This window comes from Cricetulus griseus, chromosome 3, assembly GCF_003668045.3.
Source record: "Cricetulus griseus strain 17A/GY chromosome 3, alternate assembly CriGri-PICRH-1.0, whole genome shotgun sequence".
NCBI lineage: Eukaryota > Metazoa > Chordata > Mammalia > Rodentia > Cricetidae > Cricetulus > Cricetulus griseus.
Genome location: NC_048596.1, coordinates 160294586 through 160364372, shown reverse-complemented (window position 1 = coordinate 160364372; position 69787 = coordinate 160294586). Strand labels below are relative to the sequence as shown.

At 50.2% G+C, this 69787-nt stretch overlaps 2 protein-coding genes across 8 annotated transcripts; one reads left to right on the top strand and one right to left on the bottom strand.

Annotated features, from left to right (window-relative positions):
* Positions 1 to 15002: 15002 nt before the first annotated feature.
* Rfx1 (regulatory factor X1) lies at positions 15003 to 45629 on the top strand. Of its 5 annotated transcripts, XM_027406195.2 has the most exons (22): positions 15103 to 15510; positions 21437 to 21775; positions 24116 to 24225; positions 24376 to 24459; positions 25344 to 25451; positions 26993 to 27106; positions 28453 to 28545; positions 28946 to 29278; positions 29943 to 30037; positions 32148 to 32520; positions 38300 to 38481; positions 39116 to 39235; positions 39473 to 39585; positions 40689 to 40807; positions 40935 to 41044; positions 41131 to 41282; positions 41356 to 41453; positions 43353 to 43502; positions 43581 to 43789; positions 43991 to 44144; positions 44224 to 44269; positions 44393 to 45629. In XM_027406195.2, the coding sequence occupies exons 2-22, from the start codon at positions 21478 to 21480 to the stop codon at positions 44560 to 44562; spliced, it is 3231 nt and encodes a 1076-aa protein (XP_027261996.1). In that variant the 5' UTR covers positions 15103 to 15510; positions 21437 to 21477; the 3' UTR covers positions 44563 to 45629. The 5 variants fall into 5 exon arrangements, with proteins under 5 accessions (XP_035298447.1, XP_027261996.1, XP_027261997.1 ...); XM_027406196.2 differs by lacking the exon at positions 25344 to 25451 and having other exon boundaries at positions 15105 to 15510; XM_027406197.2 differs by lacking the exon at positions 21437 to 21775 and having other exon boundaries at positions 15116 to 15510.
* An 88-nt stretch (positions 45630 to 45717) lies between these two features.
* Positions 45718 to 53387, bottom strand: Dcaf15 (DDB1 and CUL4 associated factor 15). Of its 3 annotated transcripts, none has more exons than XM_027406199.2 (13): positions 53235 to 53387; positions 51534 to 51631; positions 51315 to 51450; positions 50678 to 50784; positions 50446 to 50585; positions 50193 to 50363; positions 47476 to 47910; positions 47297 to 47388; positions 47078 to 47206; positions 46912 to 46997; positions 46639 to 46743; positions 46438 to 46553; positions 45718 to 46156 (listed from the first exon to the last, which is right to left on the bottom strand). In XM_027406199.2, the coding sequence occupies exons 1-13, from the start codon at positions 53364 to 53366 to the stop codon at positions 46101 to 46103; spliced, it is 1803 nt and encodes a 600-aa protein (XP_027262000.1). In that variant the 5' UTR covers positions 53367 to 53387; the 3' UTR covers positions 45718 to 46100. The 3 variants fall into 3 exon arrangements, 2 of the variants coding, with proteins under 2 accessions (XP_027262000.1, XP_035298449.1); XM_035442558.1 differs by lacking the exon at positions 53235 to 53387 and adding an exon at positions 53023 to 53073; XR_003483457.2 differs by lacking the exons at positions 45718 to 46156; positions 46438 to 46553 and having other exon boundaries at positions 46843 to 46997.
* Positions 53388 to 69787: the final 16400 nt, after the last annotated feature.

Sequence of the window (69787 nt, the reverse complement as noted above, 5' to 3'; positions counted from 1 at the left end):
GCCAGTACAGCTCACAAGTTGCAACCTCCTGCCCTTTTCTCTCCCGCATCCGAATGTCTGGCCAGGAGCCTGCTGACAGACAGGAGCAGGTCCCTTGGGGGCTGCCTGTCTGCCTGCCTGCCTGGCCCAACCAGGAGTCTCTTTTGTTTCTTACACAGAATCTGAAATCTGAGCCCACCCAGCTGAGAGAAAATCCTGGTTGCTGTGGGTGTGCTTGGAGGAAGACCGTGCACCTCTCTGAGTTCTCTGAAAAGATGAAGGCAACGTGTGTGTGTTTACTCTATAGGCCACTGAGGACTGGGGAAGCAGGTCGGGGGGGGGGGGATTGTTATGAAGCTCAGCTCCAGGCCAAGAATCCAAGAAGAGACACTTCCAGTCTGGTGCCTGGGACCAGGATGAGATCTATTTGGGAATAGGAGCTTTAGAAATGTGGTCATGCTATGTCATCTGGATGGGTCCCCCAGTCCAGTGAAAGAGTCCTAATAGACAGAGAGGGAAGCCGGGCTTCTGAGTGCTGGGATTAAAGGCGTGCACCACCAACGCCAGGCCAGGTTTAGTCTTAAAAAAAAAAAGATGGAGGACTGGCGGGTCAGTGGGTAAAGTGCTTGTCCTGAAAGTATGAGGGTCTTCAGGACCTATGTAAAAGCTGGTATGCCTGAGAGCCCATGATCACATAGAAAGATGGGGAGTGGAGACAGGAAGAGCCCTGGGGTCTTGAGGACCAGCTCACCTGAGTACAAGCGCCAGGGAAAGGGACAACCACAGCCAAGACTGGCCTCTCACAGCTACAGTGCACACAGAGGCCTGTAGTCAGACAGACACACAAACACAGACACACAGATACACATACACAGAGTCACAGCACATACGGGCACACCAGAGAGAGAGGAGAGAGAGAGAGGAGAGAGAGGAGAGAGAGAGAGAGAGAGAGAGAGAGAGAGAGAGAGAGAGAGAGAGAGAGAGAGAAACAGCCCTGACACAGGCATGCATATGCAGACACACCACATGGGGAAGATACAAAAACACAGACATACACAGATACAAATTCACTGACAGATACACAGACACAGAAACATGCAGATACACACTCATGCACACATGTATACAAAATTAAAGAGTAAATCTTAAATTTTTTTTGCAGTAAACATGGCTAGGGACATCTTGGATGGCAGAGAGGCAGCCTGGTGTGAGTGAGGCAGCTGTAACATCAGTGCCCAGGGCTTCAGAAAAGCACATCTGAAGGGAGCACCCCAGACAGCATTGGTGTGTCCCTGAACTTCCTTCATTTGCTTGCCATTGTTCATGACTGTGGAGTGCTTTTATATGGAGGGCTTCAATTAGAGTTAGTCCCAGTGAGAGTTGTGTTCATCCATTTTCTACTCAGTTTTGCTTAAACCACCGAGTTACACAACCTCCTGTAACACCACATCACATAAATGCAAGTGTGTCTGCGCATGAATTCCTCAGAGGTTTCTGACAGTTGTAATTTGGACACTTGTCACATCTCCCCCTTTCAGGGCTAAATCAACACACTCACACACACTGGATTCAGATTCTGTTTTCGGCCAGGCAGTGGTGGTGCATGCCTTTAATCCCAGCACTGGGGAGACAGAGGCAGGCAGATCTCTGTGAGTTCAAGACCACCTGATAGCCTGGTCTACTAAGGGAGTTCCAGGACAGGCTCCAAAGCTACAGAGAAACCCTGCCTTAACACACACACACACACACACACACACACACACACACACACACACACACACTTATGATTCTGCTTGCTTATAGTCTTAGCAGCAGGGTGCCTATCAAATGTTGGCTGTTGGCCCCTAAGACTGGTACACATACAGGCCCAGAGGGGAGAGAGCGTTTACACCCCTGTCCACAGCCAGGTGGCAGCTCTGCAGCTCAGCACTGCTCACTGGGTCTCTCCTCTCTAGCCACCTCCCCTTTGAGTTTTTGATTTCCTGGCATTCTTATTAAGGAGGTTTGCCATCTGCCTAGGAAATGAGTTACAGATACTTCCTTCCAGTTTGTTATTTCTCTAAATTTCCTATAATTCCCTGCCCTGGTCTTACTATAAACTCCAAAAGGACCTAAAATTTTGTGATTCCCTCCCCAGCCTCCATTGTTCTGGGATTGTATGTCCGTACCATGGAAGTTTTGGTTGTGAGCCTAGCCTTTTTAGCTTTATTATTATTATTATTATTATTATTATTATTATTATTATTATTTATGTATACAGTCTTCTGACTGCACTCCAGGAAAGGGCACCAGATCTCATTCAAGGTGGTTGTCAGCTACCATGTGGTTGCCGGGAATTGAACTCAGGACCTCTGGAAGAACAGTCAGTGCTCTTAACTGCTAAGCCATCTCTCCAGCCTAAGCCCAGCCTTTTATGACCAAAGCTAACACTTTAGCCCTTGTGTGTACACATTATCTCTGCATCATGTGTGTGCAGTACCTAAAGAGGCCAGAAGATGGTACCAGGTCTCCTGGAACTGGAGTTACAGATAGTTGTTAGTTGCTCTGTGGGTGCTGGGAACCAAACCCAAGTCCTCTGCAAAAGCAGCAAGTGCTCTTAAGCCCTGAGCATTTCTTCAACTCCCTAAATATTTATTTTGAGATAGGGTCTCACTAAAAAGCCCTGGGCTGGAACTTGCTAGACCAACTGTGAGATCTGCCTGCCTCCCCTCCTAGGTGCTGGGATTAAAGGCATAAATAACAAATGCAAGACCTCTAAAGACTTCTTTTTTAAGATTTTAATTATGTGTATGTGTCTGTATGGGTTTGCACAAGTGAATGCAGCTGTGCTTGGAAGCCAAAAGAATGCCAGATCCCCTAAAACTGGAGTTACAGTGGTTGTGAGCCTCCTGATGTATGTGTTGAAAACTGTAGTCTCCAGCCCTTCACTTTTATTTATTTAGAGACAGGTCCTCATCCTGTATCCCACAGTAGCCTTGATTTCATGTCATTTCTCTGACCATTGCTTCGTTGTAATGCTGGGTTGGAAACCAGAGGCAACATTGAGAGGGCTCAGGGCCTGCTCTTTTTGTCATCCATGTGAAGTCCAGACTACTAAACCACACAGCTTTAGAAGTTTCTCTCCTCCAGCCCCCCTCCCCCAAACCCAAGTCTTTGTGGCCCAGGCTGGCCTAGAACTCACTGTGTAGCTGAGGAGGAGCTGGAATTCCTGGTCTTTCTGCTTCAGACTGCAGTGCATTCTACTGCCCGCAGCTAAATTCTGCATTCATTAACCCTCATGAATGCCATCTCCATTCTTCAGTTCCCACTTGGTCTCCAGACTGTCCTAGTTTCCTCCCCAGTACTAGGATTCAAATCCAGAGCTTTGTTCCCAGGAGGCAAATGTCCAAGTGTGCTCAGCTCCAGCCCAGATGCACAGCTTTGTAGGTCCCTGTGTCTATCTGTAGACGCCTGTTGTAGGCTGGGTCAAGCATTGTGTGGCTAACTCTGACGGTATCCTTCAAGCTGGTGCTATGCTGCTTCATTTTGTTTGTAGACAGAGCAGCACCAACTCACTTCTTTAGCTCCCTCTGAGCCAAATTTGGCCTTTCTGAAGGGGAAGCAGACATGGCTGACATGTGCAGCTGTGTCAGAGCACACGCATCCCCCAGAGTCCAACCTAGCTTTGCCTGTTTGGAGTTTTGATGGTTGTTTATTAGTTTTTTGAGTCTTCCTGTATAGCTCAGGCTAGCCTTAAACTTCTGATCCTTCTGCCTCAGCCTTCAAGTGCTAAAAGTTCAAACCTAATACACTTTCAGAGGTCAGAAGACCATGTCAGGTGGCCTGTTCTATAACTTTTGTCTTATTCCCTTGAAATAGGGTCTTTCACTAAATCCGGAACAAGGCTATCTGCTTGCAAATTTCAGTGATTATTCCCTGTCCCCAACAGTGCAGGGGCTACAGGCCTGCACATATGTATTTATTACAACATGTGTGAGGTGTGTCTGCATGTGCGTGTTAAGACTCAAGGTTGGCCTTGTTGCTCTCCACCTTATTCACTGAGGCAGCATCTCTCAACTGAACCCAGAGCTTATCAATATTTCTAGTCTTGCTAACCAGCTTGCTCTGGTGATCTGGTCTCCACTTCCTGAGTACTGGTATTATAGGTGCATGTCATGGCCACTGGTATTTCCATCGCCTTTTAGGTTTTATTGCCACAAGAACATCTCACTTTAGAAGTGAGCTCATTTTTTTTTTTTTTTATTTCGGTTTTTCGAGACAGGGTTTCTCCACAGCTTTGGAGCCCATCCTCTATAAACCAGGTTGATCTCTAACTTACAGAGATCCGCCTGCCTCTGCCTCATGAGTGCTAGGGTTAAAGGTGTGCACCACCAACGCCCAGCAGAAGTGAACTCATTCTTAAAATTTTTTTGTGTAGTGTGTATGTATTTGGGTGTGAGTGAATACTGTGCACGTATGACCAGAGGCCTGGAGAGAGCGCCAGATCCCCTGGAGCTGCAGTCATAGGTCATCACACGTCATCAGATCCCCTGCAGCTGCAGTCATAGGCCATCACACATCATCAGATCCCCTGAGCTGCAGTCATAGGCCATCACGCGTCATCAGATCCCCTGCAGCTGCAGTCATAGGCCATCACACGCCAGATCCCCTGAGCTGCAGTTATAGGCCATCATGCATCAGATCCCCTGCAGCTGCAGTCATAGGCCATCACACGTCATCAGATCCCCTGAGCTGCAGTCATAGGCCATCATGCATCAGATCCCCTGCAGCTGCAGTCATAGGCCATCACACATCATCAGATCCCCTGAGCTGCAGTCATAGGCCATCACACGTCATCAGATCCCCTGCAGGTGCAGTCATAGGCCATCATGCATCAGATCCCCTGGAGCTGCAGTCATAGGCCATCACACGTCATCAGATCCCCTGAGCTGCAGTCATAGGCCATCACACGTCATCAGATCCCCTGCAGCTGCAGTCATAGGCCATCACACGTCATCAGATCCCCTGAGCTGCAGTCATAGGCCATCACGCGTCATCAGATCCCCTGCAGCTGCAGTCATAGGCCATCACACGCCAGATCCCCTGAGCTGCAGTCATAGGCCATCATGCATCAGATCCCCTGCAGCTGCAGTCATAGGCCATCACACGTCATCAGATCCCCTGAGCTGCAGTCATAGGCCATCATGCATCAGATCCCCTGCAGCTGCAGTCATAGGCCATCACACATCATCAGATCCCCTGAGCTGCAGTCATAGGCCATCACACGTCATCAGATCCCCTGCAGGTGCAGTCATAGGCCATCATGCATCAGATCCCCTGGAGCTGCAGTCATAGGCCATCACACGTCATCAGATCCCCTGAGCTGCAGTCATAGGCCATCACACGTCATCAGATCCCCTGCAGCTGCAGTCATAGGCCATCACACGTCATCAGATCCCCTGCAGCTGCAGTCATAGGCCATCACACGCCAGATCCCCTGAGCTGCAGTCATAGGCCATCATGCATCAGATCCCCTGCAGCTGCAGTCATAGGCCATCACACATCATCAGATCCCCTGAGCTGCAGTCATAGGCCATCACACGTCATCAGATCCCCTGCAGCTGCAGTCATAGGCTGTAGGGAGCCGTCCCTGCATTCTCCATTACAAGATGGCGCCTGCATCCGGCAGGCACCGAATGTAAACAAGATTATTGCGCAGGCGCTGGGTAATTTTCCATTCCTTGATCTCTGCCTATTCCGTGGCGTCATATGGCCGGATGAGCTACAGCCAATCATAGGGTGACACGTCCCAGGCGGCGGCTGCCAGCCTTTATTAGGGGACGGGATTCTTGGCTCAGTGTCTCCGCTCTGGTAAGCTTATGCTCTCCTCTCAAGACGCATTAAAGCTTTCCTGCAGAAGGATCCGAGTGTCCCGTGTATGATTTCTTGCTGGCGAGAAATACAGAGCATGCGCGGGACAATAGGCCATCATGCATCAGATCCCCTGAGCTGCAGTCATAGGCCATCACGCGTCATCAGATCCCCTGCAGCTGCAGTCATAGGCCATCACACGTCATCAGATCCCCTGAGCTGCAGTCATAGGCCATCACGCGTCATCAGATCCCCTGCAGCTGCAGTCATAGGCCATCACACATCATCAGATCCCCTGAGCTGCAGTCATAGGCCATCACGCGTCATCAGATCCCCTGCAGCTGCAGTCATAGGCCATCACACGTCATCAGATCCCCTGAGCTGCAGTCATAGGCCATCATGCATCAGATCCCCTGCAGCTGCAGTCATAGGCCATCACACGTCATCAGATCCCCTGAGCTGCAGTCATAGGTCATCACGCGTCATCAGATCCCCTGAGCTGCAGTCATAGGCCATCACACATCATCAGATCCCCTGAGCTGCAGTCATAGGCCATCACACGTCATCAGATCCCCTGCAGGTGCAGTCATAGGCCATCATGCATCAGATCCCCTGGAGCTGCAGTCATAGGCCATCATGCATCAGATCCCCTGGAGTTGCAGTCATAGGCCATCACGCGTCATCAGATCCCCTGCAGCTGCAGTCATAGGCCATCACACGTCATCAGATCCCCTGAGCTGCAGTTATAGGCCATCACACGTCATCAGATCCCCTGCAGCTGCAGTCATAGGCCATCACACGTCATCAGATCCCCTGAGCTGCAGTCATAGGCCATCATGCATCAGATCCCCTGCAGCTGCAGTCATAGGCCATCACACGTCATCAGATCCCCTGAGCTGCAGTCATAGGTCATCACGCGTCATCAGATCCCCTGCAGCTGCAGTCATAGGCCATCACATGTCAGATCCCCTGCAGCTGCAGTCATAGGCCATCACGCCTCCTCTTGCAAGTGCTCCCCAACTAATGGTTATACTGCCAATTGCTTGTGGTTTTATTGCTTTTTAAAAATTATTATACATGCAGTGTTCTGTCTGAATGTATGCTTGCATAACAGAAGAGGGCATCAGATCTCATTATAGGTGGCTGTGAACCACCATGTGGCTGCTGGGAATTGAACTCAGGACCTCTGGAAGAGCAGCCAATGTCCTTAACCTCTGAGCCACCTCTGCAGCCCTTGATGCTATTTGTTTTTAAAGATTGTTTTTTATTGTTGTTAATTATGCATGTGGGTGTGTGTTCATGAGTACAGGTGTCCTCGGAGTCCAGAAGAGTGGGCATTTGCCAGCGTTGGTGGCGCATGCCTTTAATCCCAGCACTCGGGAGGCAGAGGCAGGCAGATCTCTCTGAGTTCGAGGCCAGCCTGGTCTCCAGAGCGAGTGCCAGGATAGGCTCCAAAGCTACACAGAGAAACTCTGTCTCAAAAAAACAAAAACAAACAAAACAAAACAAAGTGGGCATTTGATCCCTGAAGTTAGAGTTGCAGGTGGCTGTACACTGATGTAGTTTCTGGGACTAAATCCTGGTCCTCTGCAAGAGCAGGGCATGATCTTCACCAATGAACTATCTTTCTATCCCTGGTTGGGTTGCATTGCTTCTGTGCTGTGGGACCTCACACATGCTAAGCGAGTGCTCTATCACTGAGCTACACCCCCAGCTCTTATTTCATCTTTCTAGTCTCCCAGAAATGGGTACCTAGATTGTTTTCAGCCTCCTGCTTTATGTAACACCCCAATGAGGGCTGGGGAGATGGCTCAGCAGTTAAGAGCACTTGCTGCTCTTGCAGAGGACCTGAGTCCAGTTGCCAACACCCACATGATGGCTCACAACCATCTGCAATTCCAGTTCCAGGAGACCTGTTCCTGTTCCTGGCTTTTGGCCTCCACAGCACCAGGCATGCACGTAATACACAGACATATATATACACAAAATAAAATCAATCTTGAAAAAAAATTCAAAGCATCCTTAGTTGTTACAAAACTTTCAGTGTGCATAAATACTAGAGTAGGGCTACTGCCCTAATTCTCTCAGCAGGAGGAAAGTTCCTGGTTTATATAGGAGAAGCACAGGTTAGAGGTGTCATGTTCGAGGCTTTGGTCCCATTCCTAGCAAGCATGTGATCCCAGAACTTGGGAGGCTGAGGCTATTGGACCAAGAGCCCCAAGGTAAGTCAGAAAAGAAGAGAGGATACTTTCCTATCCTGGAAGGGGGTTGTCTAAGTTCATCCTTCCAATTGCTCTGCCTCCTTTGGATGGTGACTTTAGACCAGGTATGATTTTATTTTCCCATCTCAGGTATTTGGCAAAAATGTCTATGGGAATCTTTGGTTGTCACAACTGGGGTGGCATGGAGGCTGAGGAGGCTCAACACACACATCAGTACAGGTCCCACCCTGAAAGAGGGTTTTCCATGAAACAACAATGGCGCTGCTAGCCGTTCCTGGAGTTCCTGATTTTTGTGTGTAGGGGTTCATGACAGGGTTTCTCTGTGTACCAGCCCTAGCTGTCTTGGAACTCGATTTGATGACCAGCCTAGCCTTGAACTCACAGAGACCCGCCTGCCTCTGCCTCCTGAGTGCTGGGATTAAAGGCGTGCACCACTATCACCCGGCTTGAGTTCCCACTTTTGTTGAGTGAAGATTAAGTTCTGTCTGGATTTGCTACTGCTGCTTCTCCTTTCTTTCCTTCTCTTTGAGGGCATGTGTGTGTGTGTGTGCGTGCGTGCGTGCGTGCGTGCGTGCGTGCGTGCGTGCGTGCGTGCGTGCGTGCGTGTGTTGTGCAACATCAGTTCTTTGGATATAAGAACAAATATCTAAGCCTGGCAGCGGTGGCACACACCTTTAATCCCAGCATGATGGAGGCAGAGACAAGAGGATCTCTTTTGAGTATGAGGCCAGCCTGGTCTACAAGAGTGAGTTACAGGACAGTCAGGGCTACACAGAGAAACCCTGTCTTGAAAAACAAACAAAACAAAAAGAACAAAAAAGAACAAAAGTCTACTCACTCCAGATAGAGAACCGATGACAACTAAGGTAAGGATGTCACCAAGGTCCAACTTGGTAAATCAATGAGTTTTATTGGGGTTATTCACAGGAATGCAGATGAGGAGTTACTTACAGAGCAGAATAACTCAGAGACAGCTGTATCATGAAGTGTCCACCCCAGCATGAATCACGGCTCACAAAAGCTGGGAACCAAGAGTGCTTTGCACAGTCTGCAAGAATTGCAACTGGCTGGAAAGCATTCTCTCCAGACAGCTCAGCTTCTTTCTGCTTCTTTCAGGTGGCTTACATTTCTTTTTAAGTCAGAGTTTCTCTATGTATCCCTGGTTAACCTGGTGCTCACTATGCAAGACCAGGCTTGCCTGGAACTCAGAAATCCTCCTGCCTCTGAATCCCAAGTGCTGGGATTAAAGGTGTGGGCCACCACACCCAGCTGATCGTCTTGAACATATTAATTTAGTGTGTGCCTAAGTGTATGTGTATACACCTTGTGGGTTGCAGGAACTCATGGAAGTCAGAAGAGAACATCAGAGCCCTTGGGGCTGTAGTAAACTGTCACGTGGTTGCTGGAAACCAAGACCATGTCCCCTGTAAGAGCAGCATATGCTCTTAACTGCTGAGCCATCATCCCAACCCTTTCTTTAGTCTGAGAGTAGCTCTTAGCCATCCTTACAGCTTATGTAAGGTCAGGGAGGGAAGAACCTAGTGAGTCTTACCAGTTTCAGGGACTTCCTGAAGTCTTTGAGTTGCTTACTTCCTGCAAGATGGAATGTTTCTCCTTAGAACACCTTCTTCCTTTTTAAAAATTTATGTTATTATACATACATTTTTAGACAGTGTAATAGCTAGTCTTGGTTACTAACTTGACTACATCTGGAATCAATTAAAACTCAAGTGACTGAGTACACCTGTAAGGGATCTTTTTAATTAAATCATTTGAAGAAGGAGGACCCACTCCCCCCCCCCCCAGACAGGATCTCTCTACATAGCTCCTGGAACTCGCTCTGTAGACCAGACTGTCTTCAAATTCACAAAGACCTGCCTGCCTCTACCTCCTAAGTGCTAAAGTTAAAGGTGTGTAACGCCACATGGCTGGGATGACCCATTTTTAAAACTTTCTTTTTGTGTGTGTGTGTGGGGGGTTCACATCATGCATCCCAATCCCACTCATCTACCCATCACCTCACTTCCCCCAAAAATAAAATTTAAAAGTAAATCCAGAAAAAAAAAAGAACCAACCAACCACCAAAAACAAATTAAAAAAATCTTGTTGAAGCTGGATGGTGGTGGCGCACGCCTTTAATCCCAGCACTTGAGAGGCAGAGGCAGGCGGATATCTGTGAGTTCGAGGCCAGGCTATCAATTAAGCTACACAGAGAAACCCTGTCTTGAAAAAAAAAATCTTGTCAAGGAAGCTGTAGTGTGGCCCAGTATATGGACACAGTATACTCTTTAGTCCATATTGCTTTACCTGTAAATGTTCATTGCAATGAGTCTGGGTTGAGGCCTCTGGCTTCTGTTACACCCTCAGTACTGGGTCCTCACTGGGACTCTTCTTGGATATTCTGTTGCTGCCTTGTGTCATGGAGATCCTGTCGCTTTGAATTTGTAGGTTTGTCCCCTTCACATGCTCCAGCAGTTCCTCGATGAGGTGGGTGTTGAGGTGGGCTACCTTGTAATCCTGGTTCTGGGCCTCGGTGGTCGCTGGGTTGGAAGATACACTTTTTTCTTTTTAATGTGTGGTGTTTTGCCATGGTTGTCAGGACCCCTAGAACTGGAATTACAGTTGTGAACTGCCATGTGGGTGGAGAGAATTGAACCTGGGTCCTCTGGAAGAGCAGTCAGTGCTCTTAACCACTGAGCCATCTCTCCAGACCCTGGAAGATCCACTTTTAATCCAATCGTCTAAGGTGCACACCTTTAATCCAACTTTTTCTTTCTTTTTCAGTTTTCAAGACAAAGTTTCTTTATGTAGCCCTGGCTGTCCTGAAACTTGCTCTGTAGACTAACTAGACTGGCTTTGAACTCACAGAGATCTGCCTGCCTCTGCCTCCTGAGTGCTGGGATTAAAGGCGTGCACCACCACAGTCTAGTTTAATCCAGATCTTTTGATCTGGAAAGATCATCTTTAATACCATCTACTCCTTTGGGTGGCAGGCAGCCTTTATAAAGTATATGGAAGAGGAAGCTCTTTCGTTCTTTGCCTGCTTATTCTCCCTTTCTCTGGCAAGTCCATTCCTGCACTGGCTCTACTTCTGGAAACAGGCACATTCTGAAGCACAGCTAAAACTAACAACTACTGGATTCTTGGACCTTTTGTTGGTACATAGCATTGTTGAACTAGTTGGACAACAGCCTACAAGCCATTCTAATAAATCCATATTCTTAAAAATCCAATTCATTCCATAAATTGTGCTTGTCTCAGTTAGGGTTACTAATGCGGTGAAGAGACACCATGAACCACAGCAACTCTTATAAAGGAAATAATTAATTGTGGTGGCTTGCTTACAGTTCAGAGGTTCAGTCTATTATGGTGGGGACTATGGTGGCGTGCAAGCAGAGGTGGTGATGGAGTTGAGACTGCTATACTTTGCAGGTAACAGGAAGTCAACTGCTACACCGGGCAGTAGTATCCTGAGTTTATGAAACCTCAAAGCCCGCCCCCACAGTAACACACTTCCTCCAACAAAGCCATACCCACTCCAACAAAGCCACACCTCCTAATAGTGCCACTTCCTGAGATTATGGGATTATGGGAGTCCAATTATACTCAAACTACCACACTGCTCCTCCAGAGAACCCTAATACAGAAAGGGTCTCACTACATAGCTTGCCCTATCCTGGAACTCCCCATGTAGATTAGGTTGGCCTTGAATTGAACTCAGAGCTCCTCCTGCCTCTGCTGTGCTGGGATTAAAGGTGTGCACCACCACACTAGGCTACACCACTATATCGTTTCACCTCTCTTTTAACATCCTGGGTCTTAAAAAAAGCTTTCCTCCAAGATGTAATACAACAGCTTGCAGGCACAGGAATGTGTGCATGTGCAAACAGAGGGCAGAAAACAACACCTCTTCACTGACATGGAGCTCACTGTCTTGGCTGGCTGGATATCAAGCCTTAGGGACTCGACTCTCTCAACCTGTCCAGTGCTGGGTTTACAGGTATGTCCAGCATTATGTGGGCTCTGGGAGTCATGCTCAGATCCTCGTATTTGCAAGGCAAGCAGTGTACCCATTGAGTCTTCTCCCTAAACCCCTCCTTTTTTCAGTGGAGACAAACCCAGTCCTTGAGCATGCAGGGCAAACACTCTGCCACTGAATAAAGCTCCAGCCCTGTGGCTTCTTGTCACTCTCTCATTTGCACCTCCGCCCTTTCCACTTCCTGTGACCTGGTGCTCTGGCTGTGTGGGCGCAAGGTTTGAACTAGGCCAGCGTTCTAGTCAGGTGTGTCCCCAGAAAGCTTTTGTGAACTTCCTCTTTCAGTTGAAGACATTCTGGCCTTGGCTCTGCCTCTCTCAGGGTTCAGGGTCTTCTGGGAGTTGGGGAATGGTTGGAAGTGCAAAGAAAGATTCTAGGTGCCTCTACATAATGAGGAGTCTTCCTCTAATCCAGAAACCTAGACCTCACAGAAGCTTCAGTGAGGCTCCTTTGCCAGCTGCAGCTTGCTTCTGTGCCCTCTGGCCTGGATGTCTTTCAGTTCTTGGGGGGCTCTCAGGACTGGGTACAGTTGTTATTTCTAGATAGGCTAGAGGAGCCATGTTCTAGGTAGTCATGGAGTAGTTCTTATTGAAGCTCACACATGGGACATGGGAATGTCTAACCAGGTACACAGGCAGTTGAAAGCTGCATTTTCAAATACAGGTGGTACAACTCTATTCCTTGGAGCCACTGCTATTCACATTCGTCTGGGAGAATGCTTCACTTGCCTGGGATGTTGCATTTCTACAGAATTACCTGGCAACCAGGGGCATCAGCTACATGTGGGCATCCTCCTTTGTCTCTGCAATTCCCTTTGTCTGACCTTGTTTTTGTGGTGATGGCGACAGAACTAAGGGCCTCCGTGATGCATTCCACCACCAAACCACCTCTCCAGCTCCTCGGTGGGGATATTCTGAGACTGCTATAGCTGAGCCACATCTAAACTCTTTAGTGGTGGATTTCAGGCAGGTGCTCTATTGGTGAGCTATGTATGTTCCCACCTTTTTTTTTTGTTTTGTTGTTTAACTGTTAGAAACATTTTAAGAGCAATTACAAGCTGGGTGTGATGGTACACACTTTTAACCTCAGTGCTCAGTAGGCAGAGGCTGGGTCTCTGAGTTCAAGGCCAGCTTGGTCTACAGAGTAAGTTGCTGGATAGCCAGGGCTACACAGAGAAATCCTGTCTCGAAAAACAAGAGGGGTTGGGGGAGAGGAGGAAGGAGAGCAATTACAATTTTGTTTTTCAAATTCTTATTTTTATGTCATGGGTATTTTGTATGCCTGTGTAACATGTCTGTGTCTGGTTCCCTAGGGGGCCAGAAAAGGGCCTCTGATTCCCTGAAGCTGGAGTTACAGGTAGTTGTGAGCCCAAGTTGCCTTGTGGGTGCTGGAAGAGAAGCTGGTGTTCTTGAGATATCTTCTCCAGCCCTCCTCTTACTTTTATTTTGACAACTAGTCTGGCTAAGTTGCCTAGTCTGGCCTCAAACATTGGATCTTCCTGCTTTAGATTGCAGAGTGGCCTAGGCCTTCTACTAGGTTTTGTGGTGCTTGTCCCATGCTCCCTCATTTTGAAGGATTCCCTCTCTTCCTTCTCTTCCCCTCTTCCACTTCGGGGCAGCTACAGGACCTGTCTTGTGACTGTTTACTGGGGTCTGCTATTATAGACAAGACAAAGGCAAGAGACTAATATGTTTTTACACTTACAATTCAGGACTTTACATAGGAGAAGTATGGGAAACAGAGACTCAGAGAGGTGGAATGAAGGCTCCAATTTCTGAGTTTTTCTCCATCCCCAACTCCATGGGCATGAAGTGGCAAAACTTCATAAAGTGTGGTGGTGCACCCCTGTAATCTCACCACTGGGAGGTTGGGGGGTGGGTGGGTCAGTTCAAGGTCATCCTCAGTTCCAGGGGGTGTTTGAAGCCAGTTGTGGGCTTCAAAAAAGAAAACCCCAAAAACCAAAAAACTGCGATTTGCTATATACTTCAGCTCCACCAATCTTCCTGCCTTAGCCAGCAAAGAAGTCGTGTCTACAGGGCCACTCTACCTGACGGCCTTCTTTTTGCACATTTTTGCGGTAGACAATACGTTATGACACAATTCGTATAGCAAAATGATAACTATAAAGGAACTAATTAACAAACGTATTCATCATCTCTCACAGTTACTCATGTTCTCTTGTGGAAACAGCAGCTTGAATATCATTTAGAATAAAATCCTGACTCAACAAACAAAAAATATTTGAGCAAAAGAGCCAACCCTGAGCCTGCAAAACTCACCTCACCCTAATCTGGGTGCCAGCAAATTGATTACATTTAACATTTGACATTTATTCCTTGTGGGTTTACTTTTTCCCATTAATTGATATTTTAAAATACTGTCTTAGAATATTATCTTGATGATTAATTTCTGAGCGCAAGGAACTCACTCCGGTCGGGGCAGTTTCTGTTTTACCTCCTCCGGCTACAGCTGACCTATGTCTTGGGGAACCGAGGTCCCGAGCGGCGGGGAGCTCCGGAGACAGACTGCCGCCGGTGACCTTTGCTTATCGTCCTCTCATTAAATCCCCGTCTTCCAGAGACCTTTTCGCCGCCTGCGCGGCCGAGATAGCGGCGCGGCCAGGCCGTGACCTTTTCGAGGACCCGACTCGCCCAGCCCAGCCCCAGCCGACTCCTCGCCACCGTCTGGGACCCTGGAGAACGCGCTTGTGACGTCACCGAACTCCGAGCCCAGCCCCCGCCGCTGACGTCACAGAGGGGCAGCGCCGGTCTCCGCGTTCCTTTGGGTCTGTGAGCTGAGAGGCCAGAAAGTTGCCCAGCAAGGAGGAAGTCTAGCGGTTTCCACCGGTACGTGGTACCGGAACTACAACTCCCGACGCCCCGTGCCCCTGAACGAGAGCGAGCGAGCGAGGCAAACTTTTGGAAGAGATTGATGCCTCCGTAGTCCAACCAGAAGGCCGGCTTCAGAGCGTCACCCCACCCCTTTGTAATTCTCAGGGCCGCTTCCTCGCGCGAGTGACGGGCTTCGCTGCCTTCTAGGGTTCAGATTCCTCTGACGGACGTCCGAACCGAGGAATCGGAGCTCGGAGAAGTCCGGAGGGTGTTGAAAAGCGTAGACCGCAGCCAATAGCATGCTGGAAGCGGCCGGCGCCGTCCAATCGCGGCTCCGGAGCCCCACCCCAGCGCGTGACGTAGCAGGGTGGGTAGCAACAGTTGCCCCGGTGAGGGAAACGGAGGCGCCATAGCCACGGTAGTCGTGGCGACCAAGCAACCCAGCAACGCCAGTCAACAACAACAACCGCGGCTGCCCCCCGCCCCCACGCCCCCAGCCCGGCCTGGGGACCCCGGCGCGCTCGGTCCCCTCTGCACAGCGCCCACGCACCTCCTCAGAGCCTTCCGCGGACACGAGTGCGGAGAAGCCGAGGTAACCGGGGCAGCGCTGGGCGAGCTGGGCGCGCCGGGGCGGGCGGCGGGGCCCGCGCGGCGCCTGTCGCCTGAGTACAATCCTGAGGGAAGGGGCGGGCGGTCAAAATGGCGGCGGCGACTGTCGGGACCGTGGGGGAGGGGGGAGGGGGGGGCTCAGCCCGGGCGACACACCCGCCCCCCGGACCCGCAGCCCGGCCCCCACGAGGGGCGGGCGCTCGCAGGCCGCGGGCGAGTGGAGGTCGGGTGGCTGGGGCGGGGGGCGCTTTTATGTGTCGGGAGTTGCGGCGAGGCGGGCCTGCGGAGGCTGGACCAATGGCAGCGTGTGGGGGCGGGGCGTGATGAGAGGGGGCGGGGCCTAGCCTCCCTCCGCCCTCGGAGTCGGGTGCGGCCGCCACCACCCGGACAGTCCGGGTCTTCCCGAGGAGAAGTGGCTTGGTAGCATGCCTACCTGAGATTCATCATTTGGACGTGCGACTATTGCATTCCAGGCCTTTGTTTTCCTTCCTATAGAATGGGCAGAATTGTTGCTATTCCCTTCTTCATTACAGTAACTCCTAATTCCTTCTGGGAATTTTCCCAGGGCTCTTAAGCCTTTCCTTTAATCTCTCTTTCTCTCCTCTCTCTCCCCTCTCTATCTCCACACATACACAACCCCGTCTACTGTTTCTCAGTGAGATTTGATAAATTGTTAGTATTGATTGCAAAATGACCTCCACTTCTAAACCCGGGAGGAGGTGGAGATGGCCAAGTTTCAACCAGACTGGCTTTAGCCTGGGGGGATTTAGTTGTCAGAAGTTGAAGCTCCTGCTGGAGAGAAGTGATCTTAGGCCACAGATTTAGAGAATCTGAAATTGTTCTCTGGGGTGCCGTCTCAGCCGTGCAGTGGTGCAGCTGCGGGGCTCTTGCTGGGGACTGGACTTTTTCCCCTTGCCATTAAGGTCTTGTGGGAACAGCGAAGCCAATGGAGCTATCTTAGATTCCTTAGGTTACATCTTCTGTTCCGCCACACCAGAGGAAAGGAGAAACACATTTGTAACTGCTTTTTTTGGGGGGCGGGGTGCGGAAGCAGGCCGGCTGTGGCAGTTCTTTTCGGCTGTGTGCTTGCTCCCTGCCTTGTATTTGCAGTTGGCACTGGGGTACATTGCAGACAATAAAAAGACCAAAGACTTTTCCATTGAAAATTAAGCACGGATGACTGGGCTCCCACTTAGGAACTTTCTTAGTCTCATCAAAGGGTCTTCAGAGTTCAGATTGTGGACATTAACTTTCAGGAAGATACTGGAGTTAGCTAAGTTGCAAAACAGAAAAAGAAAAGAAAAAAAAAGTCCTCAGCTCCTATAAGGGAAGGCTGACTTTGAACAGAAAGTGATAGTATTGATTCTCTGGTTTAATCGACTGCTTGAAGGTCTTCCTTTCCAGCAATTCTCACAATTGAAGGGCCCAAAAGGGTCATTTGACTGGGGAAAGTTGGTACTGACTCTGGGTTTCTTTTTACCTAAAACAGTTACTCTCTAGCTGTGTGTTCTTAGGTGAATTATGTTACTTTTGAGGGGCCTCCAAGTGCTATCATCTAGGGGCACAAATCATTTTAACTTTTTTGTGTATGGATCCCATGAAATGTATCACATATGAAGTATCAAATATGTGGTAGTGTTCAAATGATGTCATTTCCTGCCCACTCTCAGAATTAGCTGGTGTTTCATTTTTATCATTTTGTGTGAGAGAGAAGGCTGTTGCATGAGTTGCAATAGGCAGCTGGGAACCAAGAATGCTGCTTCTTTTCTCTCTTTTCTCTTCTGGGGCTTGACCCTAAGGCATCTCCCAAACTGGGCAATTGCTCTGCACTAAGATATACACCCTGCTCTACTTTTTACTTTTTAGAAACTGTAAATGTTCGATGAGGCAGGAAGGAACAGTAGCATTAGTTGACTGAGAGCCAGTGTGATCTGAAGGGGCAGGTCCCGAGGAGGATGGTGTTTATGTTCTCAGATGAGACACGAGACAGCCTGGTGCTCAAAGACCCTGTAGCATGTACAGATAGCCTTGAGGACAGGTGCTTCAGGGGCCCAGTGAAGAAGACAGAGAATCATAGGTGTCTAGAGGAGAAGTAGCCAGTCCAGAATGTGTGTCAGAGGACTGACAGAAATGAATCAGACAAGAGGCCAAGGGCGGGGTGCGCCATTACACTGTACTTCCTGCTTTCTCCAAATCTGTCACCGAAGCTGTTCTACAGACGAGCTGAGTAGAGCAGATCTTCTTTCCCTTTCTTGTAAACCATTTGGTTCTAGAATCTGGTATTTGTGACCCGGATCTGCCAGCTGTAGCCTGCTGCTTTCGTTTGGTGATGGGATGCAATCTCACCTTACAAAGGCTGGGCTTGTCTCTATGGCCTGGCACCTCCAGCTTGAGAGCTAAGAATGATTTTTACAGTTTGGGATGATAGGCAAAGTTCAAAAAATACTTTATAATGTGAATATTTTATAAATTTCATGTCATGGAAAATCAGAAAATTGAAGTCTATGTCTCAAGCTGGTTTTCTTACCCCAAGTCTGAACATCTGCTCACCTGTTGCTCTATGACACTGCACTGGCAGAGTCAAGTGGGTACCAGCAGTAACTGTCTGCCCACAGAACCAAACATAGCTACTCTCATCTCAAAGGATGGATTCAAACATTCACTAGAAACTTAGCAGTTGGCTTTGAAGACCATGCTGTCTTGGTTTGTCAGATCATTGACAGAGAGCATCTGGGCTTTCTGCAGGCTCCTGTGTCCATGTATTACCTTCCACAAAACAAGGGTCTTATGCTCAAGTACGTGGGACATATGCATGCCACATCTACATGAGTGATCCATCCCCATGTAGAGCGCCTCAGATTTGACCTTGCTCATCTGGGAGGGAAGGGTGACTCTTGAGAAAGGCACCCATGGGCATGGGGCTTTTGAAGCCCTTTTCTGCCAGAGAGCAGATGGCTCTGTGGCATCCTGGACTAGGGTACGTGGTCCTGGACTTCTGGGGGTGTTATGGGGCCTAGCTAAAATATATTTGGGGCCACTGCAGACTGAGCCGCAGAACCCGGGATCTGCATGTTAGCCACCTCCCCAGGGGCTGCATATGAAATGCATGCATAGCTATGAATGAATGGTAGTAATAGCTCTTACTATCCATGGTACTGACTGGCTGCTAAGGTGATCACATTGGATTCTTAGTGATCCTGTGAATCCAGGTCACAGATGGATAAACTAAGGCACAGAGCAGTCAATAACATGTTTAGGAAAAGGTTCACATGGAGAGATGCTGATGGCTACAAACCCTGAACCAAGTTGGCATGGATGCAGCCCCTTAACAATGACAAGAAGCAGCCGGGTGGTGGCACACGCCTTTAGTCCCAGTACTCAGGAGGCAGAGGCATGTAGATCTCTGAGTTTGAGACCAGCCTGGTCTACAGAGCGAGTGCCAGGATAGGCTCCAAAGCCACAGAGAAACCCTGTCTCAACCAAAAAACAATGACAAGAAGCTGGTGTTACTGGAAGATGTGCTGCCCTCTGTGTCTCATAAACTATGGCCTCTTCCCTCTCTGATGGACAAACTTCTCTTGCCTAAGTCTTTGGCAGGGGTTAGGTGGGGTGGCATTGAGGCTAGCTGCTGCTCCATGTCCTGCTTGGGCCCTGTAGTCTGACCCAATGTTCATCCTCTGGGTTCTCACAAGATGGCCCAGCACCAGATAGTTCCAGGGGTACACTGGCTGTCTCACACACACTTATGCACATACACACCTACACAAATACACACACACACACACACACACACACACACACACACACACACACGAGGAGTGGCAGAAGCCCAGTTCTTGGGATCACTTTTGTCTCTGGGGACTGTTTTACAGACCTTTAGTGCTTTGCCTATCCTCCCCTTCTTTCTCTGTCTTCTTTATTTGGGGGGTGGGGGTGCTGTTAAAAGTAGAACCCAGGGCCTTGTACATGTTGTGCAAGCATCTCCACAGGTCAGCACTGGGCTGCTGCTTCCCTCCATTCCACAGGGAGACAGTGGAGGAGCTCCCTGAAGCCACCCAGCTGGGAGTGGTCAAGTTCAAGCTATGCACTGGCTCCGTGCAGGGCTTGTTTCTCAACTGCCTGCTGGAGATGCCTCCTGAGCTTAGCATCCGATGGGGGTGAAGCTTAGATTCTTGGAGAGGCAGGCATAGGGAAGTGGAAACATGTTGAGACTGCACTGTCAGTGGGTCCCTCAGGTGCTCAGGCCAACTCCCTGGCTTTGCCATCCTAATTAAAGCTTAGGACAGTAGCAGGACTTCTGGTGGGAAGGACAAGGAAGGTGTTGTCTACTGAGTGTTAGAAGTAATTAAGGTCCAGGCCGGTGTTCTGGGCTAGTGTTCACTGGTGCTGAGAGCACCCAGGATTATTCATGAGCCTCAGAACCGAGTCAAGTTAGTGATAGACAGGATGCATGGATTCTTAGCTCCGAGGCTGGGGCTGCTGGGCAAATGCTGCAGTATCTGCTGAGCAGTAGCTCTTGTTTGACTTCCAGCCTTTCCCTTGGAGATCTCACTCTCAGTTGCCCTGCGCTAGAGGTCAGCCTGCAGACATGGTGTGGCACAGTGGTGCCAGAGTCAGTGTCAGCACTGAAGAGCCTCTCAGTTGGTAGGTGTCCAGCCTGGTTCGGGGTCACAGCTAATCACTCCAGAGCACAGGACAGGACAAGGACCCAGCTGAGGACTGTACTTTCTCCTTGAAGTGCTGGGAATGGGCACCCTTCAAAGGCATAGCCCATCTTATGCTAGGCCCAGCACCAGCCAGAAAAGCTCTACACCGGCCTGCAAGTCCAGCTCTCCTGCCTAAGAAGCACCCCTGCCCTGAGCTTACAGATCTATTACTGCCTCAGAGCCTGTGAATGGCACCCTGCTGTGAGGACTCTCAGATGGTCATTTGTCATGGGGCTCTGAGAGACAGCTTTCTCTGTGACTTTCCTAGGGGGCTCTGTGATTCAGACAGGCCTGCAACACTTCCCTGCTGTGTGGCCTGGGACTAGCACCTTTCCTTCTCTGAGCCTCAGCTCACCTAGCATGCTTAGTCTAGATCCATTATGGTGGTTGCAAACCTAAAATGGAGTGTGTAATGACTGGTGTTGGATGTCAGCTTGGCTGATCTGGAATGTTCATGTGGAGCAAGAGGCCTAGGAGATGCCCACTTGTAGGTAGTACAGTGGCATGTGCCATTCTAGAGGCTGAGGCGGAAGGGTGACAAATTCATGGTTAGCCTCTCCTTATAAGCTTGGACTACATAGGGAGGGCCTGTTGCAAAAGACCAAGTACTATGAATATGGCTTAGTGGTAGAGTGCTTGCATAGCATAGGCAAGGTCCTGGGTCCCATCCCCAGACACACTCCTGAGGCAGAGGCAGGCTGATCTCTGAGTTCAAGACCAGCCTGGTCTACATAGTGAGTTCCAGGACAGCCAGGGCTACATAGTGGAATCCTGTCTCAAAGGGGAGAGGTGTTCACTGGGCTCGATGGTGAAAGACATGTCACAGGTGCTCTAGAGGCCACTGACATTCCCAAGCCTGACCCAAGTGACAATCGTATGGAGAGGAATACAGAGCCACCTGCAGTTTGCAAAGTTGTCCCAGGTGTAACCTGAAGCACTGTGGGCATGTTCAGGTGCAGGGGGTGGAGGGCAAGAACAGTCACAGCTCAGGATGAAGGTGAGGAACCCTGTCTCTGTCTACTCCCAGATCCCCTATAGGGATGGTCCATTGTATCTAGCCAGGGATTTAATCAAGTTAGTGATGAGCTCAAAGACATCTCCAGGGAGCTGGGAGCTGACCCTGTTTTCCTCTGCTGCTAGATTAATTCTTTTTTTCTTCTTCTTTTGTTTTTTGTTTCTCTCTCCCCCGCTTTTCTTCTCAAGGAAGAGGAAAACCGCCTTATTTATTATCATTCACTGTTGGCATGGCAACACAGTCCTATGTTACTGAGCTACAGGCAGCCCCACAAGCATCCCAGCCACCACAAGCCCCACCCCAAGCCCTGCCCCAGCCTCCACCCCCAACAGCACCCCAGCCTCCTGCTGCAGCGACCCCCCAGCCCCAGTATGTCACTGAGCTGCAGAGCCCCCAGCCCCAGCCGCAGCCCCCGGGCAGCCAGAAGCAGTATGTGGCAGAGCTCCCAGCTGCCCCTGCACCTTCCCAGCCTGCCACACCTGCCCCATCCCCTGTGGCTCAGCAGTATATTGTGGTCACCGTCTCCGGTAAGTTCACTCCCATATTTGTGGCCAGAACTCTTGGAAAGTCTCTGGGAGGAATTTTGGGGGAGCTCAGCATGCAGGGATCCTCTCCGGGGCTCACTGTGGGATTTGGGACAGACATCTTTGGGTAAAGGGAGTCCAGCCAATCAGAGATGCTTCTATGACCTACTGGGATGTTTCTGTTTTTATCTGTCCCCAATTCAAATGCCCCCAGAAAAGAGGATGGGATGGTGAAATTCAGTTTGCACACACCTGTAAGAGTCAGGCTGCCCATCAGTCCTGGGCCTCTCTGCCTAGGTCTCACTGCTGATAACGGGGACCATTGTGCCTGCATGGGGTCTGGCTCAAGGAGCAGCCTCTGGACCTTGCAAGTGATCGGACCAATGCCCTGTGTGGCTTCCCTCCCTGAGCTACAGCAAGTCCTCCCTGGGTCTCAGTTTAGGCCCGACTCCCTTTATTCCAAACAGCCCAGGTATGGGGGTGCAGGGAGGAGCTTATGACTCTAAGCTTGGATTTCCCTCAGAGGGGCTAAGGGAGAGGACCTTCTCAAGGGCCCAAAGAAGCCTAAAGCATTTTTGAGGGAAGATTCCAGTAAATCCTAGTTATTACTGCTTAGAATTGGTGTAGTCACCCAAGTAGGCCTGGGAAGATCCACAGGAAGTCTCCTCTGACAACCTTCCCACAATCTGGCCATGTTTGGTGCATAATTGGATGCTCTTAGGCAGGTGGGCCAGTCTCCTGGCCTTACCAGGCCCCTTTCCTGTGTTCCTTTTGGAAGCTGAGCCTTAGTATAGAAACCTCAACCTTGAAGTGTCTTTGAGGTCCCCAGCTTCCTGAGCCAGTCTGTGATCCTGCCTAATAAGACCAGCAACTTGGGATTGGTGCATGGAGTTGGGCAATGTGAGGCTACAGGGAGACCTAGGACCCAGGCCACCCTGCCCCCTCCCCCAGCTGGGTGATAAAAAGTCTCTACCACCTGCAAATGAGTGAGAAAGGCAAGTACTGGCTCCAAGGGCCCAGAACACCCTAGAGCAGCACCTGGTATACCAGAAACAGTATCAGTGTCTACTGTTCTCCCTTAGATAACCCCTTTGTTGTCATGTAGCCCTTCAGCTCTGTGGGAGGTTGGGTTACCTCTCTGGACTCCTACCCCTTACCCACTGCCAGATCCCAGGAAGGTGGGTCTGGGCCTTGGTTCCTTTAGGCTATACTGGAGACTAAGAAGAGGCACATGACTATACCACCTGACCTTGGTCCCCAAGCTGCTGAGGAAGAGGCTAGACTACATGTAGGGGATGGGCCAGATGACATCCCAGCTTGGGCAAGAGTCTCTTAGCCAGTACGTCTTAGGGGCACCATCGCTCTCCACTTCCTGCTTCCTCATGAATCAATCACTTAGCAGTATGTGTATGAAACATGACCTGCCTCTGACTGATAGCATCCCTGGGTACCAGCCTTTCTCCTGCCCTGGCCCCAGCCCCCTCAGCAGCCTGCATGAGGCAGATGTTTTATCTAAGAGGACATGAAGGCGTTCTGGGCTCATGGCGGGGATTAGTTCCCCAAGGTTGCAGGTATAAAGCCACCTGCATACTCAGCTGCTCCCATAGTGCTGGGCACCTGGGACAGCTGGGCAGCAGGGTTGGGAGCAGGCAGGGGCACCATGTTCTAGGACTGTCTCTTCTTGGCTGCCTGCCAATGTAAGTACCTGTGCTTTGGGCTCCGTGCCCTTTGTTGCCTCCCCTCTGCTTGGGTAGGGGAGAAACTCTCAAGGGCACTTTTTTTTTTTTTTTTTTTTTGAGACAGGGTTTCTCTGTGGTTTTGGAAGCTGTCCTGGAACTAACTCTTGTAGACCAGGCTGGTCTCGAACTCACAGAGATCGGCCTGCCTCTGCCTCCCGAGTGCTGGGACTAAAGGTGTGCGCCACCACCACCTCCCGACTTAAGGGCACTTTTGACCACTTGTGTTTGTTAAGAAGCCAGGAGAAGCCCAGCACCTTGGTCCCTCCTGAGCTGTCAGGAGCCAAGGGAAGAGAGGTCTACATACTGCCTATCCATATCCATATTTCTGTTTTTGTGAGAAACAGGCTTCTCAGACATACAACTTCAGAACAAAAAAAAAAGCAGGAGGCTAATTCCAGATGCCAAGGATTCTGGGTCCTCTGGGTCTTCATCCAATTATGCTATGTATGTCTGATAGATGCTAGAAAAGCCAGGCAGGACTTGGAGTGGATAGGTCCCATTAAGGGTGGACTATAGGTTGCATTGCCCTCTGCTGATGGGCTCACTCTTGGAGTAGAGAGGCAGAGGCATCAGGCAGAGCTGACCTGCCAACCTCTTCCCACAGAAGGTGCCATGCGGGCTAGTGAGACTGTGTCAGAGACCAGCCCCAGTTCTACGGCAAGCCAGACTGGTGTTCCCACCCAGGTGGTACAGCAAGTGCAGGGCAGCCAGCAGGTAGGACATGGCCTTCCTGGTGGGAGGGGTTCTCCTTATCTTCATGCCATGAACATCTGTTTACTTGTCTTATCATGATACAGCAGTGGCCACCCTCTCCATAAGCTTCTTCCTTCTGCCTAATTGAGCTTCTTCCTTCTGCCTCCACAGCGGCTGCTGGTCCAGGCAAGCGTGCAGGCCAAGCCAGGCCATGTGTCACCCCTGCAGCTCACCAACATCCAGGTGCCACAGCAGGTAAGGCTCCTGCCCCAGCCTCCCTCGGGACAGAGGACCAGTTCCCTGCTGCCTACCTGCCTCCACACATGAGCCTCATCCACAGGCTGCCCCAGCTCCTAGCTTTGGGCAATAGCCTCCACGAACAAGATCAAATACCCTAGGGGCTGATGTCCAAGCAGCCTCAGGAGTTACTTGCACTGTTACTTGCACTGAGGATGGGGGAGGATTGACAGCAGGCAGTCTGTGGGTCCAACCCCAGCTTCTCGCAGTGGAAGGCCAACGGTACTGGGACATTTGACCATTTATAGTTTGTCAGCTCACATTTGGACTTCTAGAATGCTGAGGCTGGATCCTAACACTGGAGCATATTAAACATGGGCTCTACCACCAAGCCACACCCTGGCCCAATACTAGCAGACTGTTAAGGACAAGAATATGTTTTTTTGTTTTTTTGAAGAGGGGTATTTTGAGATAGTGTCTCATGTGGCCTGGAATTCTATATGTGGTGGAGTATGATCTTGAACTCCTGATTTAGAATTGCAGGCATGCACTCCACACTGGGCTCTAGAACACATTCCATGCCTTTTGAGCCAGGAACCAACTCTGGTTTTTCTGCTTGGTTTCAGGGCTCAATAAGCCCTTCATCAACCTTGAGCTTGGGTGTCACCTGCTACAGAGTAGAGCCCTCACTGTGCTGTGTTTGGATGTAGGGCAGTTCCTGGCTGGCTGGCAGGCATGGAGTGCCTAGAATGTTCCTAGTGCATGGTGCTCAGTGAGATTGCTGGGGAGTGGAATGAGGCTCAGTGGTGGCCAGTCTGTGAGGTCCAGGTTCCATCCCCAGCACAGGAAAATGCTGTGGCTGGTGATGCTGGTGACCATGCTCCTTTTTCTCCTGACTCTAGGCTCTCCCCACACAGCACCTGGTGGTGCAGAGCACAGCGCAGGGCACAAAGGGTGGCCAGGTCTCCCTGACGGTACATAGTGCCCAGCAGGTGCACTCTGCCCCTGAGGTAGGTGTTACCGAATTGGCATCTTCCCTTGTTCCAGCCATGTACCCCATATTTGCCAAACCGTGTATCTGCCTCCACCACCTATCTTTGAGACAGGGTCTGACAGTGTTATTCAGGCTAATATCAAATTCCTATGTAGAGTAGGCTGGCCCCTAACTTTTGATCTTCATGTCTTGGTCCTGAGTGCTGGGTTGCAGGTATGTACCACTATGCCTGGCCGCACTTGAAGCTCTCTTGCCCTGAATTCACTTGCAGCTCCTGAGTCCTAGCACCCCTACCCCATGGACCCTGAGGGGAGTTATCTAGTCAATGCCTGTCCCTGCAGCTGAGCTGAGGTTGAGTGAGCTGTAATCCAGAAGGATTCCACCTTCAGGGCAGATAGAGGCCTTTCATGGGAACTTTGGAACACACACACACACACACACACACACACACACACACACACACACACACACACCCCAGTAAGGTGTGGAGGCCACAGGCTGTAGGTGGTTCTATGCACAGATTAAAAGTGCAGAGCCAGGCTGGCCATGGCTCTTTAATCCCAGCACTCGGGAGGCAGAAGCAGGTGGATCTCTGTGAGTTTGAGGCCAGCCTGGTCTACAGAGAAAGTTCCAGGACAGCCTGATCTATTACATAGTGAGACCCTGTCTCCAAAACAAAATAAAAACCTACAAAAGAAAAAGAATATAGGGCAGATGCCAGGCTTAGCCGAGTCTGTGGGCAGGTCTTCCAGCCTTGCAGCTAGTATTTTCTGTGTATAACAGAGCCAATGGCTCAGGATGTGTTGAAACATCTCTGCATTCAGGAGGCTGAAGCAGGAGGGTTTTAAGTGTGATGCTAACAGGTTTTATACTGAGACCCTATCTCAGAAAGAACTGGTGAAATCCACCATCAATGCATCTGCTCCCTCTCATCAGAATTGCAGTCCATCCTAGTGCACCATGTCCCAGAGCAAACAAAAGCCTACCCACTGTGTAGTCTTGGAACCCCTCCCATCCATTTCCACTGGAAATGGGGATCAGAAGCACCCATTGCAGCAAGTTGTGGGTCAGCAGAAGGTGAAGGTAGATGTCACTTTTGTTATTACTGCATTGAAGGAAAGCCTGATCAGTATAAGCTTACTCTGTCTCACCTTTGCTGCAGCCATTCTGATTATGGGATCCACAAGTGGCCTCTGACTCTCTGAAGCTCCTCCCTGCAGAGCAGTGCTTATGGCTGCTGTAGGATATTCCACCCTCTCTAAAGAGTCCTTCTCAGGGTTAGAGAGATGGCTCAGAGGTTAAGAGCACTGACTGCTCTTCCAGAGGTCCTGAGTTCGATTCCCAGTAACCACATGGTGGCTCACAACCATCCACAATGAGATCTGCTGCCCTCTTCTGGTGTGCAGATGTACATGGAAGCAGAATGTTGTATGCATAATAAATAAATTAAATCTTAAAAAAAAAAAAAAAAGTCCTTCTCAGGCATATTTGTTAGGGTCAGGTACCCCATTACAACCCAAGCTGGCCCTGACATTGTCCCTATTTGTTCTTTTATAGAGGTCACCAGTGCAAGCCAACAACTCCACCAGCAAGACTGCTGGGGCTCCTGCAGGCACTGTGCAGCAACTACAGGTCCACAGCGTCCAGCAAAGTGTTCCTGTCTCCCAAGAGGTGCCTGGCCAGGGCGGGCAGTAGCTAGGGCCAGGGGCTAACTGGCCACCTATGTCTTTGTCCCTGGTCTGTTAGAGTCAAGCAGATGGAGTCCAGCCTGCCATGTGACAGGAGCCTCTGCCTCTATCTAGATTCAGTATCCCTGGTTGTGACACTTGTAGAAAGGACCTCAAAGGGCACATTCTGGCTTTGAAAACTCATGTTGATAGGCCAGGGAGATGGCTCAGTGGTAAAGGACACTTGCCACCAAGTCTGATGACCTGAATTCCATCTCTGAACCCTGCATGATGGTAGAACAGCCAACTCCCTTAAGTTGTTCTCTGACTTCTACACACACACAACACAAAGAAAAAGAAAGAAGAGAAAACCCACCTTGGGATGGCTGGGAGTGAATTGGGTAGAACACTTGCCCATCATGCCAAGGCCCTTGGTTCCATATCAGTTCTGCAAAACCAAAAGGCAAGAACACACATTGGCCTCCTTAGGTCAGTTTGCTGAAGGTGGGAGGTACTAAAGCCAAGTCCGTGCTTATTCCTGAGGTGTCAGGGTGAGGTGTCAGGTTTTTATTTTTTTTATGTGCATGAGTATTTTGCTTGCACGTGTGTCTGTGTACCTAGAAATGGAGTTAAGGATAGTTGTGAGCTGCCATGTGGATGCTAGGAATTGAACCCTGGTCCTTGGGAAGAGCAGTCAGTTCTCCTAATCACTGAGTCATCTCTCAAGTCTACCATTCTCAGGATGTGCCCAATCTTCCAAAGGAGGCCAAATTCCCCAGTGCCAGCCAAAGTGACCTGAGCAGACCAAGAGGCAAGGGTGGTCTTGTATCTTCTTGTTAACTGCTTAGCTTTCAGGGCTCTTGACTTCTCAAACAACAAAAACAAGATAAAACAGGTTATGTGTGCCCTCATAGTCTCAGGCCAGGAGATCTCAACCTCAAGACCAGGCAGACACTGATTCAGAGCAAAAATTGAAGAAGACGGCTGGGGATTAGCTCAGTGGTAGAAAGCTTGCCTAGAATGCATCAGGCCCCATGTTCCCCAGCACCAGGCTGACAAAGCCATAGACAGATTCTTCCCTAGAAGGAACAGAAACCACCCAACCCAAAGAAGTCACAGATACTTCCCTTCTTGGGCTAGAATCTCTCTGAACCTCTACATAGCCAAGAGTCAGGCAGTGAGGAACCTGGATGGCCTGTGTTTCTGGACCCCACACGGAAAGGCTGCCTTCCACCCAAGGAAATGGTAGCCTTTTCCCTAGAGGGCTGGTCTGAGGTTCCCAAGCATGCTTGAGACTTACTGCCCTGGTTGCCATGGTTACCATAGTCGGACTTGCCTCTTCTTCCCCAGAGATCAGTAGTCCAGGCCACTCCACAGACCAAAGCTGGCCCAGTGCAGCAGCTGACCGTGCAGGGACTACAGCCAGTTCACGTTACTCAAGAGGTGCGTGTGTCTCATCTTTCTATGTCAGGAGCAATCATACTGGCCCTGGGCTGTGGCTGGGGGTACAGGCTCCAAATTCCGAGGGAGGAATGGAGTCACCTGGAGGTTCTGAAGGGCGGAGACAGTGGGGAACCCTTGAGGTTTGAAGCCTTGTACAGGTCAGGCTTCACTCTGGTCCTGGGCAGCTGACTCCATCCTGACTCCTCCCCATCCCAGCACCTGACTGGTCGCTCAGAACACGGGTCTTGTTAAGAGAGGTCTGGATTTAAATCCCACTTCTTTCTGATACTGCCCTGTCCATTCCTCCCTTCCCTAACAAGACATCAGGTGGGGAATCTTCATCCGGATGGCAGCGTGTGCACAGCCCGGTGACCCCCCAGTGTCTCTGTTTGTCCTCCAGAGCTCAGGCAGTAAGTTTCCCGCTAGGAAGGCAGAGCAGCGAGAACCCCGGCCCACGCCGCCGCCAGAGCCGCCGCCCCGGCTTCCCGGGCCCGGGCCAGCGTGCTGTGGCCAGGCCTCGCAGCTAGGCAGCCCAGAGCAGCCGCCGCCCCATTACGAGCCGGGCGTGGAGCAGTGGGTGGAGCTGGTGGGCGTGCTGCCCCCACACCTGCTCCTGCCGCAGCAGAGGGTAGTCTTCGAGCCACTGCCAGGGCTCTCGGCCCGAGCCAGCCCCGACCTGAGGGTCAGGATCCACAGAATGCCCCAGGTGCTAGTGTTCGGCACCGCCCTCAAAGTAGGTGGCGGCGGACCGCGGACGCACAGCGGGGGGCGGAGGGCGGGGGCGGGGCATCCCGCCCGCCGGGCCTTTTCGGCCCCGCCTCCAAGCCAAGTCCAGGCCCCAGGCTCCGTCCCTGCAGTTCAAGGAGGGAGGGTGAGACGTTTATGCCCCGCTCCCCAAAGTGCTGTCAGTCATTCCAGGTTCTGTCTCAGGAACTTGAGTCCCATACTGTCCCTGCTAATCCGGGTTGGGGGTGGAGGTGGGCTATATAATACCTGCCCTTAAGGTATTGTCAGTCATTTCCTATTCTGTCCAATAAACTGACCCCACTCCAGGCTCCAACCTGAACATTCTGCTTGGGAAGCTTCCAGGTTTCCAAAAACTTGTTAGGCACAGTTTTAATTACAAACCAAGTACACAGGTGCTTGTGTTTTCCACCTTCCAAGCCCATTGTGGAAGCCTATCTGGTGTCCCTTCCCTTGTCCGTCAGCATCCACGGCCTCTTTGTTGTTCCCAACCCAACCAGAGTCCCAGCACCTCCTGTTCCCAGCCACAATCTCCAACCTCTGGCCCATGTTGTTCAGAGAACTGAGATGTGCACCCTTCCAGCTATCTAGGAGTCAGGGAGCTGGATTGTAGCCAGCCCTGACCCTCTACCCTGCTCCTCCTCCTGCTTTAGGTACAGCAGCTCCAGCAGGTGCCTGTCTCACATGTGTACTCCAGCCAGGTGCAGTATGTGGAGGGTGGCGACGCCAGCTATACAGCAAGTGCCATGTAAGTGGGCAGAAAGATGGAGGGAGGGTTCAGATCTGTTTAAGGTACTGGGCCACAGTTCTAGCTCCCAGCTGGCCTCCAGGGTTTGGGTCATAGCCTAGAACTTCCAGAGACAGCCAGTAGTTACCTTGTATATAGTAATATACACTGCTGATAGAAGAAGGGACACTGGCCAGTTGGAAAGGCATCTCCACAAATTGGAGGTTGTGCAGTTAGATGGATTTGGGTTTTAGGAGGGGAAAAACATACATGTATGTAAACATATGATATATATATATATATATATATATATATATATAATACATACATTTTTACAACATAAATTTTTCTCTTTTGCTAGGTGGTGGTGGTGCACACCTTTAATCCCAGCTCTCAGGAGGCACCACCACTGTCCAGCTAAATTTGTATGTATCAAGCAGGAAAAAGAAGTTCTTCAGTTCTCAAATCTGACCCTTAATGTCCCACAGAGTATCCTGTTTTTCTGCTACTACCCAGAAATGCTCTGAGCATAAAACTATCCTGTTTGAGCAGCACTGGGAGGCAGAGGCTGGAGGGTTTATTATTATTATCATTATTATTATTGTTATTATTATTATTATTACATTGATTTTTTTTATGTGTACAGGGAGGTGCATGTGTGTGCCATGGTGCACATATGGAGATAGAGAACAACCTGAAGAAGTCAGTTTTCTCTCTCCAACCTGTGGGTCCCAGGGATTAAACTCAGTTCCTTAGGCTTGGTAGCAAGCACCCTTACCTCCTGAGCCATCTTGCTGGTCCCCAGGAAGATCTTGAGGACATAGTTAGGTCCTGTCTCAAAAAAGCCAAAATAAAGAAGAAATGATTCATTTCTTGTTCCAGAAACACAGGCAGAATATTCTGTTTCAAATTTTTCCTTGGAGGCTGAGGAGATGGCTGGATTAGTAAATTACTTGCTTACTAAAAATGAGAACTTGAGGTCAGATCTCTAGAGTGTAAGAGCCTGGCATGGTGGCATGTATCTGTAACCCCAGAGCCATCTTACTGGAGCCCTCATTTGTGTGTGTGGATGTGGAGTGCATGCACCTAGTAGGAAGTGCAATGCAGAGACCAGCACTGGGGTGTGTTTGCTATGTGGGCTTTGGGGATCAAACCTAGGTCTTCAGGCATGTTGGCAAGCACCCTGCACACTGACTGAGCCATCTGCCTGACTCAAGTTTCCATGTCTTAATCACTGACACACTGAGAGAGCTCAGAAATACAAACAAAGAGGTGGCTCTGCTGTCCCTCTCCACAGAGCCCTCTACCTACACATAGGTAGGTGGTCTTTTCCAAGTATTCCAATCTCTTGTCTTTGGTTGCCCATTGGTGCCTAGTTTTAAGAGGACTGCAAGGCAGTTGTCTTCATTCTCCTCACCCTGCCCTAGCTGTTTTTAGTTTGCAGCCTCCAAAGATGGGCCCAGATGTTATCGATGTCTTGCTCCAGTTGCACCAGTTAGATCTGCAACTTGTGTTATTGGTGCAGTCACTCAGTACATATTCTAGGTTGAAGGAGCAGCTCCTTGCCAGGAAGAGGTAGTCCCAGGCACTCCTCTGCCTGCCCTTCAGTCCTCTGGACTTTGTTGTCTCCTCTAGATTTTCCTTCCCTGGACCCAGAACTTACTTGTTGTTGCTGCTAAGGGAAGTGTTTGTTGTACTATGTGTTCTGGACCCCCCCCCCCACCTTATTTTCTCCACTTCTTCAGTAGGAAAGTGACTCCTCCGTTATCAGAGTACTGCCGTAGTTCAATGACAGTTACCCACAAAGGGCCAGTAAGATGGCTCATCAGGTGCTTGCTGCCAGTCCTTACAACCTGAGTTCAACCTCCAGGACCCATGTGGTGGAAGGAGAGATCCAACTCCCACAAGTTGTCCTCTGACCTCTACATGTACGCCATGGTACATGTGTGCCCTCCTCTAAGTAAGAAAAAAGAAAAAAGAAAAACAAGAAAGCAGCTGTCCATCCAGTGCTTAGGGCATCCCTAGTCCCTTATATGTGAAGGTGTTGTGTGGCCTCTCTGGTCCTCTCCTGGAACTCCTACTTCCTTGTACAAGACTCACTGATCATGGCCTCATGTCTGCTTCTTGGCAGCCGCTCTAGCACCTACCCCTACCCTGAAACGCCGATCTACACACAGCCAGCAGGCACCAGCTACTATGAGGCTTCAGGCACAGCTGCCCAGGTCAGCACACCGGCTACTTCCCAGACTGTGGCCAGCAGTGGCTCAGTGCCCATGTATGTGTCCGGCAGCCCGATTGTCGCCAGCTCCTCCAGCAGTGAGGCTGGGGCCAGCAACAGCAGCGTGGGTGCAGGGGGCAGCGGGGGAGGTGGCAGCAGTGGCAGCAGCAGTGGCGGAGGCGGCGGCAGCGGCAGCGGAGCAGGCACCTACGTGATCCAAGGAGGCTACATGCTAGGCAACGCCAGCCAGTCTTACTCCCACACCACCCGTGCCTCACCAGCCACAGTAAGTGTTCCAACCCTAGTCAGAGGAAATGGGAGGCAAGCACTTCGGGGAGCAGGGACAACTCTGCCATAATCAGGGTATAGAAATTTGGCCCAAGGCATAGATAGCTCAGTGGTCCAGTGCTCACCTGACCCAGGAGCCTGGTACTGTGTTCAATGTAACCTTAGATGATGCTCTCTGTTCTGTACCTCAGCTGCTATGTGACACTCTGGGGACAATTGCAGAAATGACTTATTCAGAACTGGAGATAGCTAGAAGATAGATAGATAGATAGATAGATAGATAGATAGATAGATAGATAGATAGGTAGATAGATAGATGTAGGCTCCTAGAGCCATGTTCACAGTGCTGAATTCCAGCCCTAGTCCGACCCATTATCAAGAAGGACTATGGGTTGGTCAGAACACCTTGCCCACCACACACACACAAATTCTTTTACATACTAGTGCACCCTGGCTGCTGGTCTTCACTAGTTTATTAGTCCTTTTTAAAAGATACTGCTGTGAACCTTGTGATTTCACAACCCTGTGGATCCTCGGGTGCTGCTTAAAAACACATATGCTGCTAGGCCTTAGTGGTCCACGCCTTTAATCCAAGGATTCAGGAGGCAGAGGGAGGCAGATCTCTGTGAGGTTGAGGCCAGCCTGTTAAGAGCAAATTCCAGAATAGCCAAGGCTATACAAAGAAATCCTGTCTCAAAAAACCCAACCAACCAACCAACCAGACAAAAATCAACACATGTCAGTAGAATGAGCAGGGTCTGATGAGGAGGTGGAAGTTCTTTGTGTCTGGAGCAGACACCTCTTGCCCTGGGTTGCTATTGAGCCCAGGTGGCTAAGGTCACTAAGAAAGTGTTGTGTGGTTTTGTTTTTGTTTTCCCAGTTAGTTACTTTGAAAGAATTACAGATTCATAGGCAGCTATAAAAAATGGCATATGCCCTACATCCTACCACTGGGGAGATGGTAACAAGTGTGAAGCCTGTCTAGTTCCAAACCAGCCAGGGATGCATGCATGGGCTTCTCTCGGTGGACACACACAGACGGCTGAGCTGGCTCAGCAGGGAAAGGTGCTTGCCACTAAGCCTACTACATGAGGTCAATTCCTAGAGCCAACATGGTAGGAGAGAACCAACTCCTTTGACCTTCGGAAGCATATCCTCACCACACAAAATAAATGCAGGAATGTAACAAGAACAATGAACAGAAAGCAAGAGGTTCCGAGTTTGCACCCCCAGCACCTCCACAAGTCTGTAGACCCAGTGCTAGGAAGGGCAGAGACAGGAGGAACCTGGCGTTCACTCACAGCCAGCCAGACCATTAGCAGCAGGTTGAGTGCTGGATGCTATCTCAGAGAACAAGGTGGAGGTTGGGTTGGGCTGGAGAGATGGCTCAGTGGTTAGGAACACTGGTTGCTCTTCTGGAGGACTTGGGTTCCATTCCCTGCAACCACATGGCAGCTCACAGTTGTCTGTAACTCTAATTCCAGGGGATCTGATACCCTTTCTGGCCCCTGTGGGTACCAGGCATGTATGGTGCACAGACATGCATGTAGACAAAACACTCATATACAAAAAAACAGAAACAAGGTAGACGGCAACTGAGGAAGACATCATCAGCTGTAACCTGTGGCTGCATGTTCCCACTCCACTCCTGTTCCTGTGTATCCTCTCACACAAACACTTAAACACACACATAAACCACATAAACAAACAATAGTTTAAATAAAAGGCACTGACAAATGCCTGTGCATCCTTTCCTGGGCTTCCCTACTCAGCCCAGCTTCCCTAACAGTCAGTGTTCAGTCCAGAAATGTTGGTTTGTGACCAGGGGTGGTTTATATTGTTTTGAGACAGACTTCCCTTTGTAGCCCAGGATGGCCTTGAATTTGTGGTCCTCTGCTTCAGTTCCCCAGCGTTGGGAGTTTAGGTGTATACCGCCACGTCACCAGGCTTGCTCCATGGGACTGTAAATGTGGAGAGGAGAAATACCTGCCACATTCAAGATACAGAAATAAGCAGCAAGGGCTTGCCTAGCTTGTGTTGAAAGACCCCCAGAGGCTCAGGCCCCCAGGATCGCGGCCCAGGACCGCAGCGACTCCAATCACCAGATAGAGGCAAAAACTTGATGCAAATAGCACGAGGCTTTATTGCAGTTGGTTTTTTTTTTTTTTTTTTTTTTTTTTGAGCCTATCCTGGCACTCACTCTGGAGACCAGGCTGGCCTTGAACTCACAGAGATCCACCAGCCTCTGCCTCCCGAGTGCTGGGATTAAAGGCGTGAGCCACCAACACCTGGCTTTATTGCAGTTGTTTAACGAGCTAACCCCATGTTAGCTCAGGCCTTTCATCCATCTACCATGGCTGATGGCTGGGAAAGACACAGAGAAGCCACGGGATAGAGATCTTATAGGGCAGCATAAGGGGAGTGTCTAGGGGTATGCACAGGCTCAGGATTGGTGTGCCTCCAGGCTTGGAGGACTTGCCCTGTGTTGATTGGTCAACTGGTTGTTACAGCCCATAGGCCCTCCCAGGGTAGTTGCTATGTTCTGCGTGTCATTGCTGTGCACTTGTCTGTAAAGCACACCCAGAGCCGTAAAAGCATAGCACCACCAGCTAACTTCTGATTGGTTCCTTGCCAGGAGGCAGGCATCTGACCTCCTAGTGACCAAGGCAAGGTCAGGCAAGCACGTGTTAGACTGTTATGGCTGCCAAAATGGGGAGCTGGTCCCTTCAATATGAGATCTTTCTAATTTCTTTATGAGGTTTCCTCTTAGCACAGCTTTCAGTGTGTTCCATAAATTTGTTTTTCTTTTGTTTTTTGTTTTTTTTGGTTTTTCGAGGCAGGGTTTCTTTGTGTAGCTTTGGAATCGATCTCTGAGTTCGAGACCAGCCTGGTCTACAAGAGCTAGTTCCAAGACAGCCTCCAAAGCCACAGGGAAACCCTGTCTCGAAGAAAAAAAACAACAAAAAAACTTTCCTCTGACCTGTGACAACTTTCCTCTTACCGACGACTTTCTTTGACCCTCTATAACTTTCTATATACCTTCAGTTCATTCCTCTGGTTCCCTTAGACATTCTTATTTAGACAATTTTTGTTTGTTTGTTTGTTTTTCGAGACAGGTTTCCCTGTGGCTTTGGAGGCTTTGGAGGCTGTCCTGGAAAATAGCTCTTGTAGACCAAGCTGGTCTCGAACTCACAGAGATCCGCCTGCCTCTGCCTCCCGAGTGCCTGGCTCAATTTAGACAAATTTCTCTTTCCTTTTCCCTCTATTACTTTAGTCTCCTACATTTTCTCTCATTTCTCAGTCAACATAAAAACTCTTACCAAAGCCCTTCTTACAGTTTTTAATAACTTTAAGGCCGTTTCTTTAGAACGTCATGATCAGGCCAGATGGTTCACCTGCCCCAGCTCCATGTGCTCAGAGCAGAGACCTGGTGGGGGTGCTGCTGGTAGTCCCCCAGGGGTGGGAAAGAGACCCCTGAGGTTTCCCTGCTCCAACATTCTGCACACCATGTGTGTAGAGCACGGAGGAGGCTGGGCAAATGGTGGCCTTGCAAGCCATGTGCTCAGGGCAGGGAAACTCCTGCCTCATGCCGGACCCACGGCAGGATGGCTGTTGGGGCAGAGAGAGAGCCCCATTTTGCATGCCTCACAGATGGGCAGGTGAGGATGGAGAGATAGACTCACCTGCACCGGCCATGCTCAGCTGTGAGGGCCGAATTAGTGGCTGGAGTTCAGAACAGCAGCCTCACCATGTGCTCAGAGACAGGGGACTCCATTGCAGCACACTCTAACCCATGGCAAAGGGCCTCCTGTCCCGCACGCCACATGCTCAGGACAGCAAGAGAAGACCTCTGACCCACACATGCCACGTGCATGGGCAGTAAGGACAGAGAGAGACGCCATGCTTAACAAACACACAGCACAGACTAGACTAGGGTCCTATTCAGAATTTCAGATGGCTAGTCACATGGGGAACAACTTGGTCCACAACCAAGTCACCCCCTACAGATTGGGCGACTTTGGGCCCCCGTTTTTTACAGACTGTGGAAGCTGCCGCCCGAACCTCTGCCCAAGGTCTACTTACAGATTTCGCTAGCGAACCCAATATAGGATCTTTACATTTACACAATCAACAAAAACAGCAGACATGAAAACACAAAACTGACATAGAACATACAGCTCAGGATCTGCCAAGCCAGCACCGAAAAGCAGGCAGGCAGACTGTGGATTGCAACAGATCAGATAAAAAACCCGCTTAACTGACCAGTCACACAGCCTGTTCCGATCCTCCAGGCTTCACAGAAACTGTACAGAAACAAAGACAGAAAAAGGAAAGTTACCCTGTGTGGTGCCACATGACTCAACGAAAGGGGGTGTTGTGGTGGATCCTGAATTGAAAACCAACGATGAAAACATAGAGACAGAATAGACAGAAATGAACAGACGCCAACCCAATTCGTCCACTGCTTGTAAGGCAATGGTGCTGGTTGGATGGGAGGCAGAACAAGGTGGCTGCAATCGTCGCTAACTGAGGAGGGTCCAAGCATCCTTGGTCCTCTCTTCCTCCTGGGCATCTCCAGAGCAGCAATCTTCGATCCTCCGGGCACGTCTGCTGATTACAGTCCGGGCAGTCTCATGACCAACAGGACAACTGCAAACCGAAACCAAAAGCGCTTTTACAGAATAGACAGAGACAGAGCCAGCAGACAGTAGACGAGACAGAATAGGGTACTGGCTTACCTCCAAGATCGACTCCACTCAGGTGAGGGGGTGGTTGCACATCCCGGACTAGCTAGCCCCCAAATGAAAGACCCCCAGAGGCTCAGGGCCCCAGGATCTCGGCCTAGGACCTCACGACACCAATCACCAGGCAGAGGTGAAAAACTTGATGCAAATAGCAGGAGGCTTTATTGCAGTTGTTTAACAAGCTAACCCCAGGCCTTTCATCTACCCACCATGGAGGATGACTGGGCAAAGACGCTGAGAAGCCATGGTATAGAGATCTTATAGGGCAGGATAAGAGAAGTATTTAAGTACGCACAGGCTCAGGATTGGTGTGCCTCCAGGCTTGGAGGACTTGCCCTGTGTTGATTGGTCAACTGGTTGTTATGGCCCATAGGCCCTCCCAGGGTGGATGTTATGTTCTGAGCGTCATTGCTGTGCACGTGTCCGTAAAGCACACCCAGAGCCGTAAAAGCATAGCACCACCAGCTAACTTCTGATTGGTTCCTTGCCAGGAGGCAGGCATCTGACCTCCTAGTGACCAAGACAAGGTCAGGCAAGCACGTGCTAGGCTGTTATGGCTGCCGAAATGGGAAGCTGGTCCCTTCATTGTGAGGTCCTGGATTCCACATGGAGCATTGAGGGGAAAAATGCAGAGCTGTTTCATCCTCAGAGATCTCACCTCTTTAATATTTACACTACTCTGTCTCCCTTTGGACATCTTGAGTCCCCTCAGGAACCACGAATCTGTCACCCATCTCTGTAATGTCACTTCTAGATGGACTGTGATTCTGTGACCTTGGGAGATTGACTTTTTGCTCCTCATGTGTTAACAGCTTTGTCTTTAAGTAGCTGCAAGTTGCAATTGTACTGGTCAGTGCTGTTCTAGAAACTTTGAAAGACTGGTTCCCAGGAATGCTGTGACAGGATGTGTGCCTTACAGATGGCCAGGGTGGCTCTCCACAGGGAAAAGCAGTTGCAGAGCGTGCAACCACATAGTCTCAGAGGATGCCAGGGACTGTCTGTCAGTATTTCCTGTCCTCTTGTCTGTTCCAGGTTCAGTGGCTCCTGGACAATTATGAGACTGCTGAGGGTGTGAGCCTGCCACGGAGCACCCTCTACTGCCACTACCTGCTGCACTGCCAGGAGCAGAAGCTGGAGCCAGTTAATGCAGCCTCTTTCGGCAAGCTCATCCGCTCAGTGTTCATGGGTCTGCGCACACGCCGACTGGGCACCAGGTTTGCCCCAACTCCCCCCCCCCCCCACTCAGCTACCCTGGGCCCCAAGGGCTTATGCTCTCTGCCAATATGACCCACCTCAACGCAAGAACCTTCTTGCTCCTGCTCACTCCTCTCCTCCCTCTTCCTGTGCTTACCTCTGGGACATTGCTTTGGCTATGCCTTCCTGTTCCTGTACTTAGTCCTTCTCCCATACTCAACTATCCCTTGGTCCCTGCTCATCTCTTCTCCAGTTAGTAGCTCAGGCATTGTTGCATTCATTCATTCATTCATTCATTCATTCATTCATTCATACTGTCCTTGGGTGACATACTTGCTCTCTTTGCCTCAGTTTTCTCATGTCTGTCCAAGCTGTCAGGAACACCCTTCATGGGGTCGAGATAAAGTGGGGTTGCATGCTCAGAATAAGCCCTCACATGCCCTTATGACCAACAGCCAAATGCTTGCCTGGTGTCGGAGTTGGTAGCAAGTGCTTACTCGTACTGCCCTGTCCTCACTCCTGAGCATCTGGTGCCCTGTGCTTCTTCAGCTCAGCAGGGTAGCTTTCTCTGTCCAGGCCCCTAAATGAGAGGAAAGCTATGTAGGACCCCCAGTGTCCAGCCCAGCTGGTAAAGCACCTCACCCCTTCTTCCAGGGGCAACTCCAAGTACCACTATTATGGCCTGCGGATCAAAGCCAGCTCACCCCTGCTGCGGTTGATGGAGGACCAGCAGCACATGGCCATGCGAGGCCAGCCCTTCTCCCAGAAGCAGAGGTAGGTGCCTCCTGCTCTCTGACTGAGCAGGGACTGCAAAGCTGGCGCTACCGCACCACTTGACCCATCACTCACCACCCAGCCACCCTCTATCAGTCCTCCCCTGCACCCCAGCCCATCCCTTGAGAACCTAGTCCCGCACAGGTGGGCTCCCCCCCCCCAACCAGGAGGCTTATCCCTCCTCACCCCAGCTGGCCCATCTCCCCACCAGCCACCCCGCTACCCCTTCCCCTCCAGGCTCAAGCCCATCCAGAAGATGGAGGGCGTGGCCAACGGTGTTGCCGTGGGGCAGCAGAGCACAGGGCTGTCAGACATCAGCGCCCAGGTGCAGCAGTACCAGCAGTTCCTGGGTGAGAGCCAATGGGCAAGGCAGTGCAGCCTGCCCCTGGGGACTCAGGAGGGCCCATAGCGGGAGTCTGGTGGACATTCAGGCTTACTTACCTCTGTCTTCGTGGGATTGTTCTATAGCCAGAAACCTTCTCCAAGATATCCCAACCTCATTTTGGTTTTTTGTTTTTGTTTTTGTTTTTTAGACAGGGTTTTACTATATAGTCCTGGCTAGTCTGGAACTCACTATGTAGACCATGCTGGCCTCCAGCTCATAGAGATGCACTTGCCTCTGCTTCCTGGAACTGGGGTTAAAGGCGTGCGGCACTATGCCTCGCCTGCAGGTCTCACTGTATAATCAGGGCTGACCTGGAACTGATGAGCTCTCTGCCTCAGCCTCCACAGTGCTGAGGCACCAGGGTGTGCACCATCCCATTCCTTGCAGTAGCCAGTGTTTCTGTGTTTGTCACTCAATGAAGCCTGGTAACGCTGAATCCCACACCAACAGGTAATGCCTTGGATGGTCAAACAGTGGTCGGCTAACATGACAGGGGATCCCATCCCTGTTGACCTGCAGCTCTGTGTCCATGTGACTAGGATTAGTAACTGAGAGGGCAAGTGTGTACTGAGAGGGCAAGGGTATGTGTTCAGTTTCTACACACACTAAAGATGTGGAAAGGGGGAAACAAGGCCTGATGGTGACCCTGACAACTGCTAAGAGCGGTCTCAAGCCTCACAGTGACAGTGTGGCTGGGGAGTGGATGACAATGTGGGAGATGACTCTCACAGTGTGGCTCTGGTGACCCATGCTAAACCTTAGCAGCATCCCTGGGGTACTGCAGGGGCCTTTAGACACCTGCTCTCTTGGGAGGGAGGCTGCCTGTACCAAGTGTATAAGGACCAATCAGAACCAGCACTTAGCTGGTCATGACTGTCACAAGCACCTCCTGTGCTCCGTGCAGGGGGCCCTGGGGCCCTGGGCTAGTAGCTCACCTTGCTTGAGCCTCATCATTCACCACATACATGGGGATCGACACATTGGGGAGGTGATAGGTGACTTAGGACCCCAAGGCAGCGAGAGAGGTAGGCAGGTGGACACAGGGCCTCATGGTACCCCTACCCCTAGATGCCTCCAGGAGTCTCCCTGATTTTGTTGAGCTGGACCTTCAGGGTAAAGTGCTGCCTGAGGGCGTCGGCCCTGGGGATGTCAAGGCCTTCCAGGTCCTGTACCGGGAACACTGTGAGGTAGGGCAGTGAGATGGTGAGTGAGTGGGTGTGTGGTCCAACCTTGAATGCAACTGGCTTCTGCCTTGGGCAGGAAGCCGCATACTGGTCCTGCCCCATTCCCCACTGTGAAATCTTGTCCCTGCAGGCCATTGTGGATGTCATGGTAAATCTCCAGTTCACACTGGTAGAAACGCTGTGGAAGACCTTCTGGAGATATAACCTTAGCCAGCCTAATGAGGCAGCACCGCTGGCTGTGTGAGTCCCCAGAGCTTGGAAGAGAGTGATCCCTGCATGTTGAGGTTACACATGCCCTTGACTGGACATTGGGTGGGTTCCTACAGGCATGACGAGGGAGAGAAGCGGCTACCCAGGGCCAGTCTGGTGCTCCTCTCCAAGTTCCAGCCGGTGCTGCAGTGGACCAAGCACTGTGATAATGTGCTGTACCAGGGCCTGGTGGAGATCCTCATCCCTGATGTTCTGCGGCCCATCCCCAGTGAGTCCTGCTGGCTGTGCCCCTTCCCAGAAGGCACCCTGCCTACCCTGACCAGAACCTCTATCCTTCACAGGTGCCTTGACCCAAGCAATCCGGAACTTTGCCAAGAGCCTAGAGAGCTGGCTCACCCATGCCATGGTGAACATCCCTGAGGAGATGCTGAGGGTGAAGGTGAGGGGTGGACTGGGCAGCCAGGCTGTAGCATCGAGGGAAGTTTTGTCTGTATACCTGCTGTGTGCCTGTGAAAACTCTTTTCATTCAAGGCCTCAGTCAGGGTGGCACCAGGCATTGTCTTATACTGTATACCTTCCGGACCCATTTCTGAAAGGCTCCCAGGGTTTCGGCACTTAAAACATTAATTAATTTAATTAATTAATTTAGGCAGAGTCTTACTATGTAGTCCTGGCTGGCCTAGAACTCTGTTTGTAGACCAGGGTAGCCTCAAACTCACAACAGATTCACTTACCTCTGCCTCCTGAAGCACAGCAAGACTGAAGACTGTTCTGAAACAGCATATTGAATGGTGATCCACACCTGTAGCTCCATCAGTGCAAAGCCAGCTTTGGCTTCACCAGCCCAGACCAGAGACCCTGTCTGAAAACAGCAAAAACAGACAAACAAATGGAGGCTCTGTTCTTGATGAGAGTTTTTGAATGCATAAAGAAATGAAAAAATGGTACCTCATTGATGCTGTGCATCTGCCAAGATACACTTGCTCTGGCGTCTACTTTCTTTGATTATCAAAGTCCTGGAGATAGAACCCAGGGCCTCATGAATAGTAGGGACATAAGCATTTTACCAACGGGCTGCACCCCCAGCCCAGCCCAAAGCTGGGTATCTTGAGTCACCTCTCACCTAGACAGGAAGGACGGGGGAGAGCCTGTGCCTGGCAAGAATAGAAGGTACAGGAGGAAGGCCTTCAAATTGGCGAGCCTCACAGAGTCACTGGTCTATGTTATGTGCTTTTTGTTTTGTTTTGTTTTGTTTTTTCCAGACAGGGTTTCTCTGTGTAGCTTGGAGCTTGTCTTGGAACTCTGTAGACCAGGCTGGGCTAGAACTCACACAGATCTGCCTGCCTTTTGCCTCCTGAATGCTGGGATTAAAGGTGTGCACCACCACCACCCAGTGTTGTGTGCATTCTTTAAGGACTGATGGCAAAGTAGGGGTTCATGGTGATGGAACTCTTGCCCTCGTGGAGCAGGTATCCCAGGCTACTCTGAAACAGTACATAGAGCTCAGCGGTACACCCTTTGCTTAGTTTGTGCAGGGCCATGGGTTCCAGCCTCAGCACTGGAAGCGCAGGGCTTTTTGTTGTTGTCTGTCACTGAAAGTGACATGAGTTGGTGTGAAGATGCATACATGTAATCCCAGCACAAAGGATGAGACAGAAGGATCTCCACAGATCTGAGCCTGGTCCAGGATTCATAGCAAGACCCTGCCCCACGGGGGGGGGGGGGGGGGGGGCATCTCAGTGGTGGAGTGCTGGCTTAGTATGAGCATGTCAACAAATTTGATCACCATCACCACCACACACAGTAAAAAATTAGTTCCAGTTGGGGCCAGGGAGCTGGCTCAGTGCATAAAGGCGCTTGCCTCCCATGCCTGGTAATTTGAATTTCATCCCGGGACCCACGTGGTATATGGAGAGAACCGACTACCACGAGTTGGGCCATCACACAAACACAAAATAAATAGAAAATAGCCAGCAGTGGTGGCACATGCCTTTAATCCCAGTACTTGGGAGGCAGAGGCAGGCAAATCACTTGAGTTCGAAGCCAACCTGGTCCAAGATGGCCAGGAATACACAGAGAAGCCCTGTCTCTAAAAGCCTAAATAAATAAATGGATGGGTAGATGGGGGGGCGGGGGGGGGGGGAAGTCGAAGTGTGTATGCCAGCATAGGAAGTTGAGTGTTGGACCACACCAGTACTGGAGGTCCACCTGTAGTCTCTAAACAAAATCAGTAATGCACACTTAATGGTTTTTAAGGAAAGGCTTGGGTGGCCACAGGTGAGGCTGGACTAGGCGGGGTTTGTGCGGAAGCCACTAGCCAGCCTGCTGTCCTGTGCAGGTGGCGGCAGCAGGCGCCTTCGCACAGACACTGAGGCGCTATACGTCACTCAACCACTTGGCGCAGGCAGCCAGGGCTGTGCTACAGAATACCGCACAGATCAACCAGATGCTGAGTGACCTCAATCGGGTGGACTTCGCAAATGTGCAGGTGAGCGAGCATCAGTGGGGCTGGGATGGAAGGGAGCAATGAGAAGAGACGGCTGAGCGGCTGCCTGCTGCGCTCCAGGAGCAGGCCTCGTGGGTGTGCCGCTGCGAGGACCGTGTGGTGCAGCGTTTGGAGCAGGACTTCAAGGTGACGCTGCAGCAGCAGAATTCACTGGAGCAATGGGCAGCCTGGCTGGACGGCGTTGTGAGCCAGGTTCTCAAGCCCTACCAGGGTAGTTCCGGCTTCCCCAAGGCCGCCAAGCTCTTCCTCCTCAAGTGGTCCTTCTACAGGTGTGTGCCTGTATGGCGCACGGGGTAGGGGGAGGAGGGAGAGGGAGGGGGGAGGTACTGTCCAGGAGGGATGAGACCAGGGGAATCCCTTCTTACAATGGTGCTTGTGAGGAGTGGTGGGTAGGGTGAGGGAAAGGCCTTTATTAGCTCACTGGGGAAAACAGCCTGCAGGCCTGACAGTCTCTTGGTCACTGCCCCCAGCTCCATGGTAATCCGGGACCTGACCCTGCGCAGCGCTGCCAGCTTCGGCTCCTTCCACCTTATCCGGCTGCTCTATGATGAGTACATGTACTATCTGATTGAGCACCGCGTGGCCCAGGCCAAGGGCGAGACCCCAATCGCAGTCATGGGAGAGGTGTGCACCGGGAGGTACTGGAGATGTGGGTGGGCTCCGGGCACTAGAACCCGAACCTTTCCCTTTTTACTTCTTCCAGTTTGCAAACCTGACCACCTCGCTGAATCCCTTGGACCCTGACAAAGGTAGTAAAGCACGTCCTCACCTAGGACCTGGGTTCCAGGGGTAGGGACAGTTGACAGGGAGACCAGGTGTCCCTAGAAATTTCAGAGCCTTTCGTTGAGCTGGGCTGCTTCTCTGTGCTCCAGACGAGGAGGAAGAGGAGGAGGAGGAGAGTGAGGATGACCTGCCACAAGACATCTCCCTGGCCGCCGGCAGCGAGTCTCCTGCGCTGGGCCCAGAAGCCCTGGAGCCACCTGCGAAGCTGGCACGGAGCGACACACGTGGCCTCTTCGTGCAGGCCCTGCCCTCGAGCTAAGCCTAAGACATCCCTGCCCCCTCTGCCCACCCAAGCTGCCGCTGCTGTCCCTCCAGGCCAGGGACAGTCCCTCCAAGTCAGGGTCCAGTCCCTCAGCTTCTGTGGCTTCTCTGTCCCCCTTCCAGCCCACGCCAGAGCTGGAGAGGGTCCCTGTGACAGGGAAGGTTGGGGGAGCCCCCCCTCACATGGAGCCGGTACAATCATGGGCTGGGCTGGGCAGAACCGAAGCTGCAAACATTGATACAAAGACGTGCCTTAAGGAACCTGCCCAGGTGTCCCTCTCTTTCCTGCCCCAGCTCATAGCCCTGTTCCCCCACAACCCAAGGGCAGCAGGTCAGCACCTCCCCTGCGAACTGTTAACTTATTCTGCTCCCTGGCTTTGCACAGCCTGCCTGGGCAGACCCGAGCCTGGGCAGGCGCAGGTGGGTGGCACCCGGGGACCCCCCACTGTCAGCAGCAGCAGCCCCACTGCTCCCCTTTCATGGTATAAGTGCAATTAAAGCTGTGGGTGTTGCACCTTCTCCAGAGCTGGGTTCTCCTGGCCCCACAGCCCAGAGAGGGGCATATTGTGAAGGCCCCCCCCTCCCCGGCCTCCAGCTTCCAAAGAGGAGCATCCGGCTAGCTGCAGGGCCAGGTGCTCCAGACCTGAGGCCGCGCCCTGCGCCTTCTGCCCTATCAGCTTGTGACTGAAACCTGCACCCAGAGATGCTTCTCCTCGTGCCGTGCCCCCAAGTAACTATTGTGTGATTAGTGAGTGCCGCTTCAACGGGGTTTTTTTCCAACCATCATGGCCTTATCCGTTCCCGTTTTCTCAGTGTCTTCGTTCTGTGATAGATGTTTATGGAACAACAACAACAACAAAAAAGAAAATCTGGCCTATTGTATAGAAATCACTATTTTGTGTGCTCCGCGTGCTACAGCTTTTGGGATGGTCCTGCACATTCCCCATGGGGCCTCCCTTCCCAGTGGTGAAAGTATCCACGCGCGTGGTAGTTTAGTGTGCTGTTTTCTACCTTTTTGTAGTCTTTCTTAAAACAATAAATACTGCTGTGATGTTTGTCTACTGATGACTAGCAGGGTTAGGTGGGGAGTAGGGGGAAGGGATTCTATGTGGGATTCTATGTGTTGAGGACAAACAAGGGACACCAGACAGGCTCAGAAATAAAGCATTTAGTACATGAAGAACAAGGCCAGGTGGCCACAGGGTTCCCACCCCAGATGAGGGAGGCTGGAACCACTGGGCCTCCTTAAGGGGCTACACACTTGCAGCCCAGGAAAGGGCCAGAGCACAGGAAGCAGGACTGGGCTTCGCTGGGCAGGCCAGGCCTGAGGGGCTCATCCCTCTGCCCTTTCCCAACTTAAATAGGCATAAATAAAGACACATCCAGACTCTCAGGTCACCAGAGGCTGCTGCACCAGTCCCATCCCGCAACCTAACACTAGTGCCAATTGTGGCCCCTGTAGGGCCAGCCCAGGAAGGCGGTCCTTTCCCGGGCCCGCGGAGGTAGTTGGAGTCAGGGTCCAGGGCGGCCCAGCCCTCACAGCACAATCCAAGTGTACCGCTCACTGTCTGCCAGAACCTTCAGTGAGCACCCTGCAGAGAAGGACATGCAGAACCATGACCCACTTGCCTACTCCTGCAAACAACACAACCTCCATGGCCTAACTGGACCCAGAAAGTCCCACAAACAGGCTCCCTGACGATTCCTCCACCCCCTTTCCTACCCACAGTTAAAACCTCTGAGTAAGCCCCCAGGTGGAGAGCACTCAGACACCCTTGCATGTCCAGCATGGACACCCCCATAAGCATGCCCTAGGATGCAGGAGTGAGATCAGGTGTACTACCCAGCTAGGGCACTAGTGGGCAATTCCTACCTTTGTGCAGTGCCTCATTCGTCATCCTGTTCACATAGCGGCCACTGCTCTCTGGCACCAGCCATTTCATGACCATGTCCACACAGCTCTTACGGTAGGAGCTCCAGACACTGCCACTGGGGACCAGGTGAGTGAGTGAAGAGGAGCCCTTCCTGCCACCCAGCCAGGGTTCCCTAGCAACCCACTCTTACCCTGCCTCACCTGGTCTGCCCTTTGACCTCGGTTAGGTCACCCACGCTGACTGTCTCAAAGATGCCCGTGTTAAGGTCCCAGGCCACCTTTAGACTGGTGTGATAGGTCTTTGGTCTGTGACAGTGGAGGACAAGGGGGTGGGCCAGTGAGTTCCTGTACTGGCTTGTCAATGCACCAGTGGCAGGACGGGCACTCCAGATCTTGTCTGCTCACCCTTTACACCCTGCACAGAAAGGGTCTGTGGATGGCCACCATGTGTTAGCCAAGGGCCCTGCCACTCACCGGAGCTGACCTTCCTCAGTGGGGGCTGGGAAGGCCAGGAGCAGCAGGCCAATGTTGATGAGGACCTGGTTGGTTTCTGGGCAGACCTGGAAACAGGCAGTGACAGTGAAAGACAAGAGATCCTAGAGTGGGAACACCCCAGCCTCCTGCTGTGCCCTAGCCTCACCTCCAGGATAACTATGTCATAGTCACTGAAAGAGCAGAACTGGTGACCCCAGGTAGCATCATGGCGGATAACCTCATTGATGACATACTCGAAGTCCAATGTGAGCTGCTCCACTGTCAGGTACTGGCCCTGGGGACAGATGGCAGAGAGCTAGGGGTAGGTGGTGTCAACCACTCCACAGACCCTGGGTCACCCATGGCCTGCACCATGGCTACCCACCTGCATATCTGTCCGCTCTCGCATGGGCCGTAAGTTGCGGCCACGGAGATCAGTCACCACAAAGGGCAGAGAGATCTTGTCATCCTCAAATTCTGGGGAGGCAGGCAGAGGGTAGGAGCAGGCCAAGGGTCCTCCTGGGACTGCCCCATCCCAGAGCCTGTCCCAGGAAGCCCCCTCACCATCCTCAGGTTCTGTCCCTTCCCCAGACCGCAACACATAGTGCAACTTGGTGTAGTTGATGTAGCCAGGCTCTGGGGCAGACGCCCCTGAAGCAGGAGGACTGTCCCTGGGCGCCACTTCCCCACTTGGGGCTGGTGACTCTGAGGATGGGCGGCAGCGGCTGCTTGAGGGCCCCAGGCCCGAGGGCAGCCGAGCTTCTTCCAAGGTACCACCCTTGGCCTCTTTGGCCCTTCGGAAGATGTCAGCTACAAACTCCTTGGCCTTGGCAATGGCTGGTGAGGGCTCGGGGGCTCCAGAAGACCGAGCTGGGACCACCTCAAGGCCAAGGCTGGGGAAGGCAGGGACTGCCTCAGGGCTCCAAGGTCCTGGAGAGCTGGGTGGGGCTGGGGGCAAAGCTGTGTGGTCATACAGGATTTGGCAGAAACTGCTGTCACCTGCAAGAAACATGAAGGTGGGATACATCATCACAATTCAATGTTACTCTGACCTGCCTCAAAGCCTGGATTATTAGAAACCCACCTGAAGGAGCCCCAGTGTCTTTCCTGTTCTGAAAGCAGTGTGAAACCCTTGGAAAGGTATGAATTCAGAAACCATATATACTCTGAACATAAGACCAGACCTATGCAGACATACATTCATTCATTCAAGACTTTTAAAACGTATGCTGGAAACAGAACCCAGGGCCTTTCACATGCCAGGCTAGGACTCCACTGTTGAGCCACCCCCAGTCTCAAACCTCATCTTTGAACACTTATCAAGCTACTCAGAAAGGGCACAGAAGATCAAGTTGCACAAAGCTTTGCCCTTGGGTACAGTCTACATGAAGATCAGCAAGAGTCACCTAAGTGAATTCTCAGCAAGGGACCAGACCAGCACAAGCAGACAGGCCACATTTACCAGAGGAAGTGGGGGTAAACAGAGGAACCTAGCAAGCCACTAAGGAGTGCCGCACCTCTCCCTCTAAGGAGCATCATGTCCCTCAGAAAGGCTATTGTCCACGGAGTCATGGTAGGACACTTTCAGGAAAGAACATATTGAAAATGGCTTGGCATAAACTTCTGGATAAGCTGAACACCAGCTAGGGACAAAGCTAATACAAATCTCCAGGTTATGAGTCCTCAGTCCTGCTTGGGCCTCATGTGGGAGGCTCGTGTTCCAACAGGTGGCACAGCCTTGGTAAAGATTAGGTATCTCTCCCATAGTGACAGGTGTGTCCAGGGCAGGGCTGGGAGGGCTCAATCTCCGTCTGAGGATTAAGTAGCCTGTGCTTTGCTGGTCAGCTTGGTCACTTTACTCTGCCCTTCCTTCCCCTGCCTCAGGGCAGCCATTTTAATGGAAATGGTCTTGAGTACTCCCCAAAATTTATCCCAAAAGTAATGCAGAGCTATGGATCTCTCCTGTGTCTGTGTCCAGATGCATGTTGTGGCCTCTCTCTGGTGTCCCACAGGTGACTAACCTGCCCTATGCTACTACAGGGAAGGCACCAGGAGGCTCCAGCCTCCCTGATATGGACTTGAACACACACCTGAAGAACCCAGGCTTTCTCAGAGAGAGGGAGCCAGCAGGGCAGAGCTGTGGGCTCAGGCTCATGGGCCCTAACTCTACACCTGCCAGCCAGTGACATCACACCACTTCCTAATATGTCACTCTATCAAGACGTGGAGAAATGGCTTAGCAGGCAAAGGTACCTGCCACTAGATATGCAGACCTGGATTCAAACTCCCTGGAATCTACTGTAGAAGAGAATCAACTCCTGAAAGTTATCTTAACGTCCATGGCACATGCATGTGTACACACTCATGCACAGACAGAGACACACAAAATTTTTTAAGAAATAAAAAACTAAAACGTGCCAGGCATGATGGCATATGCTTTTAATCACAGAACAGGGGAGGCAGAGGCAGGTGGATCTCTGTGAGTTCAAGGCCAGCCTGGTTTACAAAGCTAGTTCCAGAACAGCGAGGGCACAGAGAAACTCTATCTCAAAATAAAAACAAATAAATAACTGTTACTTAAAAATTAAAAAGGAAAAAAGAAAAAGATACCATTAGAGCCAGGTGTGGTGACACACACCTTTAATTCCAGCACTCAGTAGGCAGAGGCAGGGATCTTTGTGAGTTTGAGGCCAGCCTGGTCTATATGGTAAGTTCCATGCCAGCCAGGGATACAGACATTGTCTAACGAAAGAGACACCATACAACTTGTATTACTAGTATTCCCTGACACCAATGATACACAGCAGGTACCACTGGCTATGGAGGGCTCCCAGCACTGCCCATTATGACACCATCAACACTGCATTAACACGGCCTCTCATTTTCACGCAATAACAAAACTGCACAAGAGTTTACTGCTTAGGACATATCCCTGTCCTCAGAGCACATTAACTGTAGTGCATCACATCTTTTTCTTGTCATGCTGAGAAGGGAACGGAGTCCTACATGTGCTCGGAGACCTCTAAGCTGAGCTACCCCAGCAGTGCTACCTGTCCTGTGTAATAAATTCTAGCCCCACTATTGCTAAAGTAGCTCTTGGGTTGACAAGCTACACTTCAAGTAGCTACAGAGCAGTCACTGAACATGTTAGTCCCTTGGAAAGTTCTAGTGCACAGTGCTGTGGGAAGGGCATGGTACACTGGCACCAGCCTCTCCAACTCCCAACCAGGTCTCCTGGTTTGCCCTGTGAAGAGAAACGGGACTACCTGGTCTGGGCCTACCTGCTGAGTGGACAGAGACAGCGCAGGCCACCAGCGAGTAGCTGGTGTTGAGCAGCACCACCTGATCCTTCTTGAGCTGGAAGGCGGGTTGGAAGGTAGGGAAGGGGTACACCACCTGGTATTTGGTGTGCAGCATGAAGCCGTGCCGCAGGCACTGTGCACTTGGGTCCCCTGCAACAAGATGCATCACAGCTCCCTTGATGCTCTGGCAGTGTCCAGCAGCCACAGACCCCTCCAGGGCCCAATGCCTCACCTGGGTGGGCACGACTGGCATCCTGGCAGGCAGCACAGCGACCCCGAGGAGGCACAGCCACAGTGCTGATGTAGATGTCACGATGGTTCTCATCACTCATCATCATCATATTCATGAGCATCCCATTGGCTGAGCGGGTGCTAGGGGTAGCACACCCTCAGCCTGAAGCCCACCAAGGGCTACCAGCCCACCCTGCCTGCCCCGCAGCCACCCTGCCTGCCCCCAGTCTCACTTGAAACCAAACACGATGACCTTGGAAGCGTCGCTAGGCCACTCACACACAGTCAGGTACAGGTCACTGTAGATCTCCTCATCCTGGAAAAGCCGCACCTGCCGGACCTGAGCAGCATGCTCAGTCAGTGTGAGGTTAAGCAGGGGCCGACCAGAAGTGTAGGATGGAAGCTCTACACCAGAACCAGGCTATAAAAGAGCTCCCCTCACAAGTGGCCCAGGAAGGCCTGAGCCAAAGAGAGCCCTGCCAGCTGGAGGGAACCTGACTGAATGTACCTCCCTGTTCCCTCTAGGTGACAAAGCCCATATGCAACAGAAACTCAAGTAATGACACCCTCCTTGGGGCAGGGGTCATGGATGAAGGCTAAAGCCACTGTGCCAACCTGTGTGAATGTAAGAAATCTGCCTGCATCCTGGCTCAGGCCAAGGGTGTCAAATGGGCTGTATATGCTCCTTGAGGCAAATGAAATTACCAGTTTGAATAAAAAACCCCAGCAACTCGACAAGGGTTCCCCCTGGCACATCTCTGCCATTTTATACACAGGGCATAGGCTGAATGATGCAGGAGCTGCTCAGATCGTGCTGTCTGAAGGGCCAGCCCAGTGCAGGGCCTCCTGAAAGGGAAGGCCTAGTCCTACCAGCTTGAGCTTGCTGTGGACGTTGAACTCCCACCAGTAGAGGTGGTATATGTAGAAGGAGAAGTCGTCATCCCCACTGCTGCTGGTGTAGGAGAGGACATAGCGGCCACACTTGGAAAATCCCAGGAAGATATGGCTGTGGGGCAGAATGGGCACAGTGGCCAGATGAGGACAAGCTCACAGCCCAACCTCCACCTCCCAGCCTGGCCTCAGCCTCACCCTGCATAGAGAAAATCCTCGTCTACGATGCTCTTGAGGGACACGCACACCCTGGGGGGCAGCTTCCGGAAAAGACGAGGAGACAGCTGCCCACTGATCTGGGGAGGAGACAGTCAGGGCTCTTCAGTCAAGTAGCCTCCCTACCTCCTTACCAGAGGCAGAAGCTGAGTGGCCTCCACAGCCCACTTGCTGGGCAGAGGAGACATCAAGGCCATGTGACCTCACAAAGCACCTTACCCCACCAAGGATCCATGCTGAACCCCAGCCCCATCACTTTGGATCCAGAGTGCTCCCAGCGTAAGCCTAACATCCTCTCCCTGTGGAAGGATCCCCTCCCTGGGCCATTTGGCTCCTTCCTAAAAGCTGACCATGAGACAGTAGAGGTTAGTGCACTCATTTGCCTGTTCACAATTAACCCACAAGAGGACCCATTTCTCTTCTTAGAATGTATTTATTGTGCAGACTACAACACACATGCAGAGCAAAGGATAATTTGCAGGAGTCTGTTATCTGCTTCACTATATGAGTCCTGGGGATCACACTCACAACTTTATCAGGCTTGATAACAAGTGCATATACGTTCACCATAGAGCCATCTCACTGGCCCCAGAGCCTAAAGCACCCAGAATTCCCAAATTGTCTCCAACCCATTATTAACCAAATCCTTAACTGCCAACTGCCAACCAACTGTCACAACCTAAAACATCACCAAGGAAGGATCTGAGGGAACTGGCAGGCATAAACTGACCACTGGGGAGCTATTTTGGCCTGCCTTCAAGAAGATAGCCATCTAGTGGGAAAAGAGCTGCATGGGAAGGGCTGGCACCTTGCCCTCGGTTCATCTCAACCCACAAAGGGAATGGTTCTGTAAGCCACGCCTTCCAGAGAGGGTATAACCCTTGCCCAGGGAGCGCCCAGGCTAAAGACAGAGCCACAGCCCTGCTGGGAAGCACCAGTTGAAAAGGTGGAGGCACGGTTTTGCCCTCACCCAGCTTCCAATTTCTGGTGCACATAGACAGTCTTGCTCCGCTGGTGCCCAATAGCACGAAGTTCACAGTCCTACCCTTCCAGGTGTCCTGACCTGACGTGTGAGACAGAGCCCTCCCTCATCAAGTGGCCCTACCCTGGAAACACTCCTCCATTCAACGAACTCCAAGATGGTCAGGGCTGGGGCAGAGAGGGAGCACTAGGCACTGGATGCCCAGAGCTGGTACGCGAGCTCTGCAAGGGGGCTGGGGGGAGGCGGCAAGCCCCAATAACGGGCAGCGCTTTGCAAAACGGGTCTCAACAAGGGTCTTCCCTTCCTCCAGATTCCTCGGGCGGCCTCTTCAGTAACCCGCCCAGCCGCCTCCATCCCCGCTCCTTCCTCCATGATCCGTCCTGGCCTCCGCCACCCAAGCCCCTTCCTCGAGGATCCGGCCCAGCCGTCTTCATCCAAGGCCCCTGTGGGTGGCCCGCCCAGCCTGCTCCATCCGACTCTCCGACCGACCTTCGCCAGCCCAGCCCCGCGCCTCGGCACCAGCCTCAACCCCGCCATCCCCTCCTCATCCCCACCGCCCGGCCCGCCCGCCCGCCGGCCCGCCCGGCCCCCCTCCCGGCCCCGCCCCCCGCCGCGCCGCGCCGCGCCGCCCTCCCTCGGCCGCCTCCCGCGTCCCCTCCTCCTCACAACCCGGCGCGCTCGCCCCAGGCTCCGAGCCTCACCTTGACCCGCTCCAGCTGCTTGAGGACGTGTTCCCGCCGCCGCCCCGCCGCCCGCTTCCCCCCGGCTCCCCCAGGGCCGCCGCCGCCGCTCCCGGCCCCGCTGTTCCGCTCCGATTTCGAGCTGGGCGCCATTTTCACCCCCTCCCTCCACTTCCGGAGCAACCGGTCCCTTAGCCCCGCCCCCTCAGCTTTTTGATTGGCCTTTTCTCTTCACGGCGGCCAGCCGATTGGTTGACAACCGGCATTCCTGGTCGCTTCCCGCTACACCTGTCTGTCAAAGCTGTCTAGGCTTTTGGTTGGTAGAGATAGTAACAGCTCCCGCCTTATTCCCGCCCTTCATTAATGATAAACCACTCAGAAAGCATTCTGGCCCTCCTCGGCAAGAAAACTTTAACAGAATAGGCGAAGATTCCTGTCAGGCGTGACGCTGACACGCCCCTAAGTGGGTTTCCGTGGAGACCACTAGCAGTCCAGGCCTGTAGGCGGGGCGATGGGAGCCCGTGGTCCACCAGGGCCAGAATCCTCTTCTCCGGGGCTCAGACTCTGGCGGGGAGGGCAGAGGCCTGAAGAGCATCTTTGGGCTGTTAAGAATGGGTCCTATTAACACATCTTCCAGACGACAGTGACAATGATGGCATCCGTCAAGTATCATGCTGGAAACAGGCATAAAATGAGCTCTCTTGAAGACATGGCCCTTGTGTTCCAAGGCTGCTAGCTGCTCTTGTGCAGTAGCCGAGAGGGTTTATTGAGAAGCCAACTAACAGAACAGGTCATAAACAAGGGAGTCAGTGTGCATCCTTGGATTCCAGGTATGGTAGAAAGGCAGGGGAAAGCAGTTTCATGCACTGTAGGAGGATGAATATTCCAGCAAAGACAAAGGCTTCTGGGGAGTTTCAAGACTGCAGCTAAACCGCAGTGATGCATTGATTAATGATGAGGACACGTGCTGAGATACTGTCATTAGGTGATTTCATCTTGGTGCCAAGACCAGAGTGCTCACTAACAGCCCTCCAGCACGAGGAACCAATGTACCCTGCATGTGCAGACACGCCCTCGGCGGAATAATAAACTAATGGGGCCAGAGCAGGACTACCAGGAGGGAAAAGATGAGCAAGGAGACAGCGTATGTGTGTATGGATGATGTATGCATGATTGTGTGTTCTTATGTGTGCATGTGTGCGTTACTGGTGAGTGTATGCAAAGACCAGAGGTCAACATTGTTCTGTCATCCTCCACCCTAATTTGGGGTGGGAATTTTTTCTTCTCACAGTAGAGTCTTGGCTGGCCTGCAGCTTGCTATGTAGATGAGTTGGCCTTAAACTCAAGACAGATAAACTGAGTCTGTACTGAGACTGGAACTTGTGGTTTCAGCTAGAAGACAAGATCCACCCAAGGATGCTAAAATTGGGAACAAAACTTTAAGGAGGAGCCGGGAGGTGCACACCTTTACACAGAGAAACCCTGTCTCTAAAAACAAACAAGCCGGGCGTTGGTGGCGCACGCCTTTAATCCCAGCACTCGGGAGGCAGAGGCAGGCAGATCTCTGAGTTGGAGGCCAGCCTGGTCACCAGAGTGAGCAAGTGCCAGGATAGGCTCCAGAGCTACACAGAGAAACCCTGTCTCGAAAAAACAAAAAAAAAAAAAAAAAAAGAAGAAGGAAAAACAAACACAAACAAAAGAAAACTTTAAGGAGGAATCTGGCTTTGCTGACCCTCCTTATTCATCCCTGGAGCATCTACTGCAGACACTCCTCCCTCAAGGAGGCATTAGTGTCTTTACAGCAAGACAAGGGAAGCTAAGCATGGTGCTGCCTACCTAGAGAGGCAGAGGCAAGCAGGTCTCTGAGGTATAGGCCAGCCTGGTCTACAGAGAGAGTTCCAGGCCTACCAGGGTTATATAGTGAGACCTTGTCTCTAAATAAATAAATAAATGAATGAAGAAACAAACAAATAAAAGAGAAGTAACTGGGGAAGTAGAAACCTGGTCTGGCAGAAAGCTCCTTACCCAAGAGGCCAAGGGCAAAGTCATCAGCTGTGAGCCAAGTTGCTGTCATGGACACATGACAGGTCTGAGGAAAAACACCTCTCCTTTTTTTTCTTTCTTATTATTTTTGCTACTCTGTGTGTGTGTGTGTGTGTGTGTGTGTGTGTGCCTGCGCGCACGCGAGAACATCATGGCACGCTTGTGGAGGTCAGAAGGTAACATTCATGAATTCATTCTCTCCTACTTTAGATTCCTGGGTCTCTGTTTGTTTGTGATTATTTTTTTAAAGCAGGGTCCCTCTACGTAGCTCTGGCTGTCCTGGAACTCACTATGTAGACCAGGCTGGCCTCAAACTCAGAGATCCCCCTTTCTCTACCTCCCACGTGCTGGGAGTAAAGGCGTTTGCCACCATACCCCACTGATTCCTAGTATTGAATTCACTTGTTAGGATTGTATGAGAAACCACCCCTCCCCCATCTTTTTTTTGATCGTCTCACTATGTAGCATTGGCTGCTCTGAAACTTTCTATGTATACCAGGTTGGCCTTGAACTCATAGAGATTCAACTGTCTCTGCCTCCCAAATGCTGGGATCAAAGGCATGCCTCACCGTGCCCATGCCCCTTTTCTGTCTTTTTTTGAGAAATGGTCTTACTGTATAATGCTGGCTTTCAACTCTGGGCCTCTCAGGAAATGGGTCTCTGAGTTTGAGGTCAGCCTGGTCTATAGAGTGAGTTCCAGGACAGCTACACAGAGCTACACAGAGAAACCCTGTGTCAAAAAAAAAGAAAGAAAGAAAGGAAGGAAGGAAGGAAGGAAGGAAGGAAGGAAGGAAAAAGAAAAAAGAAAAGAAAAGAAAGAAAGAAAAGAAAAATTCAGATCTAGGTGACAGCAGCTGCTAGGCAAGTGTTAACCTTTGAGTATGCGTGTGATTCCCCAGAACCCATGTCGGGAAAGGCCTGGCACGGTTTACAATCGTGGCACTGGAAAAGCAAAGGCCACATCCGATCTCAAAAAGGGGGGTAGGCTCAGTAGGTAATGGTACCTGCTGCTAACTATGATGACCTGAGTTCATCTCCAAAATGCACATGGTAGAACAAATGAACTGACTCCTAGACGTTGTCCTCTGGTCTCTATAGATGCCCCATCATAGGATATGCCTGCCCATACACATATGCATATACATATAAAGAAATAAATCTAATTTTAAAAACCTAAACATTGGACTTCCAGGGTGTCAAGGATTTGAAACTGAGTAAAACTATGTAGATTGTCATCAAGCTAATGAGACTATTCTGTGTGGGATCCTGGACCAGAGAAAGGACATAAGAGGAGAAACTGGTAAAATTTAAACATAGTCTATGGCTCCATGAATGTGGTCCCATGGTTGCCAACAATGCTCTGGATGTGGTAAAGGCTCCATGGTTGTATAAGATGCTGACAGGGTACACTGGGTGACTGTGCAGACTTGCCACAATAGTGGCCAGCTTGAACTGACCACTGTATCTGCCGCTGAGTGCCCCATCTTTCCTGCACAGCTCCCCAGCAAACCTCCTTAGACAGCTGTTAGTGTGTGGGTCCTGCTCAGGGATAAGTCTAGGTCTTTTATTTTAATAACCATGTGTGCTCTATCCAGGAGGAAGTCACGTTTGCTCTGATGATTTATACACCCATCTTTCTAACTCAAACGGTCAAGGTCTGTAGGAGACACCTAGATCTTTGTGCCCACAGACATGCCCTAGAAGAACCTGGAAGGTTAAGCACACCGGGTTCTTCCTTTAAGAGAAGGAATTAAAAACTTGTTATCTATCCAGAAGGCTGGAAGGAACTTGCTTTCCAGCCTGGTGACCTTTGCACAGTCTGTGTGGCTTGAGACTTTTCAGACTGGAGCCTCCTCCAGACCCTTCTCATAACCTTAATTTTCTCAGTCTATATGGAAGGTGGCACATTTTACAAAGAAATTTGATGTAGTCACGTTGGTTTTGAATTTAACTTACTTTGTTCCTCAGAGATATTTAGGTGTGCTTTGTTGTGCAAGTGGGATTAAGATAGTCATCACAAGAGCAGTTTTCACCAGATGGTGCTGTGCTTAAACAACCCTAAAATACAACAGCCAGGGTCAGACTCCCGAAGTTTGAACCAGCAGTAGCTACTGAGTTCTGTGCTGAACTGCTTTTTTGCCTCCTGAAGCTCCCCACTCTGCTGCCAGTGAAGGTCAGAGAGACTACTGTTATGATAATGTGCAAGGGGAACCTTGACAAATTCCATGGCACACAAGGGTGACTGAGGGGGCTGGGGGTAACATGCCAGGCAGACAGAGCTTAGTGAAAAGTTTTATTAGAAAGTGAAATGGGCTGGTGGCGGGGGAGAAAAGAGGTAAAGAGACACAGAGACAGAGAGAAGACAGAAGAGAAGAGGGAGACATGAAAAGTACTGTCTGCCCCAGGGGAACAGCGGGAAAGAGAGCATAAGTGGGCTGCAACTTTCTTTTTTTTTTTTTGGTTTTTCGAGACAGGGTTTCTCTGTGTAGCTTTGGAGCCTATCCTGGCACTCGCTCTATAGACCAGGCTGGTCTTGAACTCACAGAGATACGCCTGCCTCTGCCTCCTGAGTGCTGGGATTAAAGGCATGTGCCACCAACGCCCCACCTGCTTCCAATTTTAAGTGTGAGGATTGCAGGCATTGGCCACCATGAACTACTTGGCTTTTGTTTTTTTGAGACCGTCTTATGTATCTCAGGCTGAACTCCAACTCACTGTGAAGTCAAGGCTGGCCTTCAACTCCTGATCCTCCACAGCCTCTACTTCCTATAAATCTGGGCTGCAAGAGTGTTATGCCACACCCAGGTTCCAACTGGTCTTGCTGCCACCAGAACCACCAAGTCAGGCCACCTCTCCACAAACAGCCTCCTGAGATGCAAAATGATCTGTCTCACCTTGGCTTCTGGGTCCCTGGGCTTTGGGCTGGTCTTCACACACACAGCATCCTCCACGTGTTCATGCATTCATATTTCAAACACACCACAAAAAGTACTCCATCCCCTCCATCTCCTTCTGGAGACTCAAATTCACACTCATCCTCCTGTCTCAGCCTTCTGAGTGTTGTGATTATAGGTGATACCCACTACAATCACCACAAGAACACCCTTCAACATCTTGGCAAGTCTTAAACAAAAGTAAACAAATAAAAACTTGAGGACTGTTGGGCATGGTGATGCACACCTTTAATCCCAGCAGAGACAGGTGGATCTCTGTGAGTTCAAAGCCAGCCTGGTCTACATAGTGAGCTCCAAGACAGCAAGGACTACATATAGAGACCTGTCTAAAGAAAAGAAAACCACCTTAAGGGCCTTTGATGTGTCCCAGTGGGTAAAGGTGCTTGCTACCAAGCCTGCTAACCTACATTCAACCTCTGAAACCCACATGATGGAAGGAAAGAATCAACTCCTACAAGTTTCCCTCCAAGTTTCACAAACCCACTATGGCACACACACATGCACATACACAAACACATGCACACACACATGCACACACACACATACTGTATTACAAATATATGTAGTAAGAGAAAAGCAACTCAGAGGTTGGCTTAGCAGGCAGTTCTAGCATCCAAAGGCATCTGGCTTTCGCCTTCATATGAGTGTGTTTATTAAGTATATAACAAGTCATGGTGAAATAATAAATAGCAAGTGATGTCAGTATGATGATTGATAGATACACCAATAAGTAGATAGGTGGACAGACGGATGGATGTAAATGGAGTTCTCATTGGTCTAAATATAAAAACCCAGAGTCAGATATAGAGGAAAAGGCTGAGAGATCAGAGAAAAGAAGGAGCAAGCCAAAGCCACCTCATTAGCTTCCCAGTGGAAAAGAGAGCGAGTTCCTGTTTCCTTCTGCCTTTATCCTCTCTCTGCCCAGCCATCTCACTTCCTGTCTGTCTGTACAGACCTCCAGACTTCTATGGTTGGCTAGTGGCAAGGTCCACCCTCTGATCTTCAGACAGGCTTTATTTGTACAATCAAGATATCACCACAGATGTAGGACACATGAGCCAGTCAAAGATGGCACTGAGGGGAAGTCAGATGGGTAAGTCCTGGATTGTTTACAAAAAAAAAAAAAAAGGTGATTGGTTGCCTAGATCGAACCAGATGAGGTCACTAGGTAAAGCATAGCTCTCTTAGGCATATGACAGGCTGACCTTTAAAACCATTGGCTGACTGTTTTCCTGCTCTGCAGGGTTTTTTTTTTTTTTTTTTCATTTAAAAGATGCTTGTTGTATGGTAATAAATGAGTTCCTGCTTGACTAGACTCCCTGCAGCTTCTGATTGTCTCTGGGATCCTGGTAGGCTGGGAAACAGGTGGGTGAGCAGTGCCCTTATCTTTCCTGGGACCCAGCTCAGCCTTCCGTGGTTAGGCTAAGACCCTACACACGATGGATGGATGGATGGGTGGGTGGATACGTTGTGGGAACCTTACTGGAATAAACATCCCAATACCAATGAGAGTGGAAGAGAAGAGATGCCACTGGTGGACTAAAGTGTATACTGCAGCTGGGATGCTGGTGAAACTGGCTTCTTTATAAAAATTTGTGTTCCTTCTATTTGTGCACCCATGTGCATGCGTGTGTATGGCACCCATGTGGAGGTTAGAGGGGCAACCTCTGACGATTTCTCCTCCCACATGTGGGTCGCCTTCAACCCTTCAGTCTCAATGAGGACAGCTTGGTTGACATAGTGAAGGGACCAGCTTTCCTTTTGGTAGCCATAACGGCTGAACACGTGCTTCTATGACCTTGTCCTAGACACTAGAAAGTCAAATGCCTGCCTCGTGACAAGGAACCTGCTTTACGACCCTGGGTGTGCTTTACGGACAAGCACACAGCAATGATGCACAAAGCATAGCAACCACCGTGGGAGGGCCTATGGGCCATAACAACCAGTTGGCCAATCAACACAGGGCAAGCCCTCCAAGCCTGGAGGCACACCAATCGTGAGCCTGTGTGTACCCCTAGACACTCCCCTCACGCTGTCCTATAAGATCTCTTGGGAGGCCCTAGGAGCTGTCTTTTGCGAGCCATCTGCCATGGCGGGTGGGTGAAAGACCCGAGCTAACATGGGATTAGCTCGTTAAATTACAATAAGGCCTCATGCAGTTTGCATCAAGCTCTCGAATCCGCCTGGTGATTGGGGTGACCGAGAACATGGCCTGGGACCCCGTATACCTGAGTTTTTCCGGGGATCTAACAATAGCAAGTTTCAGTCAGATATTCTTAATGAGACCCTGTTCCCCTCCCCCGACCAAAAGTCAGGCAGTGTTGGTGCAAGCCTTTAATCCCAGCACTGGGAAGACAGAGTCAGGTCTGTCTGTGAATTTTAGGTCAGCCTGGTCTACAGAGTGAATTCCAGGACAGCCAAGCTACACAGAGAAACCCCATCTTAAAAACAACAACAACAACAACAAAAAAAAAACAAAAACAAAAGTTAGGTGCAAGGGCACACACTCAGCACCCCAGCCCTGGGAAGGGAGAAATAAGTAGATCCTAGGGCTCACTGATCAGTCTGTCTGACTGGTTTGTGAGTTCCAGGTCCCACAGAAAAACACTGTTTTTTTTTTTTAGGTGATTTCTGGGAAATGGCACCTGAGATTGTTCTCTAGTCTCCACACATGTGCACACTCATGCATGTGCAACTCTCACAGACACTTACACCTGCACACAAGAACATGCATACACATGTATACACACACACACACACACACACACACACACACACACACACACACACGCTCATATACAAAGTTAATCACCACGGTCTTCTTTTTTGAACTATTCTTAGATGGTTCAGGGCCTTTCTGGTGTGTGTGTGCCTCTGTGTGTGTGTGTGTGTGTGTGTGTCTGTGTGTCTGTGTATGTGACTCATGTGTCTGTGTGTGTGCCATATGTGTGTGTGTATCTGTGTGTGTGTGACTCTCTCTGTGTGTCTGTGTGTGTGACTCTCTCTGTGTGTCTGTGTGTGTGACTCTCTCTGTGTGTCTGTGTGTGTGTATCTGTGTGTGTGTGACTCTCTCTGTGTGTCTGTGTGTGTGATATGTGTGTGTGTGACTCTGTGTGTGTGTGTGTGTGTGTGTCTGTGTGTGTGTGACTCTCTCTGTGTGTCTCTGTGTGTGTGATATGTCTGTGTGTGTGACTCTCTCTGTGTGTGTGTGACTCTCTGTGTGTGTCTGTGTGTGTGTGACTCTCTGTGTGTGTGACTCTCTCTGTGTGTGTGACTCTCTCTGTGTGTGTGACGTGTGTGTGTGTGTGTGTCTGTGTGTGTGACTCCTGTGTGTGTGTGTGACATGTCTGTGTGTCTGTGTGTGTGACACGTGTGTGTGTGTGTGTGTGATATGTGTGTGTGTGACTCTCTGTGTGTGTGTGTGACTCTCTCTGTGTGTGTGACTCTCTCTGTGTGTCTGTGTGTGTGACTCTCTCTGTGTGTGTGACATGTGTGTGTGTGACTCTCTCTGTGTGTCTGTGTGTGTGACTCTCTCTGTGTGTGTGTCTGTGTGTGTGACGTGTGTGTGTGTGTGTGACATGTGTCTGTGTGTGTGTCTGTGTGTGTGTGTGACTCTCTCTGTGTGTGTGACTCTCTCTGTGTGTGTGACTCTCTCTGTGTGTGTGACTCTCTCTGTGTGTCTGTGTGTGTGACTCTCTCTGTGTGTGTGACATGTGTGTGTGTGACTCTCTCTGTGTGTCTGTGTGTGTGACTCTCTCTGTGTGTGTGTCTGTGTGTGTGACATGTGTGTGTGTGTGTGACATGTGTCTGTGTGTGTGTCTGTGTGTGTGTGTGACTCTCTGTGTGTGTGACTCTCTCTGTGTGTGTGACTCTCTCTGTGTGTCTGTGTGTGTGACTCTCTGTGTGTGTGACATGTGTGTGTGTGACTCTCTCTGTGTGTCTGTGTGTGTGACTCTCTGTGTGTGTGTGTCTGTGTGTGTGACATGTGTGTGTGTGTGACATGTGTCTGTGTGTGTGTCTGTGTGTGTGTGTGACTCTCTGTGTGTGTGTGACTCTCTCTGTGTGTGTGACTCTCTCTGTGTGTGTGACTCTCTCTGTGTGTCTGTGTGTGTGACTCTCTCTGTGTGTGTAACATGTGTGTGTGTGACTCTCTCTGTGTGTGTGTCTGTGTGTGTGTCTGTGTGTGTGTGTCTGTGTGTGTGTGACTCTCTCTGTGTGTGTGTGTGACATGTGTCTGTGTGTGTGTCTGTGTGTGTGTGTGACTCTCTGTGTGTGTGACTCTCTCTGTGTGTGTGACTCTCTCTGTGTGTCTGTGTGTGTGACTCTCTGTGTGTGTGACATGTGTGTGTGTGACTCTCTCTGTGTGTCTGTGTGTGTGACTCTCTGTGTGTGTGTGTCTGTGTGTGTGACATGTGTGTGTGTGTGTGACATGTGTCTGTGTGTGTGTCTGTGTGTGTGTGTGACTCTCTGTGTGTGTGTGACTCTCTCTGTGTGTGTGACTCTCTCTGTGTGTGTGACTCTCTCTGTGTGTCTGTGTGTGTGACTCTCTCTGTGTGTGTAACATGTGTGTGTGTGACTCTCTCTGTGTGTGTGTCTGTGTGTGTGTCTGTGTGTGTGTGTCTGTGTGTGTGTGACTCTCTCTGTGTGTGTGTGACTCTCTGTGTGTGTGTGTGTGACTCCTGTGTGTGTGTGTGTGTGTGACATGTGTGTGTGTGTGACTCTCTTCTATCAAAGCCAGCAGAGTCCGTCATAGAGGACTCTACTCCAGTGAGCTTATCACCTTCCCAAAGCCCCACTTCAAAATAGCAGAGTAAGATTGAATTTCCAGCTGGAGCAGTGCACACTCCTTTAATCCTAGCACTCAGGAGGCAGAGGCAGATGGATCTCTCTGAGGTTGAGGCCAGCCTGGTCTACAAATCAAGTTCTAGGACCGCCAGAGTTGTTACACATAGAAACCCTACCTCAAAAAAAAATTAGCACATGAGATCTTAAAGTATAAATTTCAGCTGTATCCTATGTAGAGTACACACTAAGCTACTAGGTTCCTCATATCCAAGTTCATGTCTACAGCCAACTCATAACACAATCTGCTTGGGGTCAGCACTATAGCCCACCAGCTAGGAGCTTAGTCCCTCAAGACTGCCATAGTTCTCAATGTTAGCTGTAAGTACAGGCTGCTACATGTATTCTCATCAGTCATTGTCTTTGGGTTTCTGTTACTGTGATAAACACCACTACCGAAAGCATTTGAGGAGGAAAGGGTTTATTTTGTCGTACAAGTCTCTGGTCATGGGGCTGGAGAGATGGCTCAGAGGTTAAGAGCGTCCGACTGCTCTTCCAGAGGTCCTGAGTTCAATTCCCAGCAACCACATGGTGGCTCACAACCATCATTATGAGACCTGGTGCCCTCTTCTGGTGTGCAGATATACATGGAAGCAGAATGTTGTATACATAATAAATAAAATCTTTAACACACAAAAAAAGTCTCTGGTCACACCCCATCACCGACAGAAGTCAGGGCAGGAACTCTAGGCAGGAACTGAAGCAGAAGCTGCTCCCTGGCTTGCTTAACCTGCTTTTTTATATACCCCATCATCATCGGGCATAACCACCCAACACAGTATAAAATAGGCACACTGGACTGGGGTGTGTCTCGGTGGTAGAGCACTTACCTACAGTGAAAGAAACTGATGGGATCCCCAGAACCACTGTGGCTACTGTGTATGCATATACATTACACACAAACTTGCACACACACACACTCACATGAATATTTACCTTGCTTTAGTATTGTGTCCACATAAATCTATTGTAATTTGAAGCTAATTGAATTGACAATGTACTGAGCACACCTAATCCACTGGATATCGGGCCATAATCCATCCACACTGTGCACTGGAATGGAGCAGCCCTGCTGTGCACTCCAGGGGCTGTACAAACCCAGGCCTGTAACATTATCTGATTCTTCTGGCTGTATCACCTCATCACTTCTTACTGATGGTGCAACCAGCCTTCTTTCATTGTTGTTGCTTTGTTTTTGGCTTTGGCTTTTGAGAAAGAGTTTCTCTGTGTAGCCCTGCTTGTCCTGGAACTCACTATGTAGACCAGGCTGGCCTCAAGCTCACAGAGATCCGCCTGCCTCTGCCTCCCGAGTGCTGGGATTAAAGGCGTGCGCCACCAACGCCCGGCTAGAACAAACTTTTATAAACATTTTAGGATATATTTTGATCTGGGTGTGATGGCACATGCCTTAATTTCTAGCACTTGGAAGGCAGAATCAGGCAGACCTCTGAGTTTGAGAAAGCCTGACTTGAAAATCAAACAAAAACAACAAAAGAAAGATTTATTTATTTTGTGTGTACGGTTGTTTAGTCTGCACGCGTGTATGTACTGTGTGTATGGTGCCTGTGGAGGTCAGAAGACTGGATCTTTGGGAGCAGGGATTACAGATGGCTGTGAGCTACTTCATGGGTCCCCTGGAAGAACCCAAATGCTCTAAACTGCTGAGTCATCTCTCCAGCTCCCTAGAACACATTTTTTTTTTTTCCTTTGGTTTCTCTGTGTAGCTTTGGAGCCTATCCTGGCACTCGCTCAGGAGACCAGGCTGGCCTCAAACTCACAGAGATCTGCCTGCCTCTGCTTCCTGAGTGCTGGGATTAAAGGCGTGCACCACCAACGCCCGGCCCCTAAAACACATTTCTAAAAAACGTTTTATTACAGTGTGTGTGTGTGTGTGTGTGTGTGTGTGTGTGTGTGTGTGTGTGTGTGTGCCAGAGCATGTGTGTGTGGTCAGAGGACAATTTTTGAGTCATTTCTTTTCATCATGTGGACCCCAGGCACTGAACTCTAGTCCTTAGGCTTTGTGTCAAGGGACTTGACCCCAAGTCATCTTGCCAACTCAGGATACTTTGTATTTCCCGCCTCATTTGATCTGTAACATTTCCCTTCTGACCTTACCAGAAGGCCTCTGAATCTACCCTCTGAGACACCAGAGGTGGGGCTCCAAGCTACCCACCCCTTCACCTCTTTGACATCTTCTTTCTTCAACCACGTGACCCTTTCCCTCTGCCAAGGTTCACTCCTCTGCCTGGAGCCTTTCCTACCTTTCTCATGTCAACCACAAAGTGTGGGGAGCTGGAGATATGGCTCAGAGGTTAACAACATGTATTGTTCCTCCAGGAAGACCCCAGTTCAATTAGCAACAACTATGTCTGGTGGGTAAGAACCACCTGTAACTCTAAACTCCACGCCAGAGCCCCTGTGGGCACTTGCATGTGTGCACTTATATCTACATTATTAAAATGAATAAAAAATAAACCTTGGAAAAGAAAGAAAAGGTCAGGCAGTGGGGGTGCAGCCCTTTAATACCAGCACTTGGGGGCAGAGGCAGGAGGATCTCTTTGAGTTCAAGACCAGCCTAGTCTACTGAGTGAGTTCCAGGACAGCCAGGACTGTTACACAGAGAAACCTTGTCTTGGAAAATAAAAAGAAAGGAAGGAAGGAAGAAAGATTCCACAGAGTATAGGATTCATTTATTTATTATTGTGTATATAAATGCGGGTATGTGTCTTAGTGTTTCTATTGCTGCTAACAGACACCATGTCCATGGCAACTCTTTTTTTTTTTCATCAGAATGTTTATTAAAAATATAGACTGGGGCTGGAGAGATGGCTCAGCTGTTAAAGGCTAGGCTCACAACCAAAAATATAAAAATATAGACTGATGGTTCTGTGCTTAAATGCCATTGTGGGTGTATGCTGACTTCCACCAAACAGACTCTTCACAAACACAGAAGTTGTAAACAAAAATGACTGCCAAAACAAAACAATACCATTTTAGAAATAAGCCCCTTAGAGTTTGACATTTTTTACATTTCCATCAACACTCACAGAGGTGGCTCTCACAGGCACACCAGACCAAGGGTACACCAGACCACAAGACATCTTTCACACTTCCCAAATAGTTTTATATTTCAGCTATAAAGGTCAGTTCCCAAGGCCTGACTTGTTCTTAACAAGTAGAGTTTTTATGTCCATTTAATCAGTCTTATACCTTTCTGGGCCAATTCATCTGCAGACAGGAGGAGAAACTGTCACCAGGTTCTTCATGCCATGCATCCATGTGACCCCAATCTTCAATCTGTCCAACTTCTTTAAGATATATGGAGTGACTCACAGCAGGGCCATGTAGATGAGGAAGTTCCTTCCGAATGGAGGAGATCACGTCCTCGAGTATTTTCCTCGGGAGACCCTCGATCCGGAACATTGCAGCTTTCTCCCCCATCGAAACTCTTTTTTCTTTTTCTTTCTTTCTTTTTTTTTTTTTCGAGACAGGGTTTCTCTGTGGCTTTGGAGGCTGTCCTGGAACTAGCTCTTGTAGACCAGGCTGGTCTCAAACTCACAGAGATCTGCCTGCCTCTGCCTCCTGAGTGCTGGATTTAAAGGCGTGCGCCACCACCGCCCAGCTCATGCACACTCTTATAAAGATAAACATTTAATTGGGTGGCTTGTCATCATGAAATGGCATGACATTTGCAAGCTGAGAGGAAGTGAGCTGAGACACTGGACATGACTTGAGCATAAGAGACCTCAAAGCCGCTCCCCACAGTGACACACTTCCTCCAGCAAGGCCACACTTTTCCAGTAAAGCCACACCTCCTAATAGTGCCACTCCCTATGAGCTTATGGGGCCAATTGCATTCACACTACCGCAGCAAGTATGTACCATGGAGCTTGTGTGGAGGCCTTGGGACAACTTGCTGGAGTTTGCTTCTCCTTCACCATGTGGGTACCAGGGACTGAACTGGAATTATCAGGCTTGACAGTGCCTTTACCCACTGAACCATCTTGCCAACCTGACATGATTTTTGTTTTGTTTTGTTTTTGTTTTTGTTTTTGTTTTGCTTTTTAGTTAGGGTCTCACGTAGCTCAGGCTAGTCTTAAACTCATGATCCCCCTGTGTCCTCCTCAATGTACTGGGCTCAAAGGTGTTATCACAGAAGGCTCCCCATATTTCTGATCACATGACACATTCCAGAAGACAATTGTCAGCTCGTCCCAATGACGTGTGGATTTAGTTGGAAATTACAGCAGTGTACAGTATGGCAGACCACACTTTCTGTTCTCTGAATCACTAACCAGACATGGAAAACAGGCCCAGGGCACAAGAGAAAAGCACATGGAATTAGAAATTATAATTCCTCTACACAGCCAGCTTGCAGCTTTTTTATTGTTTTGCTTCTTCTGTTTTTTGTTGTTGTTGTTGTTTTGTTTGTTTGTTTAGAAAGGAATCTAGTGTAGCCCATTGTCACAGTTAGGGTTTCTATTGCTGTGATAAAGCACCATGAACAAAAGCAGCTTCGGAAAGGAAGTGTTTATTTCATCTTACAACTGTCAGGTCACACTCCATCCCTGAGGGAGTTCAGGGCTGCAACTCCAGGCAGGACCTGATGCAGTGTCGATAGCAGAATGCTGCTTCCTAACCTGATCCTCCTGGTTGGCTCAGCTGTTTTCTTATACAACCCACAGCCACTTCCCCAGGACTGGAACTGCCCAACCCTACAAGCCAATATAATGAAATTGTTTTATCAGCTGAGAGTCCCTCTTCCCAAATGACTCTAGTTTGTGTCATAAAATTAGCCAGCATACACAGGCTGGTCTGGAGCTCAGTATGTAGCCAAGGGTAGAATTCTGTGTTTCTAGGCGTGTACTATCAGATCTGGCTTATTTTGTGCTGGAGACGGAACCCAGGGCCCAGTGCATGCTAGCCATGCCTTTGGCCCTTCTGTTTTTTAGATTTTTTTTTTTAAGATTTGGTAAGTTTATCGTGTTCTGCCTGCATGTATGCCTGCAGGCCTGAAGAGGGCACCAGGTATTATTATAGATTGTTGTGAGCCACCATGTGGTTGCCAGGAATTGAACTCAGGACCTCTGGAAGAACAGTCAGTGTTCTTAACCTCTGAGCCGTCTCTCCAGCCCTAGACTAATTTTATTTTAATGTGTATGAGTGTTTTCTCTGCATAATTTGCAGGCAGCTTGCCATCAAAGCAGTTTGTTTCAGTCAGCTTAGCTGTTCTAAGTATTCTCATCAGTCCTTACTGCTCATATAACCTTGGGAAGGAGGGGCCTGTCTGTCTGCTAGGTTCAGGGACTTCCTGAGACTTACAAGTTGTTTGCTTCCTGAGTCTTAATGATTCTCTGATAGTCGTCATCTTTTAAGAAGTGTTTGTTTTCAAGACAGGGCTTCTTTGCATATCCCTGGCTGTCCTAGAACTCTCTCTGTAGACTAGGCTAGCCTCAAATTTAGAAATCTACCTACCTCTGCTTCACAAGTGCTGGGATTAAAGGTGTGCACCACCGCTGCCTGGCAACAAATGTTTTTTTATTTATTATATTTTTTAAAAACAGAATCTCACTGTATAGCCATAGCTGGCTTGGAACTTGCTATGTAGAACAGGGTAGCCTTGAACTCAAAGATCGGTTGCTTCCACCTCCTGAGTGCTAGCATTAAAGGTGTGTCCCACGACACTTTTATTTTTCATAATTTATTTTTATTTTATGTACTTTTGTTTGTTTGTTTGTTTTTTGTTTTTCAAGACACGGTTTCTCTGTGGCTTTCAAGGCTGTCCTGGAACTAGCTCTTGTAGACCAGGCTAGTGTACATTGTTGTTTTGACTGCATGTATGTCTGTGTGAGGGTGTCAGAAGCCCTGGAACTGGAGTTACAGACAGGAGTAAGCTGCCAGGTAGGTGCTGGGAATTGAACCCAGGTTCACTGGTAGCCAGTGCTCTTAACTGCCTTAGGACTCAGAAGCACCTCCAACTTTTGAGCCTTTTTTTCTTGTTGTTGTTGTTGGTGGTTTGGTTTGGGGTTTTTTGTTTTTGTTTTTTTGAGACAGGGTCTCTGTGTAGCTTTAGAGACTGTCCTGGAAATCGCTCTGTAGACCAGGCTGGCCTCTGCCTCCCGAGTGCTGGGATTAAAGGCATGTGCCACCAGTGCCTGGACAACTTCTGAGTCTTAAGCCTCCTTTACATAGCAAACTTTCTTGTCAGACTATCTTTTTCTTTTTTTTTTTTTTTTTTTTTTTTTTTTTTTGGTTTTTCGAGACAGGGTTTCTCTGTGGCTTTTGGAGGCTGTCCTGGAACTAGCTCTTATAGACCAGGCTGGTCTCGAACTCACAGAGATCCACCTGCCTCTGCCACCACCGCCTGGCTGTCAGACTATCTTTTGTGGGACCACCAGCTCCCAGTGATGACCTGGAGACTTATTGTTAATTACGAAAGCCTGGCCTTAGCTTAGGCTTGTTTCTAACTCTCTCTCTCTCTCTCTCTCTCTCTCTCTCTCTCTCTCTCGTTTTTTTTTGTTTTGTTTTGTTTTTGTTTTTTGAGACAGGGTTTCTTTGGAGGCTGTCCTAGAACTAGCTCTTGTAGACCAGGCTGGTCTTGAACTAACAGATCCACCTGCCTCTGCCTCCAGAGTGCTGGGATTAAAGGCGTGTGCCACCAACGCCCGGCTGGGCCATTCAGCTTTTTATTAAACCAATCATAGCCAATACATCTTCACACAGCATGCAAATATC

Coding starts and splice junctions, on each gene's coding strand:
- Rfx1 (XM_027406195.2), top strand. CDS start 21,478: ATGGCAACACAGTCCTATGTTACTGAGCTACAGGCAGCCCCACAAGCA. Junction 32,521..38,299: donor CCCGTGCCTCACCAGCCACA/GTAAGTGTTCCA, acceptor TGTCTGTTCCAG/GTTCAGTGGCTCCTGGACAA. Junction 41,283..41,355: donor TGTTCTGCGGCCCATCCCCA/GTGAGTCCTGCT, acceptor TATCCTTCACAG/GTGCCTTGACCCAAGCAATC.
- Dcaf15 (XM_027406199.2), bottom strand. CDS start 53,366: ATGGCGCCCAGCTCGAAATCGGAGCGGAACAGCGGGGCCGGGAGCGGC. Junction 51,632..53,234: donor AGCAGCTGGAGCGGGTCAAG/GTGAGGCTCGGA, acceptor TCTCCTCCCCAG/ATCAGTGGGCAGCTGTCTCC. Junction 50,785..51,314: donor TCCACAGCAAGCTCAAGCTG/GTAGGACTAGGC, acceptor CATGCTGCTCAG/GTCCGGCAGGTGCGGCTTTT.